Here is a 72,089-nt window from a genome sequence, read left to right as displayed (position 1 = left end):
GCTCCCTAGGGACTTTTGGATGTAAAACTTTTTCCACCTCCAAAAATACATGGCTAAGTCCTAAAAGTTTTGGTTTTATTAAGATTAGTTATGTCCAAGTATTGCTGTCCTAAACACCCTTGGTTTCAGTCTGAAATTAACTGCTTGTTTCTGTCTTTTTGCCTAGTGGCAATCTAATTCTAAGGTAACTAGATGTGTTGGAAATCCATAAATTACATCTCAGGGTAGGTGGGATAATTGGCTCGGAAGAAATGGAATTGAGAATTTGGAAAGAATCCAAAGTGAGCTGATATCACCATACGAGATTCCTTTGGGTTCCAAATCCTTTCATTTGTGTTTTTGTGGGCTTTTTTGAAGGCGGTGTGCATTTGAAGCCATGATTTAGCTGCGGTGAGACCTGCTCCACTGTAAAAGCATTATTTTCTCAGTGAGCATGGACAACAGTTACAGTGTCATCTTTTAAGATTCCCTGCACTCCACTTATGGTGGCAAAAGCAGTGCCTTGACTGTAATCATAAAAGTGATTACAGTTTGATTGCTTTAACATCATGTAGGATGCTTCCTCCATCTGCTGTGGTCAGCATTAAGTAACAGACTTCTCAGTTTCTAGGAAGAGTCTAGCAAACAATCACCTTGCTCCTTCTCTTGCATTTATTCATCACTGCTATGCTGCTATACAGACAGTCTGTTTATGATTCAACAATTCAATGGGACATCAAGTAAATAGCAAAGCAAAACTAAATAGTGAAAGCACTATAAGGGCCAGAGATTAGCTTGGATCAAAACAGGTGTTCTCCTGGCATTGTTTACAAACAAGTCAGCATGTGAAACAGAAGGCGCAATGTAGTTTGTGCCTTGTTTTGGGCACGGCTGGAAGAAGGAAATTCTGATTTCACATATGGGAAAAGAAATGTTGACATTTGAATGAGATTGTTCATACCTCAGAAAAGGTTGCTTTGAAAGGTTGTGGAAGTCCTGATAGGAAACATGGCTTTACAAGTCCTTTCCACCAGGAGACAACAGCTGCAGAACATCTGGGTGTGCCAGTGTTGAGAGCACCAGCAAAGATCAAAGTGGAGAAGTTGGTGAACAATGGCAGTGGCCTGGGGGAGAGCAAGTGGGGTGCTGGCTGTGGGACCAGGGGAGTCCTGACTGATTTAGGAGGCGTGTGATGGTCTGTGCCAGCAAGCAGAGTAGTACTGTGGCCTTGGGACACTGCGAATACTGGAATTCAGTGGGGTCACTGGGCAGGCTGAGTGTCTGAGCTGCTGGAGGGACCCAGTTTGCCCACATGAAAACATCCAGTCTCACTCTTGCCAGCCACAGAAAGGAGCAGGATGTGGCTGCTGGCGATGCCTGTCATGTATATGTAGTGTATATGTGTGCTATCCCAGCCTGCTGGGAACATTTCTTCTTTGTGACTGCTTGGGCTGAGGGAGAGAAAGCAGTGGTAGTTTCTGAGGTTTCGAGTTTGCTCGAGTTTCTCAGGCTGTTTCTGGAGCCACCCAGAGTTCTCTTCCTTGAAGCATTTCAATTCCTGGTAATTTTCAAAATTCAAACAGACACAGCCCTAAGCTAGTTGATCTGACTTCAGAGCTATTCTTACGCTGAGCTGTTGGATGATCTGATCTCCTGAGATGTCTTCCATCTCAGTTTATGACCTGGTTCTTGTGAAAATAGGATCTTTTAGCCTGGAGGAGAGAGGTTTCTGGAGAGAGAGTATGGTGGCCTTTGAATATGTAAAGAGGGTATAAGTCAAATGGAGAAAGACTTTTTAGGAAGGTTTGCAGAGACAGGACAAGGGGCCATGCTTTCAAACTGAGACTAGGTTTAGATTGGCTAAAAGGAAAAACTTTTCTACAATGATGCTGGTGAGACACTCAAACGGGTGTTCCAGAGGAGTTGTGGATGCCCCATTATTGAGAGTGCTCCTTATCAGTTTGGCTAGTCTTGAGCAATTTGATCTACTGTAAGATTTACCTGGCAAGCAAGTTGGACTAGATGATCTTTAATCACAGACTGTTGTATGATTCCATGAAAGACAGAATGCAATAAAGTTCATATTTCAGATTTTGGCGCAGACATATTTATTATTTCTCACTTTATGCATCATTGCAAGGACAACTTGTTAGCTTCTGAAATGATGAGCTGAGATTGATTTTCTTCCTTAGTTTCATTTTCCCTCTTATTCCTTCACTCTTGTACTTTTCTTCACTAGATTTCCTCTTTCAGTAAACTGCCCTTAAGTATCACTTTGCTCCCCACCTGGCTTTTTTTTTTTTTCAATGACACCTTTTCACTGGTTCGTTTTGGGCCTTTGCTGCTTGAAGTCCAGCAGCCTCCTTGTCTGAGCATTATGGAGCTTTCTTTACAGCTTCATCACTATGCAAAAAGCCATATATTACTGTGTTCCATCTCACATACCATCAAGTATCACACTAATATTCCCTCTGCTGAATAGCTGATTGGCTTACATAGACCAGCCAAATACCAGGAAATCCAGATGGCAGCAAGAATCTTGTAGACTACTCCCGCTGTTCATTGAAATTCTGGAGAAGTCACGTGAGGTATCACATTCTCTTGAAAGAAGTGTATATTATCTCAGACATTCTAGAATGGGCTATTAATATTGTCATGAGTTTCTGGTTAGACTTTTTAGTATGCAAATTCATATTCAAATGATCTGAAATGACAGAACTTCAAGAATTTTTTTTTCCCAGAATCGAAGTATGATGGAGTTACATAGGGAGAATCCTAATCTTAGTTATTCTATTCCATCTCACATCATGGCTGGGGGCAGGGAGAAGGGAGTATCTTTGGGGGACAGTGGATTCCGGTGTAGTGAGTAAGCTGGGCAGAGGAGCCATCAGGTATTGTCTGTTGTTGGCGGGGGGGAGGATTCATATGAACTCTTCCTTTCTTGTACCCTGCCACTAGTATTGTTGCTAAAATTGTTTGTTTTCTCATCCAAGTGACAAAATCAGCACACTTAATGAGGGATGAAGATGGAGCAGCGACCTCAGAACAGGAGGAAGAAGAAGCAGAGCCTGCTGTCCTCCAGAAGAAAAAAACACTACCAGCCAACTTTACATCATCTGTGAACTTCCTGGGCCTGTACTCTATCCCCTTGTCCAGATTGCTGATAAAGATATTAAACAGGACTGGGCCCAAGACTGAGCCTTGGGGACCAGCTGGATGAACTCTATTTCCCACCACTCTGTGGGCCTGGCCATCACCCAGTTTGCCACCCAGCAAACAGCCCACCCATCCAAACCATAAGCAGACAGTTTCTTTGGGAGAATGATTTAAGACTTATTGCAAAAAGTATCAGGGAGATGACTAGGAAGAGTCTCAGGTGAATCCAGGAGGCTATAGTTGAGGACTAATCAGTATTCCAATGAATTTGCTTAAAAAACTCTACAAAACCGTAATAAACAAACAAACAAACAAACAAACAAGGAGACCAAACAAACACACAAAAAATCCCAACCAATAATCCCCAAAGAGACAAAAAAGCCCACAAAAAAGCCCACTAAAAACCACCCAAAACTGGAAAAAAACCCAAACCCAACACATCAAAAAATCAGGGTGAAGGTTTCTAGTAACTTTAGAAATAACAAAACAAAACAAAAAACCCCAGAAATTCACATTTCTAAAGGTGCTGTCCCAGCCTCTTCTCTCAGAAGGGAGGACATCCTGAAGTGGAGCCAGTTGGAAGAAAGCGGGACAGGGCAGCACCTGGGCCATTGTCACAGGACGGCCCTGTGGCTGCCCCATTGCCAAAACCTGGACACATAAATCAAACACAGGTATGCACATGTGCTTAGGCACAGCAAAAATATATTTGTCTGAAAAGAATACTGGTCCATTTATATCACTGGAAAGAGCATAATGCCTCGTCTCAGCTTTCTTTTCAGTCATTACAAATGTTTTGAAAATATAGGAGTGCAGAAAATGGAAATATCCAAGATCAACATGAGGACCAATAACAAAGATTCCATTTTTGAAACTTCATTGGGAATCCTATGCAGAAATTGACTCAGAGCTCTAAGATTTACAAAAAAGACCAAGAGTATTGGAGTCAGTACAACACAGTGTCTGGAGACTTCAGCTGGTTGCCTTGATTTCTCAAATATGCTGGATGAAGCACCTTAGCAACTACAGCTGCCAGTTCTCTCAGGGCCCTGACATGCCTCTGGGTGGGTCCCATGGTCTTGCATGCTCAGGTTCCTCAAGTGGTCTGAAAGCTGACCTGCTACTATGGCTAAGAATCAAGTCCACCAGTCCAGTAACCTGAGAGATGTGGAAATAGTGACTGGCAGTAAAAATTGAGACCAACACTTGTTGAGTACCTCAGCCTTCTCCTTGTCTGTTGCCACTAGTCCTGTCTGGTTTATGGGGGTGGGGGGGGAATAGGGGAGAAGTGATAGGTTTCTTTTCATCTTCCTTTTCCCACTGAAATACCCGTAGGTGCCTTTATTATTCTTATTTTTGGCATGCTTTTCCAAATTCAGCTTCAACTGAGCCTTAGTTATACTGATCCCATCCTCACACACTCATGTGTTATCACTGTATTTTTCCCATGATTTGTCTCACTGTGTATTGTCTGCATATTAGCTACTTGCATCACATCTATTAATTTTCAATAACCTTTTGCCTTTTACTTGTTTTCAAAAAAAAACTTTTTGAACCTTTTCACCTCAGAAAATCACCTGGGAAACCCAAGATCCCAAAAATTCACCCCGAAGTCCTCCCTGGGATGCCCAGCACACACCTGGCAACTCCCAGAATTCCACAAATTCACTCCAAAATTAACTGGGGACCCCCAAATCCCAGGGCATCACCCCAAAATCCAACCTGCAACCCCCAAAATCCCTCAAATCATCCCCAAGATCCAGTCCCCCCAACACCTCCCAAATTTACCCCAAAATCTCTCCAATCCCCCTCAAAACCCACCCAGATACCACCAAATCCACCAAATTCACTCCAAGACCCATCTGGGACTCCCAAAAATCACAAAAATTCCCCGGAATATCCACCTGCAAATTCTCCCTTGACTCCCAAATGCTCACCTGGATACCCCAAAATCAACAGAATTCACGCCAAAATAGGCCTGGCATCCCCAAAACTCACCTGAGAACCCTAAAACTCACATGTATACCCTAAAATTCACCAAATTCCCCCCAAAATTCCCCTGAGATACCTAGAATTCCACAAATTCCCCCTAAATTCAGCTGGGACTCCCCTCATTCTACAAATTCACGCCTGTCCTGGGGTACAGTGCAAAAATGTGTATTCTATCACCATCTGTTAAAATGTGGGAGGGGTGGTGATCCTTATCTCTGTGGGAGATATCCCCTGCTGATGTGCCATCTGATAAGATCAGGGGGATGATCATCCTTATCTTTTCACAACCCATCCTTCCTCCAGAAGATATATTCTGTTAATGGGCCATTAAGTCCTATTGTGTGACTGATAAGATTACATCATCCCATTGGGAGACGCTCCAGCCAGTGGGAGGAGCCAAACATCTCCTACCTAGATAAAAACTGAGAATTGGAATACAACGGCAGTCCTTTCCACTGGATCCCCGAGGAAAGTCGGACCTTTTTCCACATCATCGCTGGATCTTCGGAGGAAAACTGCACCTGCTACAGGAGCACTGCTTCGACTGAACCACATCTGTCATCCAGGAGGACTGCAGCCACCATTTATACGGACTGCGACCAACATCCTGACTGACAGGGTGTCAGGTTGTATTTCTGACTTTGTTGGTGGTTGTTTCTTTTATATTTCTGCATGTATTTTATTTTTTCTCTTTTCTCCTATTAAATTGTATTACTGACTTGGAGTCTCGCATTGGTTTTACTTTCAAACCAACACAACCCCAAACCTCGCTACCCGGTATCCCCCAAAATTCCACAAATTCTCCCCCAAAATCAACCTGGGACCCCTCAAAACTCACCTGGATCTCCCCAAATCCCCCCCCCCCAATTCACCTTGGAGCCCCAAATCCCCAGAATTCAACCCAAAATTCACCTGTGACCCCAAAAACCTCCAAATTCACTCCAAAATGATTGGCAACTTTACACACTCCATTTTCCCACAAAAGGATCTAGACCCCTTGGCGCTTCGTATACAAACTGAACGGAAAAAAACTTGCTATTCATTCTCAGGAAAAAGACTTCCTATTCCTCCTTCTTTTGGACAAAACTGCCTTCACTTTCAAACTTATTCTCTTGCTCACGTACCTGCATAATGCTTAGTCCCTGTTTTACATGCTCATTTTCTTCACTTTTACAAGGAATCCTCTCCTCATCTTCTTCTTCCTCTGCTTCTTCCATTTCCTGTGCCTAGATCACCTTTTTCTCTGTTAGATTTGTTTCTCCAGCTGATTTTTGACAACTGTCCCTATCTTGTGGCACCGCTGGCTCGAGAGAGGTGATTGTCCTGCTCTGCTCTGGGCTGGGACTGCGCTCTCTTCAAGCCCTGGGGGCAATTTTGGATGCCACAACGTCAGAAAGAGCTCAGGCTATTGGAGAAATATCCAAAGGAGGGACACAGAGATAGTGAAGAGGCTGGAGGGGAAGCCATACAAAGAGTGGCTGAGGGCATTTGGTTCAGCTGCAGAGAGGACACTGAGCTCACACCTCACTTGGGACCTCTCAGCTCCTCTCAAGGGCAGCACAGGGACAGCTTTGCTCTCTGCTTTCTGCGACAAGGGACAGGAGCCAAGGGAATGCCAGGAGCTGTGTCAGGGGACAATTAGGCTGGCTATCAGGGAAAGGTTTTTTCCCTCAGAGGCTGGTCAGGCACTGAATAGGTTCTCCAGGCAATGGGCACAGCCCCAAGGCTGCCAGAGATCCAGGAGCGTTTGGCCAATGCTCTCAGGGATGCAGAGGGTGGGACTGTTGGAGTGTCTGTGCAGGGCCAGGAGTTGGACTTTGACGATCCCTAGGGGTCCCTTCCGACTCAGGAAACTCTTACCATTTTCCCCTCTTTCCTCTCCTTGCAAAATGCTCTCAGCTTACTGTTCCACCGTATGTTCCGCTTCTGAAACCTCCGCTACTTCTTTCCAGTTCAAGCACAGTTCTACTGGTTGCAATCCAAAGATATACAGATTAAAAAACAACCAAAAAGAAACACCTGTTTGGAATGTCATGGTCTTATTTGGATCTCGAACTATGAAGTCGATTGTGCCTTGCAAGTTCTAAAAGCAAAACAACAACAAAAAACACCCACCACACCATTTTAACATAGGGATTTGCTTTCTTCTAAGAAATCCATAGCCCTTCTCAAAATGGATCTATTTCAGTAAGAGATCGTCTTGAATAGATCACTTACTATCTAAAGAACCTGGAACACTCAAATCTGTAATGATAAACCTGTTACCTTATCGTTTTCTGTTCTAATGGCAAATGAATTTGCTCAAGTGCCGTTTGTAACAAGGACGGAGTTCAAAGTGTGGCTCTGAGAAATGTTTTGGTTTCCCTCTCCTATCTCTGTCAAAAGCACTTTCTTCAATGGCTGAAACAATACTTGATATAGTCTGAATTTTAAAGGTCATGAAAATTTTCTCAAAAGTGAAAAATTAATATAGCAGTCAAGTTTTAAACCAACGGGAATTTTTGTTTTACCTGTTTGAAGATTTCCTTCACACTAAAATGCTGGCTGATGGATACCTAGAAGAAATCAATTCCCACATAATGCTTCCGGGTAAGCCATTATGTCATCCATTACAATTTGCTTCAGTGTCCTGTTCCTGTCCAATTGAAGGTCCCTGTTTAAGAGACTCAAGTACGGAGAGAAATAAAATTAAATATGACTACAGTGCCTTTAAATCTAAATCGAACTTCCTGATCAATCTCATAAAACCTTTAGGCTAAATGTTGCCATTGATCTGTTTCTACTGAACACAATCACGTCGTGGCTTGTTACAGATTAGTTCATTACAAAGAAAGAAATGCACAGAAGTTAAAATATTTCCAAAGAAGCATTTGACATCCTTCCTTTTGGATGGGGAACCATTCCAACACTGCTTACATAAGAGGTCAAATTACTGTCTTCCATGTTTGTTCTGCGATGTGCTTAGCGGAGTTTATTGGCCTTTGACTTGGACATAAAGCAGAGTCTTGATTCAAGAAAAATCAATATTCACACTTGTTTTCATTTACACGGACATTGGCTTGGTCTCCTAAACAAAGAGAATGATGGGGAATTTATGTCGTTGTTCAGATAGGTAACATTCTCTTTCCTTCTGGGTGTGTGAACAGTGCTGCTTCCTCTATGGCTTCAGAACTGCTGCTAAGATCTTCAGGAAGGAGAGCGGTATGGTATGAATTTTTAGATGGTTTTTAAAGTTGCAAGTGCTTGGCTGTCTTAAACGTCTGAGTTCCTAGAACTTTGAATGAGATCAAATCTATGAGTGAAGAGATGATGGTGCAGACCAACTTCTGATTCCGGTGATCCAAGAATCTGCGCTACTACTTTAACCTTCTGAATAAGGCATGGATGTGATGGTATGCACCATAATACTGATGTGCTATGGTTTTTGAATGATAGCAGTCTTCCTTTGTCCCATTCCTAAACCGTGGGCATTATTTGCCTTAACCTTGTTCAGTAGGGACATTATTCTATATACTTACATGAAGTGAAAAGCTCTCTTTTTCCATACATTCACACAACAGCATTAAAACAAGGCCTAAGTAGTACAACCAATGTTCAAAGATGCTCTAACTTTTAAGTTGACGATACAAAATTCATGCCTTGTTCTAATTTGATCTCAAGAAGAAAGGGTGTTCTCCAAATACTCCTTCAGCTCTCCCTCACAGCTCACCATTTTCCTTTTATCTAAAATTGTATCCAGATCACTTTCATCATCTAAGGCCACATAAAAAAGCGAGTAAAAATGGTTTCGTAGCTACTAAAATATCCCCAACTATTTAGGATTCAAGGAAGTTAGTTATGCACATATATTCTACACCCAGAAGAGAAAGCTACCTCAGCAAAACTCATCGCCTATGAACATCTTCCTAGATAATGAACACCTCTGACACTGCCACCCCAAGGTGGTTGTTGAAACAACACATCCAATCAGACTCTAGACCTGCGCAAGATCTCGCAATAGCAACTTGCAGCCCGTTTCGACAGAAAGCAGCAGTGATCTCTATCACTGTTGCCATACCAAGAATAAGACAGGACTGTCCATTCAGCCTGAATCAAGCAGTTAGCAAAAATGCACCTGACAGAATGAAACTGAAGAGTAGAAATTCCCATCTAAAAGTCAAAGATTACATTTTTAATTTTATAGCAGGTATTTTGAATTTCAGAGGGCTCTTTGCATTAAGAAGTCCTGTCTTTATAGCACACCCTTGTTTTTATGTTTCTACCTGTATTATGGCCATTTAGCCGTCTCCTTAAAATCACTCCAAAAAAACCATTCAAGTGAACAAGTTCTTTCTAAACTGCTGGAAGGTGAAATGAATGAGTGAGAGGATATGTAACATGGTAAAAGGCTGCCTGGAATTTTACGACTGGTATCCAACATGGTGTCTTCTATCTGGAGAGTAAAAAAAAATCAGTCTCCAAGTAAACTGCTAAGAATGCGGATTATCAAAACTTCTGTTTATTCTGGCACCATAAAGCACCAAATCACATTGTATAATTTATCCCTTTAGAAACAACTGCCCGACTTTTTTTATGTATAGAAAAGATTGGAAGACATTTGGGAGATCATTTCCAGCTATTCCTCAAGTCTGATCTTAAGCAGACTGGGCCATACATCATTCATCGCTATCATATGTATTTCAGATAGAAATGATCATAAAAATACAATCTATTTATATTACAAATAATAAACACAAGAATTATGAACACTTCCACATGAAATTCGTCCACACCAAACTGTTTCTTTGGAGTGTTTTGTCACACTATGGACCCCTTTCTAAGGTGACATCAATAGCCTACCACGCAGAAGGCATTGCAGGTGGGGGCACAGGAAGAACAGACTAATCCCAAGGAGTGATGAAAATATATGTCACCAGTTAAAGTAACATACATCCTTTGTGTTGCATTGTTTAATGTTAATATTCCTTCTGTATTGATTGTTGGTCCCAGTTTTGTTCCCCTAAGTTAAGTACATAATGGTTGCTCCCTTTCCCACCTTTTCCCTAGTCAGTCATCCTAAACCCCTCCCCTTTATCTGGAACCTTCCCTGTCCCTCACCCTAAACCCTGCCCCACTGGATGTCAATCCTTTGTAGCCCCTCCCTTTGTTCTAGAAGTTTCTGTGTCAAGCATTCCCTTTTGTATTCATGATTGGTTATATTGTATTTATCTCCACCCTCGGTTTGCCTTATTGGCTCGATGTACCCCTTTCCCCGCCTACTGTACCTCCCCGTGTTAATCGTTATTGGCCCTCCCCCTGCTCCTCCCCAGTACTTAAGCCTGTGTTGAACCCCTCAAACTGCCTTTTGCGGTTCCCTCTCCCAACCTCCTGACCTGTTACCTCTTCCTTCAATAAATCCCTTCCCCCAGAACCATAAAAGGTCTCTCCTGCACCTCTTTGTCCCTCCCTGACGACTCGCCCAGGCGTAGCTGTTGCTACATCTCTTTTGCGGCTCCCAGAGTGCTGCCGGGGAGGGGCCACTCACTGACGCAAGCTTCCCGGAGCTAGCCGGTAGCCCAGGTGAGGTGGGCAGTGGGTGTAAGAAACGTCAGTTTGGCGCTCACCGCGGGGCCACTTCGCTGGTGACCCCACGAAGAGCCTCTTAGATCTGAGGATCAGAGGAATTGGGCGTGGACTACTCTGGTCGGAGCAGGCCAGGTTGGCAGCACTCCCGGGGAGAAGGTGGCAAACCTTTGCGCCCGGAGGACCACTTTCGAGGGAGGGACCTCCTGTTGCAGCTCCTGTTCCAGAGGCTGATGGAGCCGGTAAGTATCCCCCAACGGGGTGCAAGGAGGCTTACCATTAGGTGGGGCGGGGTGTGCAGCCCTAGGTGTGGGGGCCCGTAAAAACACCCCTTTCTTTAGTCCCTGAGGGTGGGGGACTCACTGGCCCTGGGACCCTCATTCTCAGTTGTTTCAGTTTTCCTTTGCTGCAGTGATAGAGTGAGTTCTGCTGTGTGGGTAGGCACACCATAATGGGTGCAAAGCTGTCCACACAGCAGCGGGAGATGTTTTTCCAAGTTGTGGGTACCCTGGAGGGAGGGAAAAAAAAGTTTTCACGGGGTTCGTTAAAGAAGTTCATAAAATGGCTTGCTTCCCAATTCCCCGGGGTGTCACCCCAGCAAATGGAGTCAGTCCAATTTTGGGAACTGGTAGGACAAAGGCTCATGGCTTTGAGCAATCAGGACGACACCTCCGTGGATCGGCTTTTCAGTTTATACATTCAAATTCCTACAGCTGTAAAAGAAAAGGCGGGGAGCGCCCGCCCGGCCCCACCCCGCCAGGAGAGGGCGGGGGAGTGAAGCAAGCCATCCCAGGTTCCTCCAGTTGTTCCCCCCTCTCCTAACCCTCATTCCAATCCCTCTTCCCCTGCATCGGGGGATCCGAGACGGGCAGCTCGGCAACGATTGCACACCTGCCCGGCCAGGGAGACCAGCCGCTGCTCGCCTGGCCCCTCTCGGTCCTCCCGATACCCTAGCCCAGGCGGCAAGGCGCCAGCCGTCAGGGAGCCTTCCCCTAATCCCTCTTCCCGCAGTTCCATCTCTCCCAGTTGCACCCCGAGTTCTACCCTGAAAACTGTTTTAAAGAGTTGTAAAGTTTGTAAATGTACCCCGAAACCCTCCCCCGCTCCTACCGCAGGCTCTACCCCAAAAACCCCAAAGTCAGTCAGGTTCCAGTCATCCCCCCCGGAGCCACAAAATAGCCTCCTGGACTCCGGCACACAAGATGGCCCTGGCCACGTGGTGTGGTTGGTCCCTTGTGCTCTGGCTCCTTTTACTTCCCAGAATCCCTTCCTCATTGATTAGTACCCTCCTCCGACTGTGGCTCCGCCCCCTACCCCGTGTCCCAACCCCTTTCTGTTCCCGCCTCCTTCCCCAAGTCCTGCCCCTTTCTCCTCCCACGGGAGGGGTGTTCGTCCTCCCCAGGGTCCTCCTCCTCCTCCTCCTACTAAAACTCCTCCTCTTACTCCACCCCCAGAGAGGTGGTCCCCGAGCTCAACAGGTCCCACCCATCACCATGAATGTTGCCAGTGTTCTGTCTCCTCCTCGGTAAGCGGTCCTGCCCCTCCGCTTCCGACTTCCGATTCCCACGCCCCTCCTTCCGGTTCCCACGCTCTGGAAACCGGAAGTGACAGGCCAGGGGATCGGAACCCGGAACCGGAGACCACACTCATTGCCTCTCCGGTTTTTTATTCTTGGCAAAGGGGTATTCCAAATTGGCGGCCATTTGAATACTCCCATAAAAAGGAGCTCTGTAGGACACAGAAGGAGTTTGGGAGAAAGAGCGAATATTTTAAAGGCTTATTGGAAGCTACTTTCTCCTCCAATATCGTGGTCCCTAGCGACTTGAAAGGATTCTTTAAATGTCTCCTCCTATCAATTGAGTACAGATTGTGGGAGGACACATGGAAAAGGATGCTAGGGGAACTCCTGCCTGAGCTCTTATAGACCCCCGAGTGCGCCATTGACGCAGACAAAAAACCAATCAGGATGGATCATTTGTGAGGCGAAGGGCAGTGGTCCCAGGCAGAAGCACAGGCAGAAAAAAATCCCAAAGCCTGTGATCTTAAAAATTCAAGCTGCTGCTGAGAAGGCATTCATGGTGATGCTGACCACCGAGCCCCGTGTCCACTATGCCTCCATCAAACAGGGGCCGGCGGAACCTATCATTGAGTTCGTGGAGAGGCTAAAGATAGATATTGAAAAGCAAGTGAAAAACCAGGACACCCTAGAAGAACTAATAATGGAAATGATAAAGTTAAATGCTAACGATGCATGTAAACAGGTTATAACATCTCTACCTCTCTACCCTGAGCCGTCTCTCCAGCTTATAGTGGAGGCCTGTGTCAAGCGCGCAGTTGTGCCAGCGCCACCTATTCCCACCAGAGGAGGAGTGAAGATGGCGGCGATGACTACAGCTGCAAAGACTTTCCCTGTGCACTGCTTCCTCTGCAACCAGCTTGGTCAGATCGCGCCCGTGTGCCCTCTTAAAAATAAAATCGATAACGGGCAGGGGCAGGGGGAGGTGGGAGGAAACAAACAAGCAAAAAAAAATGAACTGGGGAGAGCGACCCCGCGTCACATGAAAACAAAAATGAGGCGAGCCCGAGGGGGACCTTGGGGTGGTCAAAACTAATACCGGATGTGACATTCCCACCGGATCCGACATTTACCGAACACGACGAATAGCGCCAGGGTGGACTCCTCGTCCTCCCCTGAGCTTGGTCCTGACAGATAACACTTATTTTGAAACACAGGACTGGCGGTTGGTGTCGGTGAAGCCCACATCACAGGGTTTGTTCGCCGGACTCGACTGTACGTATGTCGTGCTTGGGGATACAAAGTGTACCCCTCCGGAGATTGAAATCGTGCTGCAGACGCAGCTTTTGTGTCCGGACCGTTTCTCTCTCCTGGCATGGTGCATCCAGCCACCATACTTCCTGCCAAAGGAACAACTAGTAGCTCAGGCAATTCCAGTGCCCAACACCATCTTGGCGAAACCGGCTAATCCCTGCGTCTATTGGGCGGAAGTCATTGGTGAGGATAAACCAATCATTGGATGCGGACTCCGTCGGGGTGAAGACTACTTTTACCTCAACGGACTCTTCGATACAGGAGCAGATGTGACAATTATAACAACCGAGAATTGGCCATCACATTGGGAGTTGCAACCCGTGGCTGGCAGAATACAAGGAGTCAGGGGGGCCCAATTGGCTCGGCAGTCAAAAAGCGTAATTAAAATTGAGGGACCTGAAGGGCAGGTGGCTAATGTCCGCCCTTTTGTTATGGAGTATAAAGCTCCCCTGTGGGGCAGAGATGCCATGTCGCAATGGGGTGTTCGTATTGAGATCCCGAAAACCCTGCGGGATTTTTCTTAGTGGCCACTGTGAAGCGCCCTGTCCAGAAACTGAATTGGCTATCTGATGAACCAGTATGGATAGATCAGTGGTCGCTTAACAAACAGAAATTGCAGGTGCTCAATGAAATCGTGGAGGAGCAGTTAGCCAAAGGTAACATCGAGCCAACCTGGAGCCCTTGGAATTCTCCGGTCTTCATCATCAAAAAGCCGGGGAAGGACAAGTGGCAGCTCCTTCACGACCTTCGTGAAATTAATAAAAAGATAGAAGACATGGGGTCTCTGCAACCAGGTATGCCCTCACCCTCAATGCTGCCGCAAAATTGGAATCTGGCAGTCCTAGATATCAAGGATTGTTTTTTCCAAATTCCCCTCAAACCCGAGGATGCACCACGGTTTGCCTTCTCGGTTCCATCCATCAACCGGGAAGCCCCAATGAGGCACTTCCATTGGCGGGTACTGCCTCAGGGCATGAAGAACAGCCCCAGTATCTGTCAATAGTACGTGGCCTCATTGCTGTCTCCCGTCCGCGCCAAGGCAGGGGAGGCCGTCATCCTGCACTATATGGATGATGTGCTAATTTGTGCCCCCACGGACGACATACTGCAGTATGTCCTTGACCTTGTCATCGAGGTTTTGATCTCTGCAGGGTTTGAGCTCCAGAAGGAGAAAGTTCAGACGATGCCCCCGTGAAAGTATCTCAGGCTCCAAATTAACAGCAGGACTATTGTCCCACAGAAATTGGCAATTAACACCAAGCCAAAAACCCTTGCCGATTTCCACCAGCTGTGTGGGTCATTGAACTGGGTCAGACCCTGGCTAGGATTGACCACCGAGGACCTAGCTCCCCTTTTCAATTTATTGAAACGGCGAGATGAGTTACTTTCTCCTAGGTTGCTGACCCCCGATGCGAGGGCAGCTCTGGAAAAGGTAGAGAAGGTGATGGGGACAAGACAAGCCCATCGCTACCTGCCAAACCTGCAATTTGAGTTTATTATCCTGGGACGGCTGCCGCACCTCCACGGCTTTATTTACCAGTGGGACCAGGACCAGAGGGACCCCCTCTTGATTATAGAGTGGGTGTTCCTCAGTCATCAGAGGTCGAAAAGTATCACCAGGCCACAGGAGCTGATGGCGTAGCTGATCAGGAAGGCCAGAGCCCATTTGCGAGAGCTGGCGGGTTGCGATTTTGCGTTCATCCAAGTACCACTTGCCTTATGATCAGGCAAGCTGACTAAGGAGGTTTTGGAGCATTTGCTCCAGGAGAATGAGACTCTTCTCTTTGCCCTTGATAGCTACACAGGACAAACATCTGTCCACCACAAAAGTCATAAATTATTTAATTCAAATTTCAATCTGGTCCCAAAAGAAAAATTGAGCCGGGTGCCACTCAAAGCTCTAACTGTTTTTACAGATGCATCTGGGGCTTCGCACAACTAAGTCATGACTTGGAAGAACCCCCAGACTCAGCAGTGGGAGGCAGATGTTAAGGTTGTTGAGGGTTCCCCTCAAATTGCTCAGTTAGATGCAGTCGTTAGAGCTTTCGAGAGGTTCTCAGAGCTACTTAATATGGTTACAGATTTGGCCGATGTGGCGGGTGTGGTGTCAAGGGCAGAGAATGCTGTTTTGAAAGAAGTCTCTAATCTGAACCTCCACGGTCTGCTCTCGAAGCTGATATATGCTGTCTCCCACTGAGAACATCCGTACTTCATGATGCACGTAAGATCGCACACAGACCTGCCAGGCTTTATCGCCGAGGGTAACCAGAGAGCGGACACCCTGGCCACACCAGCTGATATGGCCAGGATTCCTGATATTTACCAACAGGCAAAGCTGAGCCATCAGAAATTCCATCAGAATGCACCTGGCTTGGTATGGCAATTCCAACTAAGCAGTGACCAGGCCAAGGACATTGTGGCCACGTGTCCCCAGTGCCAGAAGCTCGGGGTGCCAACCCTGAGCTCTGGCGTCAATCCTAGAGGCCTTGAGAGCTGTGAGTTATGGCAGATTAATGTCACCCACGTTCCGCAATTCGGCAGGTTGAAATATGTACATGTGAGTGTGGACACCTTTTCCGGGGCAGTCTTCGCTTCTGCCCACACAGGGGAGAAGGCCAAGGACGTACAGAAACACCTTGTACAGGCCTTCTCTGTGTTGGGGATCCCAAGGGAATTGAAATCGGACAATGGCCCAGCATATGCTTCCACGGCCTTCCGGGAGTTCCTGCAGACGTGGGGAATCAAACATAAGACTGGCATCCCGTTATTCCCCCGCAGGTCAGGGCATGGTTGAGCGCGCCCACCAAACGCTCAAATGGGTCCTGGAGCAGCAACAGGGTGATACTCAATTCGATACACCTCACACTAAATTGCATAAAGCCCTTTTTACCATCAACTTTCTTAACTGCTCCTTGGAAGTGCTGAGTCCTCCCATTGTGAGGCACTACGCGAACTCTTCATCATTATGGTTGAGAAAACACCCTCCCGTGATGGTGAAGAACCCGGAGACCAGTAAAACGGAGGGCCCACATGAGTTAGTCACCTGGGGTCGTGGGTATGCTTGCGTATCCACGCCCTTTGGATTGAGGTGGGTCCCTCAAAGGTGGGTCCGGCCCTATACTGCCAGTCAGGGACATCTGTCAGGGCCAACCTCCGGAGATGTCAAATATGCAGCGCTTCGTCGTTGCCGGCGCCCCTCCCTGGAACACCAAGGGTCCCCCAGAGGGCGGGACAGCCCCTTCTCCAAGTTGTTTCCTCCCCCTGAAGTTCAGGACCTATTTGAGTAACCCATTCCCTTTTCCTGTTCTGTTTTAGTCAGCCACACAGAGCCCCAGGATGTGGTACGCCCTTGTCATCTGGGCGTGCCTCTGCCAGTCTTCAGTGGAGTGGATAGTCCCACAGCCGAAGAAGAATGTGTGGGTCACCCTGGCCCAGGACATGCAGCAGGACCATCTCTGCTTATAAACTGCGGCAACAGGGAATCCACTTTCAACCTGCCTGGTGGGGATCCCATTTCAGCCTGACGAATATCCCAAGACAATCATCAACATGCGGGATGATTTTAACCCCTGGCGGTGGCACCCGTCCTATGCCTCCTATCCTATGACCAACCCCCTCTGGGTGTGGCGGGAGTGGTCTAAAGACCTTCCCAAAGCACCCGAGGAACCTCAGGAATTAGAGTTACTTGGTTCAGCCCCATCCCCTTTTTGTGTTCAGAATTATAATAGATGGTCCAACCCCAAATCATACCCAAACGTTATCCAACCCAACCTTGACTATAGAGCTGCCGCGTGGTGCAAACGCCACAGCCCAGATTGAGGGGACCCCTGTAGACCAACCTCATCAGCTAGGTAAGGGGGTCTTCTTGATCTGTGGCGACCGGGCGTGGGCAGGCATCTCCTCTCGCCTGATAGGAGGGCTGTGCACCCTTGGACAACTGACCCTGTTTTCGCCTAACCGTACCCAAATTTCGAATTGGAAATCTAAAAACACGAAATCGGCAATCCAAAAGAGAGAAGCTCATAATTTGGACGAAAATTGCAATGCAGATGTTTTTCATTGGTCTAAGTCCAAAAGAGTTGCTGTCTCCATCTTTTTACCGTGGGTGACAGCGGCTAAAGCCCTAGGTGAATTGGGCCGCCTAGAGTGCTGGGTAGCGAAACAGGCAAACCTTACATCAGCGGCCTTAAGCGACCTCCTAGCAGATGAGGAAATTACCAGGCAGGCGACCCTACAAAATCAGGCAGCAATAGATTTCCTGTTGCTTGCGCATGGCCACGTCTGCGAGGACTTCAAAGGCCTCTGCTGTCTCAACTTGTCATCTCGGAGCAGCAGTGTCCACTCCAAGATACAGCAAATACAAGGTCTTGTCACGAACATCAAGGAGGAATCCGAAGACTGGCTGAGAAACATCTTTAAAGGCTGGGGACTTTCGGGTTGGCTGGCTTCAGTTGTCAAAACCATTATTTCTATTGTCCTTTATATTATTTTCGTTTGTATTGCTATCCCCATTATTAAGACCGTAGTTGTCCGCAACATCTCCCCATCACCCCAAGTTAACCGTGCAGAGGTGGGGCCTATCCTGGATTGGGATCTCGAAGATCCCCCAACTGGTGAAGACATGAAAGAAGTTGAGGAAGAGAAGGATGGGCTCACCTCTGGCGAGGACTTTGAAAATGACACTTCTGTTTAAAAAGAAAGGGGGAGATGTAGTGTTGCGTTGTTTAATGTTAATTTTCCTTCTGTGTTGATGGTTGGTCCCAGTTTCTGTCCCCTAAGTTAAGTACATAATGGTTTTTCCCTTTCCTGCCTTTGCCCTAGTCAGTCATCCTAAACCCCTCCCCTTTATCTGGAACCTTCCCTGTCCCTCACCCTAAACCCTGCCCCACTGGATGTCAATCCTTTGTAGCCCCTCCTTTTGTTCTAGAAGTTTCTGTGTCGAGCATTCCCTCTTGTATTCATGATTGGTTATATTTTATGTATCCCCGCCCTCGGTTTACCTTATTGACTCAATGTACCCCTTTCCCCGCCTTCTGTACCTCCCCCCGTTAACCGTTATTGGCCAGAGTTTTGTGCCATCCCCTTGCTCCTCCCCTGTACTTAAGCCTGTGTAGAACCCCTCAAACTGCCTTTTGCGGTTCCCTCTCCCAACCTCCTGACCTGTTGCCTCTTCCTTCAATAAATCCCTTCCCCCATAACCGTAAAAGGTCTCTCCTGCACCTCTTTGTCCCTCCCTGACGACTCGCCCAGGCGTAGCTGTTGCTACGCCTCTTCTGCGGCTCCCGGAGCGGTGCCGGGGAGGGGCCACTCACTGACGCAGGCTTCCTGGAGCTAGCCGGTAGCCCAGGTGAGGTGGACAGTGGGTGGAAGAAACGTAATACATCCACCTACTCCACTTCTTGAAACCTACATTTTAGTTTCTCAGTCATCTGAAGCATGTTGGAGTGCACAACTTCCGAATCTTCCGCTGTGCAAATGTTCATATCCAACAGGGTCATCTGAAGGAAAAGAAGAACAAATTATTGACATGCACAGAAGAAATACTGTGTGGCTTTCAGAGAGCCTGGCTAAACGTACTGTTTCTTTTCTTGTGATGGACAGAGATAGATTCAGCCTCCTACATGCCATATTAGATTAGTAAACAATACCATCTGGTTGGACACAAAGGGAGAAATTGAGGCAGAGGTGGAATTTCTTTCCCACGATAAGACAGATTTAGCACAAGGGCTGAGGCTCCTTGCATCTTCCACATTCACGCAGGACAGCACTCCCTTCATTACCGGCATTTGTTAAGGCTTTTCCACATTTCAAGTACAAATACCAACTACTACTGTGAAACCAAACGGATGGCTTAGTTTTTGAACAGAGTAAGGCGGAGGTTAAAAAGGAATTCCACTTGTTATCTCAATGTTTGAGGCATCCTCAGGCGCATTTTACTCCAATGACACATTGGACCACGGCTATCACAGCCAAAAGCTGTGGCACTCAACTTGCACATCTGCCCTTTCTCCTGACATTTGCCCTCGACCAGCTCATACTGGATGCTCATTTTCTCCACGCACTCCACATTAGGGCTGTCTGAATGATATGGAACAGACCACAGCCAAAATTCCCATCTTTCATAGTGCAGTGTGACATGGAAACATGACGGAGGCCATGTGCTGAATCTCAGCACACGGAACAGATCCCAGCAGTGCCTACAAACCTTTGCCTACAGACACCAGACACTACCAGCCAAAGAAATCAAGGCATTTTCATACACAGCTCTTTATCATTATGCTTCAAAGTAGCAAGGTACTTACAATAGCTACCAACTTCTTTGCGACCATACAGGCTACAAACATCCCAACAGGATGTGCTCTGGAGCAAGAGAAGGCAGACACAGAGAGGGAAGGCATGCTGCAAGGACACAGAGAAAGGAAGTATCTCCAATACTTCCCCTCTTCTTCTCACACTTCCCCTCTTCTTCTCCAAGAGTTAAAAAGGAGTATTTTTGTATGATTGAGAAGGGATCCATGTCAAAATTAACTTTTGATTTCCCCCAGATCCATTCTAACCAAGCCAGTTCCTGCTAGATCTCACCATGCACAGGTGTTTGTACTGGCCAAAGGAAAGCCATGCCACAGGCAGCTTCTTTGGCTCTTACTGCCACCTCCAAGCAACTGAGAAGGTATGTGGGAACACACGGAACAAAGAATAGAGCAAACATGCACTCTCAAAGCCACTGTCTGCCTGTGATAGGTTGACTTAGGAAGAAGAAACTCAGAAGAGATTCTTCCTAAGGGAATTTCCTCTGTGGGGGTTGGGATACCTGCAACAGCCAATTAGAGAAAGTTAGTTCGCTCCGTGAACGCACATTTTGAGGAAGGTAATCCGGAACTGACTCTCTTGGTCTTTCTGGCGGCTGGGCAGGTAACATCATCCCGAGCTTCCCCCTCCCCCATGCGGGGGGGGAGGCTCGGGAGGCCGCTTGTGCCCCGTTTGCCAACGAGGGGGACCCGATGGCCGGGGGGAGAAAAAGTTGTGTGATAAGACCTTCACGGCTTCCTCCTCCACGGGCCCGCGGCTCTGGCGTGGGGGGAGGCCGACTCTTGCTGCTGCCGGACGGGCCGGGCCTGCCTGGGTGGCCATGAGCAGTGTAGGGCTGCTGCCCAGTCCCAGAAAGGCTGATTAACACCTCAGCTGCCCTCCCCAACACGGCCTGAGCCTGGCCCAACTCTTGTAGTTGTGTTAAACTTTAACTCTTTAGTGTTCAGATAAGATTTGCAAAGCCTCTAGCCTTTCCTTTGAATATGAAAGGGAATAAGAAGATTTCTGAAGTCAGTGATGTAAGAGCTAAGTTTTTAAGATGGAAGGAGAATGAGAAGATGCTGAAATGGCTGAAAATCTTTTTATGAAATTGTAGGAATGAACTTATGTACTGAATATTCCTATAAACCATGGAAAGAGACATGGGGGGATGGAAATGTTCCATTTAATAGATGATTTGACTAAAAAGCACCTGTGTTGAGAATTTCTGCCCTGAGAAAAATAAGGGAATTTTAGTTTTCTGAAGATGAAGCCTGAGCAGAGAGAAAGGAGACAGAGAGTATCTTTGCGGTTGAATATTTCATTCTTAAAAGTAATACCCCACGGGACACACATGGCCCACATCTACAACTTTGGGATGGCTGTAGAGTTGGGAGGAGCGTCACGGTTGCAGTTTCCTGGGCGGATGCAAATCGTGAAAGATAAAACCACAAGAGAACTGTATTTTTCCTTCTTGTGGGAAAAATCCCTACAACTTCAACAAGAAGAGGCTTCTCTCTCCAGAAGTGAACTGAGAAAGACTAAATTTGGCACTGACCGAAGTATTTCTTATATGTTTGTTTTGTTGTTATGAAGATTGGGAGAGGGAGGGAAGGAGTGATCTAAAAAATCTTATTCTGAAATTTTTTTTTCCCCTCTCTTTTTGTTTGTGTAGTTAATAAATTTTCTTTTATACTCTCTCAAGTTTTAGGCCTGCCTTGCTCTTTTGCTCCTGGTTCTGTCTCACAACAGAAAAAAAAATTTTATTCAAATTGGCAATTCAAACTGAATACATTAATTTAGTGCGTTGGCCGGGAAAGTCAAAATTAAACCAAGACACTGCCTCATCGTTGCCCGGGAGAAAAGAAAATATTGCTTGAATTCCAGACTGTTCTTAGGATTTGCCGACCTACCTAGACTTTTGTTTCAATTCTCCAGAGTTCTGCACCATTTGTTTCCATCAGATTTGGCACGTGTTGGAGGCAACAAGGTGCTATCAAATTAGGAAACAAGAGTCAGGTATCCTAAAATACAAACCACTCAGTAATTCAAATATAAAATTATGAATCCGAATATCCATTCTACTGGGCTTTCTTTTATTTACAGCCATCTTGGCAATGAAAATAAACCTGAGATTGTTGTTGTTCAAGGCCAACCGTTTACTGCCTGATAAGCAACTAAATGTCATCTACCTTGTTCCTACAACCACCATAAAAAACCTCCCTGTAAAGATCGTAATGCATTGCACCCACACCAATGTGTCTTGTGTTCAGGATGGATATTCAAAAGTAGCAACGTTCGATTTCTATCCAGACTCCTCTCTTAATTTATTACGCAAATGAAATCCCACGCCATGGAGAAAAAATGCCTTGACAAAAGCACCAACTTCTAGCTCTCCACACATCTTTACCCATTTCTACTATGTTTCAAGATTTACTTCTGCATTCCTCCATTTTTAGAGCCAGATCGCCACCTATTGAGTGTAGCTGGGGCACTGAAAATCAAGAATGCATTTTCTCCATTCAGAAGAGCTGTACAGAAAGAGGTGTAGACCCTGCCTTACTGCTGCTTTTAGCAACCACACATTGACAGGAAGCAAAGTGCATTTTGTAGCCAAGTCCTTCATTAGCTCCAGCAACAATTGTTTTCCTATATGCTATACCCTCTTTTGCCATACCCGATATATTGCAAAACCTTCAGTCTCTGTTCACTGAGTACCATCTGCTTCTTTATCAACTTTTCCATTTCCATATTCACAGTTGGGGGATTCTGTATTTCTTCACTTGCCATAAATTCTCTGCAGGATGGAAAGCAGATATGCAGAATGGATTCACATGATATATGTGATATCATACGTGATATCACGTAGAAAGAAAAAATGATCAAGTATTACTTTGATAGAAACCAAAAGTGAACACTAGCCACTTTGTGTTGCTCATTGTCCAAAAGAAGACTGCCACATTTCTGACCTGAGACTCTGAACTACACACTTCATTTGCATGAGCTTCCAGTCCTTGACTCTCCCTTGCCATTTCAGTTGTTACCATTTTTCTTTCTCAAGCTCTGATTTCATTCGATTCAAGAGGAGCTTGGCAGTTGCCCTCTCATTATCCAGCAGTGCTCTCTTTATATTCTGTGTATTAAAAAATAAAACCAGAAGTAGAAGCAGCATACGACATGCAAAAACAAACAAAAAATTGTCTCTTCTACAGAAAATGAGGGGAGAAAAGAACACAAATGATAACCAATACCCTGCCAAGTAGAAATTTCTTCTATATTTCAGTGATTGATAGGCAGAAAAAATGAATTTCATTTGGGGAAAGGAAGACATTCTAGGAATATTCAGACTGCTATCTTGCCCCAGGTAAAACATTTAGCATAGCCTTAGTTTTAATGAGCTTGTGAACATCAGCTGCCAAGAGGAAGGACATTTCCTCCAGTTTCACAGAATACTTGGTCAGTACATCTGCTATCTATGTAATCAAAGAATACAGAAAAGCAACAACAATGAAAAGTAGAACTCAAATATCAATTTCCCAAGTTAAAATCTACATGAACAAGACAATTTTTCCATTCAAGTGAATTCGATTTAATTAATTCATTAACTACATAAGTATGATTCTCACATTCAAGAATAGAATTCAAAGAATCAACGTTGCTTCTTCTGAGACATTGAAGCCTGAGTAGATCCCAACCTCAAATCTCTTAGGACGGCATGAAAGCAATACCTGCTACATTTAGTACATGTAAACTACAAAGACATCTAGAACAGCTCTAAAAGATGAACAAACCCATGAACTTTGAAGGAGACGCTAGCAAGAAATGTGGAAATAGGCTTTATCTGCCCAGTGCTTTTCCCAAAAGCTTGGGCACTCCTTGGCGTCTGTGAGAGTCTCTGTCTCATTATTCAGCAGCTGGCTTAGGGTAAAAAAGGATGCATGCAATCACTTCATTCCTGTTCATGACATAAACTTACTGCATCATCACGGAAGCCATTTACTTGGAAATATAGCCAGAAAAATAGGTGTCAGACTGGGTACATATCTAGATTGCTATGAGCAAAACCAATTTCTTTTTAACAGGAAAGCCATACAATATGCCTGCCATGGCAAATACTAGTCTACAAGCCCTGCGCTTCAACGGGCAGTGAGCAGTTCATTACACCAAATTTACGTTTGGCAAGGAGACAGTCTATTTATTACAAGCCCCTAGTTCTAGAACCAAGAATTCAGGAGTTGCTCATTCCCAATGAAAATCTGTCCATTTCATACCTTTGGGGTTTTATGCTTCTGTTCTTTACCTGTCTTGAGTGTGGCTTTCTTGTGAAGTCACTGATGGGTGATTTTCCAACACATTTCTGCTGATTACACGGTAATTGCATGGCATCAGCAGACATCTCTGAATGTCTCTTTAAAGTATGCTTTTTACTCTTCTTAGAGGACCTTGTCTTCTTCTTTCCTTCACCCAAAAGGTGGGCTAAGTGAGCCTTCAAAGAAGCATCATCTCAACAATTAGAATTCTTTCAAACCTACTGAATGGAGAACAGCGACTAAAAAAAATTATAAAAACTAGTACGCAAAAGACAGCAGAAGAGAAAGGTAAAATAATGAATCCTACATGCCACATGCATAACTCTCTTCTTTCCAGGCTATTTTTAAAATGAGAAAAAAAAAAAAAGATCATCTTTTCCTCAGAGAGGAAAAGTGGAGTAACTGGATTGTGTTGCCTTGCTTACAGTTACCAGAAAAGTCAACAGCAGAGTTGAAAACTCCTGAAGCTGGCTAACTACAGCTCTAAATATTTTACTACTCTGTTATGATTCTGTCTTCAGTTAAGAGAACCTGATATACAACAAAGAGATGGGAGCACATGGAGATGCATTGGAGAGCCTACGCTGGAGGTAACACATTCATTTTTTACTCAAACAAATCCAAATTAGAAATGTTGAAAATTACCTGGGGCCATTTCAACAGCCAGCAAACTGACTAACACAACCAACCTTTGGCTTTTATTCAATCCTTTGCTTGTTTTACCTGGGCCTTGAAGATCTGTCTGCAGCCTTCCTCTCTGCAAATATATCACACTCGTCCTATTGAGAAGCCATGGCTCATCACAGCTGCTTGGCCAGGCCTGCTTCCAGAAGAACTGGCAACTACAAGCTGGGAGCCAAGAGATACAACAGTTCACTTGGAAAAGGGCCTTCCATGAATCCTAGAATCCCAGAATGGTTTGGACTGGAAGCGACCTTAGAGATAGATTATCTTCTTCCCACATCCTGACATGGGCAGGGACACTTTTCCACTAGTCCAGGTTGCTCCATGTCCGCTCCAGCCTGGCCCTGGACACTTCCTGCCATGGGGCTCCCACACAGCCTCTTTGAGCAACATGTGCCAGGCCTCAGCACCCACACAAGGAAGAATTCCTTTCCAATATCCCATCTACCCCAGCCCTCTGGCAGTTTGAAGCTATTCCCCCTTGTCCTGCGAGTCCAGACCCTTTTGCAAAGTCCCTCCCCAGCTATCTTGGAGCTTCAGCAGGCACTGCAAGGGGCTCGAATGTCTCCCTGGAGCCTTCTGTTCTCCACATTGGACACCCTCAGCTCTCCCAGTCTGTCCTAGAGCAGAGGAGCTCCAGCTTTCAAAGCAGCTTAGCAGCCTCCTACCCGTGAAACTCGACGCCACCGCTGGCCTTCCGGGCCCGATGCATATCGCTTCCGGTGTCCCTCAGGGTCACTCCCGGCTCTCTCCCCTCCTCCCATAGGGCCCTCAGGCAATGCCGCTCGGACGCCACTCCTGCAGCTGTCAGACCAACGGGGGCAGGTCGACCGGTCAGCCACATCCACAATCCACAGCGTGCTCGGCGGCTGCTGCAGGCTCATGGTGGCCCACATCCCCGGAAGCAGAGGTCCGAAACAGAGGATCATAGCCCCACATTTGTGTTCGTCTCTGCACAAGGCAGGCCAGAATTGCCATGCCCCGACTTTTCAGTTCTGCATGAGAATGAGAATACACCTGCGCCATGGGGGAGGAAACATCTAAAGACTCCCTCATACGTTGTCTCTAAAGTTAATGCCTAGGCACTTACCAATCCTGAGGCCACACTAACGCCTTTTTTCCTTGCGGGTAAGAAATGCCATTATTCTGGTGTGCAGCTAAAGGCGCAGCAGAGGTATGCCTGGGCAATAGCTGGGGCAGTGTCCTTCCTCACACCTTCGCTGTAGTGTACTCCATGCAACTAGAGTGAAGCGAGAAGGACACGGGGAAGAAGAAGGCATTCTTAAGTAGCCCTCTGTCAAGCAGCCCTGAAAGGGCGCATAACACACGGTGTATCGTTGCCCTCCATTCTACATACTCGCAGCTCCCTTTGCCGACTTGCAAAAGCTGCTACCAGAGCAGAGGGGGCCAGATTGAAGAGGCAGTGCCTAGGTTCACCTTCTACTTACTGCATGTAAGCCCCGTCCAGCTCCTCGCTGCACTCTGTATTTCCCTTCTCCGCGGCATTTACTGTGGCGCTTTCTGCAACTCGGCGCCTGGAAGTGACCTCCAATGTTTCCACAGCGGGCTGCAAGGGAACCAAGGAGCAGCACAAGCAGCAGTGCTTCAGCTTTCTCCTTCCGACTGCTAAGGGCACTTGGGAAGGCAAGCGAGAGGCAGCCACCTTCCTCTCCTAGTAGCCTGAAACGTGGTGCACACAAACACGGTACTTGTGCGGCTTCGTTCACCGCCCTCACCCACGCCTGGCGCGGCTTTCACTCCCCGGCGGCCAGAAGCCGCTGAAGCGGCGCCACACAGCCAGCAGTGTGCCGGCAGCCAAGCGCTCGAGAACGCTGCTTCTGCCCAAGCCCGCCTAGGGCGTGCACCTTTGTTCTCAGAACTCCGTGCAACAGTCTGCCTCTCTCGCAGTTCGAATGGAAAACGAAAGCTTTTTGCCTATGCCCTTCACAGAGATCTGTTGCCAGGAGAAGAAGGTTTTGTGGCCGGAGCTCGCCCCCGCTGTGAGGAAGCTGGTATTAACACCGCATTGCAGGGGCACTTCTCCCTCCTTGACTACGTGCTCAGCGCTCTCCGAATTCGCTGCTAGCTCCACGGTCCTTCTCAGCTGCAAGTAGCAGTGCTCACAGTACATAGAGCTTCGCATGGACCGAGGACCTGGAGGGACATATCCCACACGAAAATGTGCCAGGACAGAGAGGTGTTCTACATTGTCCCTTCTCTTCATCGAGTTTGTGCTTCTTCTGCTTCTGCTGTTAGGAATCGCTCCTTGAAACACTAGCGAGAGCGTCCTTCTCGGTGCATTGCACTGAGTGACAGCTCGCTAGGGACTTTGCACTCGGAGCCAAGGCAACAGGGTGTGCTTACCCGCAGAAGTGAGGACAAGCTGTTGGGCAGAGCTGAAACTGACCGCTGGAGATCAGCTCTGTCCGGAAGGCAGAGGGTGAAGAACGAAGCCACTTGCGAGCGCATTGCAGCGAAGAGCACAGGAGCAGTCAAAGAGCTCCTTCACAATCGCTTTCACTTCTCAGTGCTCTTGCTGCTTGGAAAAGTAGCACTCAGCCGTTGCACGCCAGGGCAAAAGCTGGGGCAGTGCCCTTCCTCACACCTTCGCTGTGGTGTACTCCATTGCAGGGGGTTGAATGCTTCCCTTTTCTTTCTGTGGAATTTCTCCCATTGTTATGCTAATTGGTACACCTTAAGGTAATGTTCTCTCTCAGGGAGGTGGGTGGAGGGAGGGCGGGTGAAACTGGAAAAAGGACAGGTGGGACAGGGGTCGGAAGTGGTCTGGGAAACTCTCTCGTTTGGCTCGTGGCGGGAGACGACACACCATGCTCCTATCTGGCATCTCCCCTGCCACCCCAGCGCCGAGATCCAAGCTCCTTGCCGTTGGACATCCCTCTGCTGCTCTCCCACCTCACCCTACTACCTCCGGACACTCTGCCGAGCACCATGACCGACACCGTGAGGGGGAAGTCACTTTCCCCATCCCTCTCACCCCTGGGCTGCAGCCCTCTTCAACTGCGCGGGACCTGCCCTGCCCCCACAGCACCAGAACCTGAGCACAGGGAGACGGCCTGCGGCCAAAAGGGACTGGAACTGAGTTACACTGTTCTGTTTTGTTCTGTTGTCAATTTTTATAGCTGTTGTTGTTTTCTGCCTTGTTAGATATCAGTAAAGAACTGTTACCCTTATCCCCACATGTCCTGCCTGAAGGCCTCTGATTTAAAACTAAAATAATTAAAAGGGAGGGGGGTTGCATTCTGCATCTCAGGAACGGGGCTCTTGCCTTTCCTTAGACCATACCTGTCTTTCAAACCAAGACAGATTTTGGCGCCCGGAACGTGAGGCATTGCCTGAGGGCATGGCGAGAGGGGTAGAAAAGGGGATAACAGTTCTTGAATTACCCAAGCTTGTGGTAGGTGACACCATGCTGTCCAGGTTACCCTGGATTGGCCTCCATGTGGTCACTGCTATATCTCTCCCATTTGCAAGGCCTTTTTTAAACATGAGTCTCATAACCAAGGTTACTGTGGCTATTATCCGGTTCATTTTGTGGATTGATCAGTTGAGGAATTAATGGATTTTTAATTTTCTCTGGAAGATGGCCACATGGATTCAGAGCTATCGCACTCTAAGTGTGTGTTTCTGGGGCTACTTCAATAATGGTACTAACTGTGCGGAAGCGGCAGCAGGTGAAATCTTCTCCAAGCCCATCACATAGTTTTTGAAGTTCACCCCACCAGTCTTCAAGGGCTTCAAATCCGCTTTAAATGCTAATGACATTATACTGTGGCTAGTGTTGCTTATATCCCTGTTAAACCTGTTCTATCTAACATTCAGAGATAAGGGGAGATTGACTTGGATAACGACCCTGATACCTACTACAGGGACTAGGGATGTTACCCCAAAGCCTCATCCTATCCCAGAGACTAGGGATGTTACCCCTGAGCCTGATCCTGTCCAAGATACTAGGGAGGTTACCCCAGAGCCTGACCCTGTCCCAGAGACTAGGGATATTAACCCAGCGTTTGACCCTGCCCCACAGCCCACCTTGGAAAGGAACCACCCAGAATGGGTGGGGGTGCTAGCGAAGGAGATACGTGAGATGGGCCAGATGCTGAAGGAGTACCTCTCCCCAGCTGGTGAGAAACCCTCCCCCTGCCTTAAAGAGGGAGACTCTGATGGTTCAGCAGTGGGACCCACAGATGTTACATCTGTCCAGGTTCCAGCTGAACTGCAAGGGCACTCAGCAGCAGCAGTTGCCCCTGTGGAAACTAGGAAGTCTAAGATGAAAACAAGGCACCCAGATAATAAGGGTCAGGAAGGGGGCCCCTCACAACCAGCAGGGGAGCCAGAAGTTGAGATCATCATCGAGTCCCTGTCATACGAGAGTCTCCGTAACCTGCGAAAAGACATTGTACGAGGGGGCCGTGAGGCTTTTACAACCTGGTTACTGCGGGTCTGGGACCTTATGGGTACAGGTGTGCAACTGGATGGTACTGAGGCAAGGAATTTGGGAGCCTTGACCCAGGACTCAGGTGTGGACCAAGTATTTGAAAGGGAGACAGGTCTCCTTTCCCTCTGGGAGCGACTTTTAAAGAGTGTGAGAGAGAGATTTGTCCACAGGGAAAGAATGCACGAGCACCACCAGAGAACGCGTTGGAATACCCTTGAGGAAGGGATCCAACAGCTGAGACAAGTGGCAGTACTGGAGGTGCTCTTTGGGAGGGATGGACAGCATGACAATGACCCTGACAAGGTCAGGTGCACAGGGCAGAGGTTGTGGAATCTGGCAAACCTGGGCCCATCTCAATATACCCCCTTTACTGCAATGATTAATGCTGATACCAACCAAGTGACAGTGGGTTCTGTTGCCAACAGGCTCAGGAATTTTCAGAGTATGATGTCTGGCCCAATGCAGGCTCATGTCTCTGCCGTGGTTAAGGACCTCAGAGAGGAGTTTAAGGAGGAGATGAAGGAGATAAGGGAAGAGGTGAGGAAGATCAGTGCAGCACCAGTGCGAGTCATGGACCCCAAAAGTAGAGCCCCACGCCCCCCAGCTAGGGAGAGAGGGTACACCCCACGTGCTGACCTGTGTTTTTTTTCTACATGACCACGGGGAAGACATGAGAAGGTGGGATGGGAAACCCACTTCTGTCCTGGCAGCACAGGTGCGCCAACTCAGGGAGGGGAACACTAACAGAGGGAACTCCACTAAAGTGAAGGTAGCCTCAGCCTCCCATGACCAAGGTGCAGGGTATTACAGAAGGGAAGATGATCTGACAGATCCCCTTGAAGGAACCTCCACTATGTATGCTCAGGAGAGAAATAATAACCAGGGCTAGAGGGGCCCTGCCTCTAGCCAGGGAGAGGCATGGGAAAACCGGATCTCTTGGACGGTGTGGATCCCATGGCCTGGCACATCAGAGCCACAGGAACACAGAGCATTGGTTGACACTGGTTCACAGTGTACATTAATACCATCGGGACATGTCGGGGAGGAACCTGTTTCAATTGCCGGGGTTACGGGGGGATCTCAGGAATTGACTTTGCTGGAGGCTGAGGTGAGCCTGACTGGGAAAGAGTAGCAGAAACATCCAATTGTGACTGTCCCAGAGGCACCATGTATCCTAGGCATAGACTTCCTCAGGAATGGCTATTACCAAGACCCAAAGGGACTCAGGTGGGCTTTTGGAATAGCTGCTGTGGCGGCAGAGGGCATTAAGCAGTTGAACACCCTGCCTGAGCTATCAGAAAACCCATCTGCAGTGGGACTCCTCAGGGTGAAAGAGCAACAGGTGCCAATTGCTACCTCAACAGTGCACAGCCAGCAGTACCGGACGAATCGAGATGCCGTGATCCCCATCCACAAGATGATCGGTGAACAGGAGAGCCAAGGGGTGGTCAGTAAAACCCACTCACCCTTCAACAGCCCCATCTGGCCTGTGCGTAAATCTGAAGGAGAATGGAGATCAACCGTGGAATATCGTGCATTGAATGAAATGACTCCACCACTGAGCGCTGCAGTGCCGGACACACTGGAACTCCAGTATGAGCTGGACTCAAAGGCAGCAAAGTGGTACGCCACCATTGACATCGTCAATGCATTTTTCTCCATTCCTCTGGCAGTAGAGTGCAGGCCTCAGTTTGCTTTCACCTGGAGGGGTGTGCAATACACGTGGAACCGACTGCCCCAGGGGTGGAAACACAGCCCCACCATCTGTCATGGATTGATCCAGGCAACACTGGAGAGGGGTGGATCTCCAGAACATCTGCAGTACATTGATGACATCATTGTGTGGGGGGACAGGGCAATGGAGGTATTTCAGAAAGGAGAAAAGATCACTGAGATTCTGCTGGGAGCCGGCTTCGCCATTCAAAAGAGCAAAGTCAAAGGGCCTCCCCAAGAGATCCAGTTCCTGGGAGTCAAGTGGCAAGATGGACGGCACCAGATTCCCAGTGAGGTCATCAATAAGATCACTGCAATGTCTCCACCAACCAGCAAGAAGGAAACACAAGCCTTCGTATGTGCCATAGGCTTTTGGAGAATGCACATTCCTGAGTACAGCCGGATTGTGAGCCCTCTTTACCTGGTCACCCGCAGGAAGAACGATTTCCACTGGGACCCTGAGCAGCAGCAAGCCTTTGCCCAGATCAAGCAGGAGATTGCTCATGCAGTAGCCCTTGGCCCAGTCAGGACGGGACCAGATGTGAAGAACGTGCTCTACTCTGCAGCCGGGAACCATGGTCTGTCCTGGAGCCTGTGGCAGAAGGTGCCTGGTGAGACGCGAGGCCGACCACTGGGATTCTGGAGTCGAAGCTACAGAGGGTCTGAGGCCAACTATACTCCAACGGAGAGGGAGATCTTGGCCGCCTATGAAGGGGTTCAAGCTGCCTCAGAGGTGGTTGGCACAGAAACACAACTCCTCCTGGCACCCCGACTGCCAGTGCTGGGGTGGATGTTTAAAGGAAAGGTTCCCTCAACCCACCATGCCACTGACGCCACATGGAGCAAATGGATTGCCCTCATCACACAACACGCTGGTATTGGAAACCCGAATCGCCCTGGGATTTTGGAGATAATTGCCAACTGGCCGGAAGGGGAAGACTTTGGTCTTGCTGACGAAGAGGAACAGGAACAAGTGACCCGGGCTGAAGAAGCCCCACCATATAACCAACTGCCAGCAGATGAAACTTGCTATGCTCTTTTCACTGATGGTTCCTGCCGCATCGTGGGGATGAACGGGAAGTGGAAAGCAGCCGTATGGAGCCCCACAAGACAGGTCGCACAAGGTACCGAAGGAGAAGGTGGATCGAGTCAACTTGCTGAACTCAAAGCTGTTCAGCTGGCCCTGGACATTGCTGAAAGAAAGAAGTGGCCAAAACTCTACCTTTACACTGATTCATGGATGGTAGCCAATGCTCTGTGGGGTTGGCTGGAAAGGTGGAAAAAGGCTAACTGGCAACGTATGGGAAAGCCAATCTGGGCTGCCGATGAATGGAAAGACATTGCCACCCGGGTAGAGAAGCTGCCTGTGAAAGTCCGTCACGTAGATGCCCATGTCCCCAAGAGTCGGGCTAATGAGGAACACCAACACAATGAGCAGGTAGATCAGGCTGCAAAGATAGAGGTGTCGAAGATAGATTTAGATTGGCAGCACAAGGGAGAGTTGTTCCTGGCTCGATGGGCCCATGATGCCTCAGGTCATCAGGGCAGAGATGCCACCTATAAGTGGGCATGAGACCGAGGGGTGGATCTAACCATGGACAGTATTTCTCAAGTTATCCATGAGTGTGAGACATGCGCTGCCATCAAGCAGGCCAAGCGGGTGAAGCCCCTCTGGTATGGGGGGCGATGGGCCAAATATAAGTATGGAGAGGCCTGGCAGATTGACTACATCAAACTGCCTCAAACTCCCCAGGGCAAGCGCTATGTACTGACCATGGTGGAAGCCACCACTGGATGGTTAGAGACCTACCCTGTGCCTCATGCCACTGCTCGGAACACCATCTTGGGCCTGTAAAAAACAAGTTCTTGGGTGGCATGGTACCCCTGAGAGAATTGAGTCAGACAATGGGACTCATTTCAAGAACAGCCTTATACACACCTGGGCTAGAGAACACGGCATTGAGTGGTTGTACCATATCCCCTACCATGCACCAGCTGCATGGAAAGTTGAAAGGTTCAATGGCCTGCTTAAAACCACCTTGAAAGCACTGGGTGGGGGAACTTTGAAGAACTGGGAGATTAATCTACAAAAGGCCACATGGTTAGTGAGCACCCGAGGTTCCACTAATCGAGCAGGCCTTGCCCAATCTGAGCCCTTGGGAATATGAGATGGAGATAAGGTTCCAGTGGTACACATGAGAGGTATGCTAGGAAAAACTGTTTGGGTGAATCCTGCCTCCAGCAAAGACAATCCCATCCGTGGAGTTGTATTCGCTCAGGGACCAGGTTGCACCTGGTGGGTGATGGAAATAGTGGGGAGACCCGATGCATCCCCAAGGAGACGTTGTTTTAGGGTGAAATACCTATAGTACTGTGCCTATGTCTCTAACTGCATGTATGTATATATAATGCAACGGTTTAATTTGATATAGCATATTACTATGGGAGAAATTCAGGGGTGGATATTGTTGGGGGTTGAATGCTTCCTTTTTCTTTCTGTGGAATTTCTCCCATTGTTATGCTAAGTGGCTACACCTTAAGGTAATGGTGGGTGGAGGGAGGAGGGGGGGAAACCGGAAAATGAAAGGTGGGACAGGGGATCTGGAGCGGGGGACGCTCTCTCTCGCTTGGCTACTGGAGTGGGAGGACAGCCCGGGCTCTGGTCTGGCATCTCCCCTGCCATCCCAGCACTGAGATCCACACTCCCTGCCGTTGGACATCGCTCTGGTGCTCTCCCACCTCAGCCTACTACCACCGGACACTCTGCTGAGCACCACGACCTACACCGTGACCGGGAGTCACTTTCCCATCCAGCTCACTCCTGGGCCGCCAGCATCACTCCAGCCCTCTCAGACTGCGCGGGACCTGTCCTGCCTACAGAACTGGTAACTGAGCGCAGGGAGACGGCCTGAGGCCAAAAGGGACTGGAGATGAGCTATACTGTTCTGTTCTGTTGTCAATTTTTATATCTGTTGTTGTTTTCCTGCCTTGTTAGACATAAGCGAAGAACTGTTACCCTTATCCCCACATCTCCTGCCTGAAGGCCTCTGATTTGGACCTAAAATAATTAAAAGGGAGGGGGTTGCATTCTGCATCTCAGGAAGGGGGCTCTTGCCTTTCCTTAGACCACACCTGTCTTTCAAACCATAAGTAGACACTCATTGCAAAAAGGATCAGAGAGATGCCTAGGAAGAGTCTCTGGTGAATCCAGGAGACTATAGTGGAGGACTATTCAGTTTTCCAATCGCTTTCCTTAAAAAACTCTACAAAACCGTAATAAAAAAACAAACAAAGAAACAAAAAAAGCAGACCAAACCAACACACAAAAAACCCCAAACAATTATCCCCAAAGGGACAAAAAAAGCCCAAAAAAAGCCCACAAAAAACCCCACCAAAAACTGAAAAAAAACCACAAAACCAACACATCAAAAAATCACGGTGAAGGTTTTTAGTAACTTTAAAAATAACAAAACAAAACAAACAAACAAAAAAAAAACAAAACAGAAAGTCACATTTCTAAAGGTGCTGTCCCAGCCTCTTCTCTCAGCAGGGAGGACATCCTGAAGTGGAGCCAGTTGGAAGAAAGCGGGACAGGGCAGCACCTGGGCCATTGTCACAGGACGGCCCTGTGGCTGCCCCATTGCCAAAACCTGGACACATAAATCAAACACAGGTATGCACATGTGCTTAGGCACAGCAAAAATATATTTGTCTGAAAAGAATACTGGTCCATTTATATCACTGGAAAAAGCATAATGCTTCGTCTCAGCTTTCTTTTCAGTCATTACAAATGTTTTGAAAATGTAGGAGTGCAGAAAATGGAAATATCCAAGATCAACATGAGAACCAATAACAAAGATTCAATTTTTGAAACTGCATTGGGAATCCTCTGCAGAAATTGACTCAGAGCTCTAAGATTTACAAAAAAGACCAAGAGTATTGGAGTCAATACAACACAGTGTCTGGAGACTTCAGCTGGTTGCCTTGATTTCTCAAATATGATGGATGAAGCGCCTTAGCAACTACAGCTGCCAGTTCTCTCAGGGCCCTGACATGCCTCTGGGTGGGTCCCATGGTCTTGCACGCTCAGGTTCCTCAAGTGGTCTGAAAGCTGACCTGCTACTATGGCTTAGAATCAAGTCCACCAGTCCAATAACCTGACAGATGTGGAAATAGTGACTGGCAGTAAAAATTGAGACCAACACTTGTTGAGTACCTCAGCCCTCTCCTTGTCTGTTGTCACTAGTCCTGTCTGGATTATGGGGGTGGGGGAGGGGGAATAGGGGAGGTGTGAAAGGTTTCTTTTCATCTTCTTTTTCCCACTGAAATACCAGTAGGTGCCTTTATTATTCTTATTTTTGGCATGCTTTTCCAAATTCAGCTTCAGCTGAGACTTAGTTATACTGATCCCGTCCTCACACACTCATGTGTTACCACTGTATTTTCCCCATGATTTGTCTCACTGTGTATTGTCTGCATATTACCTACCTGCATCACATCTATTAATTTTCAATTACCTTCTGGCTTTAACTTGTTTTCAAAAAAAACATTTTTGAACCTTTTCACCTCAGAAATTCACCTGGGAAACCTATAATCCCCAAAATTCACGCCGAAGTCCCCCCTGGGATGCCCAGCACTCACCTGGCAACTACCAAAATTCCACAAATTCACCCCAAAATTCACGGGGAACCACCAAATCCCAGGGCTTCACCCCAAAATCCCACCTGCAACCCCCAAAATCCCTCAAATCATCCCCAAGACCCAGTCCCCCCAACACCTCCCAAATTCACCCCAAAATGTCTACAATCCCCCTCAAAACAGACCCAGATACCCCCAAATCCACCAAATTCACTCCAAGACCCATCTGGGACTCCCAAAAATCACCAAAATTCCCTGGAAAATCCACATGCATCCCCCCAAATTCATCCCAAAATTCTCTGACGACTCCCAAATGCTCACCTGGATACCCCAAAATGGACAGAATTCACCCCAAAATCCACCAGGCATCCCCAAAACTCACCTGAGAATCCTTAAATTCACATGCATACTTTAAAATTCACCAAATTCACCCCAAAATTCCCCTGAGATCCTTAGAATTCCACAAATTCCCCCTAAAATTCAACTGGGACTCCCCACATTCCACAAATTCACGCCTGTCCTGGGGTACAATGCAAAAATGTGTATTCTATCACCATCTGTTAAAATGTGGGAGGGGTGGTGATCCTTATCTCTGTGGGAGATATCCCCTGCTGATGTGCCATCTGATAAGATCAGGGGGATGATCATCCTTATCTTTTCACAACCCATCCTTCCTCCAGAAGATATATTCTGTTAATGGGCCATTAAGTCCTATTGTGTGACTGATAAGATTACATCATCCCATTGGGAGATGCTCCAGCCAGGGGGAGGAGCCAAACATTTCCTACCTAGATAAAAACTGAGATTTGGAACACCAAGGCAGTCCTTTCCACTGGATCCCAGTGGAAAGTCGGACCTTTTTCCACATCATCGCTGGATCTTTGGAGGAAAACTGCACCTTCTACAGGAGCACAGCTTCAACTGAACCACATCTGTCATCCAGGAGGACTGCAGCCACCATTTATACGGTCTGCTACCAACACCCTGACTGACAGGGTGTCAGGTTGTATTTCTGACTTTGTTGGTGATTTTTCTTTTATATTATTGCATGTATATTATTTTTACTTTTTTTCTCCTATTAAATTGTATTACTGACTTGGAGTCTCGCACTGGTTTTACTTTCAAACCAACACGTGTTGGTGCCCAATGTGGGGCACGAAGGGTTCTGAGAAAGGTTAGTATTACAATTTTGTATTCACCATGATTCTCAACATGCTTACATTTGTTTTATATCTTTTTCTCTATATTTTTCTGCACATGGGGAACTACCTGCCAGCTGTAATGCTCCTGTGTAGACCAGGATATGGTATAAAAATTGCTTTATTGGCCTATTATGTCTACTGCATGATAACTTCTGAGGCAATGAACATAATTCAGAATGTATACTCGACATTGTTTTCTTGTCCTAGTCTAGGTTACTGCATCCGGGGTTTTAACAATCACACCCAGCCCTTGGGAGGGGTAAAGAATGATTTTTTCCAATCTTTACGGCCTGATTCAGTAGTTTTTGGAAATATTGAGTTCCCGCTGGATGCTATGGACAGCATAATATTGTTGTTAGTTCTGCTTTGTCTCCTCTGCACAGCCTACAACATGCTTACAAATAAAACACTACATGGTGTATTGCTGCATATTCTTGAGGAAGAGGATAAAAGAAACAAATCAACTTTGTCCACGTCTGCACACAATGTCACAAAGAGGAGAAGAACCAAAAGCAAAGCAACAGTGTCCGTGTCTACGCAGACTGCCACAAAGGATAAAAAAAGCCAGAAGCGCCATCAGCATCTCCACACAAACCATCACTGCACCAGAACAGCCTAGACCAGTAGCAGTTGCCCCCGAGCAGAAGAAGAAATCAAAGAGCAAATCAGTCCGCATAGTGAATGACGAGGACGTGGCAGGACCTTCGCACCCAGCGGAAGAGACAGAGCCAGAAATCATCACTCGCTCTCTATCCCTGGGTGACCTGCGTGACCTGCGGAGGGAATTCACCCACCTGACAAATGGGTCCATCTTGACCTGGCTGCTCCGCATCTGGGGCGCTGCAGCCAATGACACCATTCTGGATGGAAGTGAGGCCAGCCAAGTGGGATCTCTCTCCCGGGATGTGGTCATTGACCAGGGGATTGGGAGAACCCAAGAAAATCTCAGCCTCTGGCGGCGACTGCTGACAAGTGTGAAGGACAGATACCTTTGTAAAGAAGATCTCCAGGTGCACCAAGGAAAATGGAGCACAATAGAACAAGGTATCCGATGCCTGAGGGAATTGGCCGTGCTGGAGATCATTTTCTCAGAAGATGAGAGATTTCCTAAGAGCCCAGACTGTGTCCGGTGCACATCACAGATGTGGTTGAGATTTGCACGGCTTGGACCAGAGATGTATTCCCGTTACCTGGCAACGCTGCAGTGGAGGGAAGGTGAGGACATGGTAGGCGTCTTGGCCAATAAACTAAGAATTTATGAGGACACTGTCACAGCCCCATTTCGTACCCATGTCTCATCCATGGAAACAATGCTGGTGGAGCAAGTCTGAAGCTTGATTGAAGAGGGCCATCAGAAACCAAAAAAAGAACTTAAGGAAAACAACTACCAGATCTCTCCAGAACCAACAAGAGTTTCTGCCATTAGCAGCCGGCATTCCTCAGGCAGGGAGAGAAGACACACTCCACAAGGTAACCTCTGGTTTTTCCTTCAGAAGCATGGAGAAGACATGAGGAAGTGGGATGGAAAACCCACCTCCTCCTTAGCAGCCCGGGTACGTGAGCTGAAAAGAGGGTCACCTACCACAAGAAGCTCATCTAGAGTCAATGCTGCTCCAGTCTCTCGTGTACAGAACTCCAGACAGTATCAGAATGATGATATGACTGATCCTCTTGAAGGGACCTCAAGAACCTATTTACAGGAAGAGAGTGATGTCTACCAAGATCAGGAATAGAGGAGCCCTGCCTCTAGCCAGGTAGAGGAGAGGGATAATCGGATCTATTGGACTGTGTGGACCCAATGGCCTGGCACATCCAACCCACAAAAACATTAGGCTTTGGTTGTCACCGGTGCCCAATGTACTCTGATGCCATCAAAGTATGTAGGAGAAGAATCCACCTCTATTTCTGGGGTAACAGGAGGATCCCAGCAGCTGACTGTAGTGGAGGCCAAAGTGAGTTTAACTGGGAACAGGTGGCAGAAACACCCCATCGTGACTGGCGCAGAGGCCCCATGCATCCTTGGCATAGACTATCTTAGAAATGGATATTTCAAAGACCCAAAAGGATATCGCTGGGCTTTCGGGATAGCTGCTGTAGAGACAGATGGCATTAGAAAACTGAGCACCTTGCCTGGGCTATCAGAAAACCCATCTGCAGTGGGACTACTGAGAGTTGAAGAGCAACAGGTACCAATCGCCAGAACAACAGTACACCGTCGGCAATACCGTACTGACAGAGACTCAGTGATTCCCATCCATGACATGATCCGTAAACTGGAGAGTCAAGGGGTGGTCAGCAAAACCCACTCACCCTTCAACAGCCCCATCTGGCCTGTGCGTAAATCTGAAGGAGAATGGAGATTGACCGTAGACTATCGTGCATTGAATGAGGTGACTCCACCACTGAGCGCTGCTGTGCCGGACATGCTGGAACTCCACTACGAGCTGGAGTCAAAGGCAGCAAAGTGGTACGCCACCATTGACATCGCCAATGCATTTTTCTCCATTCCTCTGGCAGCAGAATGCCGGCCTCAGTTTGCTTTCACCTGGAGGGGCGTGCAGTACACATGGAATCGTCTGCCCCAGGGGTGGAAGCACAGTCCCACCATCTGTCATGGGCTGATCCAGGCTGCACTGGAAAAGCGTGAAGCCCCCGAACATCTACAGTATATCGATGACATCATTGTATGGGGCAGCACAGCAGGGGAAGTCTTCGAGAAAGGAGAGATTATTATCCAGATTCTGCTGAAAGCTGGTTTTGCCATTAAGCGAAGAAAAGTTAAAGGAGCAGCTCAGGAAATTCAGTTTCTAGGAGTCAAGTGGCAAGATAGATGTCGTCAGATCCCAACAGAGGTAATTAATAAGATCACCGCTATGTCTCCACCTACCAACAAGAAAGAAACACAAGCTTTCCTAGGTGCCATAGGCTTTTGGAGAATGCACATTCCTGAGTACAGTCAGATTGTGAGCCCTCTCTACCTGGTTACCCGCAAGAGGAACGATTTCCACTGGGGCCCCGAGCAGCAGCAAGCCTTTGCCCAGATCAAGCAGGAGATGGCTCATGCAGTAGCCCTTGGCCCAGTCAGGATGGGACCAGATGTGAAGAACGTGCTCTGCTCTGCAGCCGGGAAACCATGGCCTGTCCTGGAGCCTGTGGCAGAAGTTGCCTGGGGAAACTCGGGGTGGAACACTGGGATTCTGGAGCAGAAGCTACAAAGGATCTGAAGCCAACTACACTCCCACAGAGAAGGAGATCTTGGCCGCCGATGAAGGAGGTCAAGCTGCCTCAGAGGTGATTGGCACAGAAACACAACTCCTCCTGGCACCCCGACTACCAGTGCTGGGTTGGATGTTCAAGGGAAAGGTGCCTCCCACACATCACGCCACTGACACCACATGGAGCAAGTGGACAGCCCTCATCACTCAGCGCGCCCGTATTGGGAATCTAAATCACCCTGGGATTCTGGAAATAATTACAAACTGGCCTGAAGGTGATACTTTTGGATTGTCTTCTCAAAAAGAAGAGGAGCAAGTGGCACGTGCTGAGGAAGCCCCACCATATAATGAGCTACCCGAGACCGAAAGACGATATGCCCTCTTCACTGATGGTTCCTGCCGAATTGTAGGCACTAACCGGAAATGGAAAGCTGCAGTATGGAGCCCCACACGACAAGTTGCACAAGCTACCGAGGGACAAGGTGGATCGAGTCAGGTCACAGAGATAAAAGCTGTCCAGTTGGCATTGGATATTGCTGAACGAAAGAAGTGGCCAAGGCTTTATCTCTACACTGACTCATGGATGGTAGCTAATGCTCTGTGGGGATGGCTGGATCGCTGGAAAAATGCCAAGTGGCAGCACAGAGGGAAACCCATCTGGTCAACTCAGATTTAGCAGGACATTGCTGCCTGAGTAGAGAAATTGACCATAAAGGTTTGACACGTGGATGCACATGTACCCAAAAGCCGGGCTAATGAAGAACATCACAACAAAGAGCAGGTGGACCGAGCTGCTAAAGTGAAAGTATCACAGGTGTATCTAGACTGGCAGCACAAGGGAGAATGATTCCTAGGTCATTGAGCCCATGATGCCTCTGGTCATCAGGGGAGAGATGCAACATACCGATGGGCCCCTGACCGAGGGGTGGACCTTACCATGGACAGCACCTCACAGGTCATCCACGACTGCGAGACCTGTGCCGCAATCAAACAGGGCAAGCAGGTGAAGCCTCTGTGGTACTGTGGACGATGGTCAAAGTACAGGTGTGGGGAAGCCTGGCAATTTTACTACATCACCCTTCCCCAAACCCACTAGGGCAAGCGCTACGTACTGACCATGGTGGAAGCAACTACAGGATGGTTAGAAACCTACCCTGTGCCTCATGCCACTGCCCGGAACACCATCTTGGGCCTAGAAAAACAAGTCCTTTGGAGGCATGGTACCCCTGAGAGAATTGAATCAGACAAGGGAACCCATTTCAAGAAGGGCCTTATCAACACCTGGGCCAAACAACATGGTATTGAAAGGATATATCATATCCCTTACCACGCGCCAGCTGCCGGGAAAGTTGAATGGTCTAATGGACTCCTTCAGACTACTTTGAAAGCACTAGGTGGTGGAGCCTTCAGAAATTGGGAAATGGACTTGGCCAAAGCCACCTGGATGGTTAACACCCGAGGGTCCATCAATCGAGCTGGTCCTGCCCACTCTGAATCCCTGCACACAGTGGATGGGGACAAGGTCCCTGTGGTACACATGAAAGGTACTTTAGGAAAGACTGTTTGGATTAATCCCACCACAGGCAAAGGCAAACCAATCCGTGGGATTGTTTTTGCTCAAGGACCTGCTTGCATTTGGTGGGTAATGCAGAAAGATGGGGAAACCCGTTGTGTACAGCAAGGAGACCTAATTTTTAGTGAGAACTGTATGTAAGGTTTCATTTTGTATTATATATCTGTAACAGGGTATTGGTTTGGGTATGATGTAGATGTTAATAGAATAAGGGGTGGATTATGTCCTGGGGTACAATGCAAAAATGTGTATTCTATCACCATCTGTTAAAATGTGGGAGGGGTGGTGATCCTTATCTCTGTGGGAGATATCCCCTGCTGATGTGCCATCTGATAAGATCAGGGGGATGGTCATCGTTATCTTTTCACAACCCATCCTTCCTCCAGAAGATATATTCTGTTAATGGGCCATTAAGTCCTATTGTGTGACTGATAAGATAACATCATCCCATTGGGAGTTGCTCCAGCCAGGGGGAGGAGCCAAACATTTCCTACCTAGATAAAAACTGAGATTTGGAACACCAAGGCAGTCCTTTCCACTGGATCCCAGTGGAAAGTCGGACCTTTTTCCACATCATCGCTGGATCTTTGGAGGAAAACTGCACCTTCTACAGGAGCACTGCTTCAACTGAACCACATCTGTCATCCAGGAGGACTGCAGCCACCATTTATACAGACTGCTACCAACACCCTGACTGAGAGGGTGTCAGGTTGTATTTCTGACTTTGTTGGTGGTTTTTCTTTTATATTATTGCATGTATATTATTTTTACTTTTTTTCTCCTATTAAATTGTATTACTGACTTGGAGTCTCGCACTGGTTTTACTTTCAAACCAACACAACCCCAAACCTCGCTACCCGGTATCCCCCAAAATTCCACAAATCCTCCCCCAAAATCAACTTGGGAACCCTCAAAACTCACCTGGATCTCCCCAAATCCCACCCCCCCACCCAATTCACCTGGGAACCCCCAAATCCCCAGAATTCAACCCAAAATTCACCTGGGACCCCAAAAACTTCCAAATTCGCTCCAAAATGATTGGCAAATTTACACACTCCATTTTCCCACAAAAGGATCTAGGGCTGAATCATTAAAAAACCCGGTATAATCACGGACAAAGACCCTCTAACTAATTAAAGTTAGAAAGTGGTATGTTTATTCACCGGCGCGCGGCACGGGAGTCACCTCCGAAAGGCGTGACGGCCCTGAACAAGGTTCTTTTCCATCTATTTATTCCCGAAGATCTTACATACAATACATATGCATAACCCCAGCACATACCATCCCCATCCCATATTAAAATGAGCCCATTAGTCCTTCACGCGTGCACAGCTCTTCTCTTGAATTGGGACGGTGGTCTCGAAGGATGAAGTCAGGAGAGTCTTCATCAGGTCTCAGTGACCCTCTGGCACGATCCAAGGCTCCGTGCTTCATGGTTAGCAGTTTACTTATTTTACGTTATTCGGTACGTAAATTTATAATAGCAGATAATTATACCAATTAGCTCTAGCCTAAGCATCTAGTAATTATTAACCTACCATTTACCTACCTAACTTACATCTTGGTCATGGAAACTACTTCTACTCTTAGCAAAAATCTTATCTTTTTAAAACCATGATTCATTCCCCACTCCTTCTTCAAAGTTAGTAAATTCTTTTCCTAATAACAATGCTTTGGTTACTTTTCATGCTTTGACAGTTTTGGTAGGGAAAGTTTCTGGCCACCCTGAAAAGGTACCTATTAATACCAATAGGTATTGTTACCCCCCTCTCCTGGGTAGTTCTGAAAAATCAATTTGCCATTGTTGCCCAGGCCCGTAGCCTTTTTCAATTTGTCCAGGCTTTGGTTTAGGAATATTCTTGGGATTAGTTTGGAGGCAAGGCTACATTGGCGAGTCACCTGAATTACTGCACCTTGCAAGTTTCTGGCCATGATTTGATCTTTCAAATAATTGTACAGAGCATCAATTCCCCAATGTGTTTTCTCATGGTCCTTTTTCACTAATAACCATAACATGTAAGAGGGGATCACAAGCCTACCTCTTCCTCTGTCTGTAATAGCTCACCCCTCTTGGTTATAAGTCCTGTTTTCTTCTCTAATGAGCTTTTTGTCCCTTTTATTGTATCTTGGCTTACCTTCCATAGAAATTTGCCCATCTAGAATTAAAGCTGCCTCAATTGTTTTAATAATTACCTTACCTTTAGCTGTTTCTTTTGCCTTTCTGTCCACCAGCTCATTTCCTCTTTCCAATTCAGAGCTCACTTTTTGGTGTATACATGTTGATTTCTTTTCTTTTAGCTAGCTCTAAGGCCTGGGTTAAAGTGATTATTTCAGCCTTCTGTGCAGAGGTGTTTGTTGGCAATGGTCCAGACTCTATCACCTCTCTATTGTGGTAACCGCATACCCAGCATATCTTTTTCCACTGATGATGTAGATGCTCCCATCAGTGAACCAAGTTGCAGCATCCTCGAGAGGGGTGTCCTTCAGATCCAGGCGGCTGGAGTAAGTGGCTTCAATGGTCTCCAGGCAGTCATGGATCACTGGTTCTCCCATACTCCCGCTGAGGAAAGAAGCTGGATTGACAGTGTTAGTTACCACAATTTCAACATCATCTTGTTCTACTAGTATGGCCTGGTACTTTAGAAAACTTTGTGGGGAAAGCCAATGTCTTCCTTTCACCTCCAGGAATGCAGCTTCTGGCCTAGGGTGAATTTGTGTGCCTCTTACTGCTGCAACAGCTCTGAGGCACCCTGGCCACCCCTTGGCTGCCCTGTCCAGCTGTTTGGAGAGGTAGGCGACTGCCCTCCAGTACGGGCCCAGGTCTTGTGCTGGTATTCCCAGAGCAATCCCCTGCTTTTTGTGAGAAAACAGAAAGAATGGTTTACTCACATCTGGAAGTCCCAGGGCTGGAGCTGACATGAGAGCCTTCTTTAGTTGGTCAAAGGCTCATGTTGCTTCTTTCATCCGTTGGAGATCTCTGCTTCCTTCCGTAATCAAGGTATATAGGGGTTTGACTAACAGCCCATAATTGTAAATCCACAGTCTGCACCACCCTGTCATGCCCAAGAAGGTTCTCAGTTCTTTCACTGTTTGGGGTTTTGGGGTCTGGCATATTGTTTCCTTGCAATCCTATCCCAAGTTTCTTTGTCCAGCACTAATCTCATAGCCCGGATAGACAACTGTTCGTCTCACCATCTGGGCTTTCTTCTGGGATACTCGATACCCCTGTCATACTGTGTGGCTTTCAGAGAACTTGGCTAAACCTGGTGTCTCTTTTCTTGAGATGGACAGAGATAGATTCAGCCTCCTACATGACATATTAGATTACTAAACATTACCATCTGGTTGGACACAAAGGGAGAAATTGAGGCAGAGGTGGAATTTCTTTCCCAAGATAAGACAGATTTAGCACAAGGGCTGAGGCTCCTTGCATCTTCCACATTCACGTAGGACAGCACTCCCTTCATTACGGGCATTTGTTACGGCCTTTCCACATTTCAAGTACAAATATCAACTACTACCGTGAAACCAAACGGATGGCTCACTTTTTGAACAGAGTAAGGCGGAGGTTAAAAAGGAATTCCACTTGTTATCTCAATGTTTGGTGCATCCTCAAACGCATTTTACTCGAATGACACATTGGACCACGGCTATCACAGCCAAAAGCTGTGGCACTCAACTTGCCCATCTGCCCTTTCTCCTGACATTTGCCCTCGACCAGCTCATACTGGATGCTCATTTTCTCCACGCACTCCACATTAGGGCTGTCTGAATGATATGGAACAGACCACAGTCAAAATTCCCATCTTTCATAGTGCAGTGTGACATGGAAACATGACAGAGGCCACGTGCTGAATCTCAGCACACGGAACAGATCCCAGCAGTGCCTACAGACCTTTGCCTACAGACACCAGACTCTACCAGCCAAAGAAATCAAGACATTTTCATACACAGCTCTTTATCATTATGCTTCAAAGTAGCAAGGTACTTACAATCGCTACCAACTTCTTTGCTACCATACAGGCTACAAACATCCCAACAGGATGTGCTCTGGAGCAAGAGAAGGCAGACACAGAGAGGGAAGGCATGCTGCAAGGACACAGAGAAAGGAGGTATCTCCAATACTTCCCCTCTTCTACTCATACTTCCCCTCTTCTTCTCCAAGAGTTAAAAAGGAGTATTTTTGTATGATTGAGAAGGGATCCATGTCAAAATTAACTTTAGATTTCCCCCAGATTCATTCTAACCAAGCCAGTTCCTGCTAGATCTCACAATGCACAGGTGTTTGTACTGACCAAAGGAAAGCCATGCCACAGGCAGCTTCCTTGGCTCTTACTGCCACCTCCAAGCAACTGAGAAGGTATGTGGGAACACACGGAACAAAGAATAGTGCAAACATGCACTCTCAAAGCAACTGTCTGCCTCATTGTTGCCCGGGAGAAAAGAAAATATTGCTTCAATTCCAGACTGTTCTCAGGATTTCCCAACCTACCTAGACTTTTGTTTCAATTCTCAAGAGTTCTGCACCATTCGTTTCCATCAGATTTAGCACATGTTGGAGGCAACAAGGTGCTATCAAAGTAGGAAACAAGAGTCAGGTATCCTAAAATACAAACCAGTCAGTACTTCAAATATAAAATTATGAATCAGAATATCCATACTACTGGGCTTTCTTTTATTTACAGCCATCTTGGCAATGAAAATAAACCTGAGATTGTTGTTCAAGGCCAACTGTTTACTGCCTGATAAGGAACTGTCATCTACCTTGTTCCTACATCCACCATAAAACACCTCCTTATAAAGATCGTAATGCATTACACCCACACCAATGCGTCTTGTATTCAGGATGGATATTCAAACGTAGCAACGTTAGATTTTTATCCAGACTCCTCTCTTAATTTATTACACAAATAAAATCCAACGCCATGGAGAAAAAAGGCCTTGACAAAAGCACCAACTTCTAGCTCTCCACCCATCTTTGCCCATTTCTACTATGTTTCAAGATTTACTTCTGCATTCCTCCATTTTTAGAGCCTGATCGCCACCTATTAAGTGTAGCTGGGGCACTGAAAATCAAGAATGCATTTTCTCCATTCAAAAGAGCTGTACAGAAATAGATGTAGACCCTGCCTTACTGCTGTATTTAGCAATCACACAATGACAGGAAGCAAAGTGCATTTTGTAGCCAAGTCCTTCATTAGCTCCAGCAACAATTGTTTTCCTTTATGCTATACCCTCTTTTGCCATACCCGATATATTGCAAAACCTTCAGTCTCTGTTCACTGAGTACCAGCTGCTCCTTTACCAACTTTTCCATTTCCATATTCACAGTTGGGGGATTCTGTATTTCTTCACTTGCCATAAATTCTCTGCAGGATGGAAAGTAGATATGTAGAATTGAATCACATGATATATGTGATATCATATGTCATATCACGTAGAAAGAAAAAATGATCAAGTATTACTTTGATAGAAACCAAAAGTGAACACTAGCCACTTTGTGTTGCTCATTGTCCAAAAGAAGACTGCCAAATTTCTGACCTGAAACTCTGAACTACACACTTCTTTTGCATGAGCTTCCAGTCCTTGACTCTCCCTTGCCATTTCAGTTGATGCCATTTTTCTTTCTCAAGCTCTGATTTCATTCGATTCAAGAGGAGCTTGGCAGTTGCCCTCTCATTATCCAGCAGTGCTCTCTTTATATTCTGTGTATTAAAAAATAAAACCAGAAGTAGAAGCAGCATACGACATGCAAAAACAAACAAAAAATTGTCTCTTCTACAGAAAATGAGGGGAGAAAAGAACACAAATGATAACCAATACCCTGCCAAGTAGAAATTTCTTCTATATTTCAGTGATTGATAGGCAGAAAAAATGAATTTCATTTGGGGAAAGAAAGACATTCTAGGAATATTCAGACTGCTATCTTGCCCCAGGTAAAACATTTACCATGGCCATAGCGTTAATGAGCTTGTGAACATCAGCTGCCAAGAGGAAGGACATTTCCTCCAGTTTCACAGAATACTTGGTCAGTACATCTGCTATCTGTGCAGTCAAACACAGAAAAGCGACAACAATGAAACGTAGAACTCAAGTATCAATTTCCCTAGTTAAAATCTACATGAACAAGACAATTTTTCCATTCAAGTGAATTCAATTTGATTAATTAATTAACTACCTAAGTATCCCTCTCACATTCAAGAATAGAATTCAAAGAATCGACGTTGCTTCTTCTGAGACATTGAAGCCTGAGTAGATCCCAACTTCAAATCTATTAGGACGGCATGAAAGCAATACCTGCTACATTTAGTACATGTAAACTACAAAGACATCTAGAACAGCTCTAAAAGATGAACAAACCCATGAACTTTGAAGGAGACGCTAGCAAGAAATGTGGAAATAGGCTTTATCTGCCCAGGGCTTTTCCCAAAAGCTTGGGCACTCCTTGGCGTCAGTGAGTGTCTCTGTCTCATTATTCAGCAGCTGGCTTAGGGTAAAAAAGGATGCATGCAATCACTTCATTCCTGTTCATGACATAAACTTACTGCATCATCATGGAAGCCATTTACATGGAAATATAGCCAGAAAAATAGGTGTCAGACTGGGTACATATCTAGATTGCTATGAGCAAAACCAATTTCTTTTTAACAGGAAAGCCATACAATATGCCTGCCATGGCAAATATTAGTCTACTAGCCCTGCACTTCAACGGGCAGTGAGCAGTTCATTACACCAAATTTATGTTTGGCAAGGAGACAGTCTATTTATTACAAGCCCCTAGTTCTAGAACCAAGAATTCAGGAGTTGCTCATTCCCAATGAAAATCTGTCCATTTCATACCTTTGGGGTTTTATGCTTCTGTTCTTTACCTGTCTTGAGTGTGGCTTTCTTGTGAAGTCACTGATGGGTATTTTTCCAACACATTTCTGCTGATTACACGGTAATTGCATGGCATCAGCAGACATCTCTGCATGTCTCTTTAAAGTATGCTTTTTACTCTTCTTAGAGGACCTTGTCTTCTTCTTTCCTTCACCCAAAAGGTGGGCTAAGTGAGCCTTCAAAGAACCATCTTCTCAACAATTAGAATTCTTTCAAACCTACTGAATGGAGAACAGCAACAAAAAAAAATTTAAAAAACCTAGTACGCGAAAGACAGCAGAAGAGAAAGGTAAAATAATGAATCCTACATGCCACATGCATAACTCTCTTCATTCGAGGCTATTTTCAAAATGAGAAAAAGAAATAAAAAATCATCTTTTCCTCAGAGAGGAAAAGTGGAGTAACTGGATTGTGTTGCCTTGCTTACAGTTACCAGAAAAGTCAACAGCAGAGTTGATAACTCCTGAAGCTGGCTAAGTACACCTCTAAATGTTTTACTACTGTGTTATGATTCTGTCTTCAGTTAATAGAACCTGATATACAACAAAGAGATGGGAGCACATGGAGATGCATTGGAGAGCCCACGCTGGAGGTAACACATTCATTTTTACTCAAACAGATCCAAATTAGAAATGTTGAACATGGCCTGGGGCCATTTCAACAGCCAGCAAACTGACTAACACAACCAACCTTTGGCTTTTATTCAATCCTTTGCTTGTTTTACCTGGGCCTTGAAGATCTGTCTGCAGCCTTCCTCTCTGCATATAAATCACAGTCGTCCTATTGAGAACCCATGCCTCATCACAGCAGCTTGGCCAGGCCTGCTTCCAGAAGAACTGGCAACTACAACCTGGGAGCCAAGAGATACAACACTTCACTTGGAAAAGGGCCTTCCATGAATCCTAGAATCCCAGAATGGTTTGGACTGGAAGCGACCTTAGAGATAGATTATCTTCTTCCCATATCCTGACAATTGCAGGGACACTTTTCCACTAGTCCAGGTTGCTCCATGTCCACTCCAGCCTGGCCCTGGACACTTCCTGCCATGGGGCTCCCACACAGCCTCTTTGAGCAACATGTGCCAGGCCTCAGCACCCACACAAGGAAGAATTCCTTTCCAATATCCCATCTACCCCAGCCCTCTGGCAGTTTGAAGCTATTCCCCCTTGTCCTGCCAGTCCAGACCCTTTTCCAAAGTCCCTCCCCAGCTATCTTGGAGCCCCAGCAGGCACTGCAAGGGGCTCGAAGATCTCCCTGGAGCCTTCTGTTCTCCAGACTGGACACTCTCAGCTCTCCCAGTCTGTCCTAGAGCAGAGGAGCTCCAGCTTTAAAAGCAGCTTAGCAGCCTCCTATCCGTGAAACTCCACTCCACTGCACGCCTTCCAGGCCCTACGGATATTGATTCCGATGCCCCTCGGGGTCACTCCCAGCTCTCTCCCGCCCCCCATGGCGCCCTCAGGCGATGCTGCTCCTACGCCACTCCTGCCGCTGTCATACCAACGGGGGCCGGGGGGCCAACCCAGCCTCATCCACAATCCACAGTGTCATCGGTGGCTGCTGCAGGCTCATGGAGGCCCACACACCTGGAATCAGAGCGCCTGAACAGAGGATCATAGCCCCACATTTGTGTTCGTCTCTGCACAAGGCAGGCCAGAATTGCCATGCCCGGATTTTTCAGTTCAGCACGAGAATGAGAATACACCTGCGCCATGGGGGAGGAAACCTCTAAAGTCTCCCTCATACGTGGTCTCTCAACTTAATGCCTAGAGACTTGCCATTCCTGAGTCTACACTAACACCTTTTTTACCTTGCGGGTAAGAAATGCCATTGTTCTGGTGTGCAGTTAAAGGAGCAGCACAGGCAGGCCAGGTCAAAAGCTGGGGCAGTGCCCTTCCTCACACCTTCGCTGTGGTGTACTCCATGCAGCTAGAGCGAAGCGAGAAGGGCGCGAGGAAGAAGAAAGCATTCTTAAAGTAGCCATCTGTCAAGCAGCCCTGAAAGGGTGCATAACACACGGCGTCTCGCTGCCCTCCATTCTACATACTCGCAGCTCCCTATGCCGACTTGCAAAAGTTGTTCCCAGAGCAGAGCGGGCCAGATTGAAGAGGCAGTGCCTAGGTTCACCTTCTGCTTATTGCAGGTAAGCCACGTCCAGCTCCTCGCTGCACTCTGTATTTCCCTTCTCCGTGGCATTTACCGTGGTGCTCTCAGCAACTTGGCGCCTAGAAGTGACGGCCAATGTTTCCAAAGTGGGCTGCAAGGGTACCAAGGAGCAGCACAAGCTGCAGTGCTTCATCTTGCTCCTTCTCACTGCCAAGGGCACTTGGGAGGGCAAGCGAAAGGCAGCCACCTTCCTCTCCTAGTAGCCTGTAACGTGGTGTGTGAGGTTTCTGGGGACCTCCAGGTGCAGGTGCCTCTTGTGCACCCTCACTGTCAGGCTACTTCTTCTTTTATGTAAAAAGCAAATCGGCTAATAGTAGCTGTAAAGTTATTTATTGCAGAAGCACATCAGTCTCAAATGCAGAGTCAAAGCTAACAAAGTCCATTCCAGGTTCTAGCTCAAAGTCCCAAACAGAAGCAGAAGCTCCTCGTGGTCCCAGCAGGGCAGTAGGAGCCGGGATGCTCCTATCTTCTTATCAGGTCTTGATGTCAGCGGTGAAAACAAAAGCAGAGCAAAAGCTGTGGCATAAAAGCAATGGCTAAAAGCAATGTTTCTTTCCAAGCCTCTTCTTTTATGGAATCTTACAAGCAGACTAAGACGTAGAATCGGACCAGACTCGGACGAGTACTTCTTAACCTATTAGAATTCTAATTTCTTAACAGGCCAAGCTACCTATAAATTACATTCATGGCCTATCTTGTTCTAACTGAAAAATGTAAGCAATATTCTTAACTCTATTATGTCTAAAGCTAAGTTCTTGTAGCCTCTAAGAAAACACTAGCATGTTTTTCAACCTTCACTAGAACATGTACTACTTCTTTGTCATCTAAGACCTTTTGCTCACTAAAAGCACTTAAAACTTATTCCATTTACTTACTTATTTTCTTTCTCTTATGTTATAGCTTAAGTCTACACCTCTGCCTTATAAGTAAGAGGCCTAATATACTTCAATCCATCCAAAGGATTCAACTCAATCCCTGCATTCTGACCTCTCCCTGAAGGATTCAGAGAAACTCCTGACTTACTGACTCCAACATCTCCCCCTCCTCTTTGGACCATAAAGATCCCCTCAACAGATCTTTCAATTATCCGTCGAATACATCAGAAAAAAAGGGGCACCATAATTAGTACCACTATTATAATAACTAAAACATATAAACCCATTTTTAAAAGCTTCTTTGCCCACGACATCACGTCTAATCCATTAAACAAATCATCTAACCAAGTTCCATCATCAATTTTGATGTTTGCCACACCTTCCCTAAGCCGTTGTATACTTTTATGAATGGATTCTGAATGATCAGATAAATTCATGCAACACATTCCGTCAAAATCTTCACATCCATGGCCATGTGCTAACAAAGGGAAGTCAATTGCAGCTCTATTTTGCAAAGTTGCATGTCTATTACTGCTAACATCCGTTAACATATCACTCACTGCAAGGGAAGTAACATTGGTCTCTCTACTCAACCAGCACTCCAATTGATCGAATTGCTTCAATGCCACTGCCGAACTAAGTTGTGGCAAAAGAAGAGACGATGGAAGTCTCTTCCCAAGACCCCAAGTTGTAAAATCAACCTTGCAGTCTGGTTTGTAAAGATGGGTAAATCTCCTCACTCTATACTTCATAGACTTCTTCATTTTGGGTGCTAGCAAAGTAAGTTTTCCAATACTACATGGTCCACCTTTGATGTGCGCCGGGATGGCAGGCCAAACTCTGTCCCCACAAATAAAAAACATCCCTCGTGGCAACTGATAAGTAACATTATTAAACGTCAATTGGACCAAAAAAGTCTGATTACACCAAAATGTTTGATTTTTATAAATAACATGATGGGGAGAAACATCTTTAATTAAAGCCCGATTTTCTTCTGTGTAGTTAAACACAGCACAAAAGTTCATTTTCACAGAACCAAAAATGTCCAATTCTTGTGGTTCTGAAATTGTTTCAGGAAGATGGGGAACCCACCACTCCCACGTACTAACAGGGGTTTGAAGGTCCCATTTTGGCGTTCCTGCCAAAGGTCCTCGTATAGCTCTATCAACTTCTATGGGAATTGGACAAACATCCACAGTCACACCAACTAAACAAGTTGAAAATGGCTTCTCCGGGGTTGTGTTGGACAGACATATAGTATCCAGACCGGTCACATTAACTAATGTCACCCAAACATTCGTCTTAGTCTGGCTAATTGGCAAATCTGTACTACTAATAGTAAACAAAGCAAAGCAATAAAAGCACAGCATAAAATGAAAACCCATATTTCCCTAAACTAATACAAAACAAAATTCTACAATACTACTGATTCCCCCTCTTTTTTAAAAAAAAAAAGAAAAAAAGAACAGAGCACACAGTCTTCTTTAGATGAAGCATGAGATATCAGGTGTACGTAAAGATCTTTAACAGTTCACGTTTGTGTGCCCGCTTCTTCACTGGAGGAGTGGGTAGTGCTTTCTTGCTCTTGGAAAGGTTTCACGTTCTTATCTGGAATCCACTTCGGTCCTGAATCTGTGGAAATACAAGCAAAACCCTTGCCCCAAGTTATTAAAGGAAATGGGCCTTCAATTTTCCCAGTTTCTTAATTTTTGATCAAAACTGGAGGATTTTCTTTCCATTTTGCCCGTGTATTGTTATAGAAATGCCTAAAAATCGGTGGGTCAAGCTCTGTAGGAGAGCTATTAAAAAAATTATAAACATACAAGGCTTTACTCAATCTCATTTGCGGTGTGGCTTGTGCCAATCCTCCTTTCTGCTGATCTAAGATACATTTTAAAGAGCGATGCGTTCTTTCAACAATTGCTTGACCCGTGGAAGAATGAGCGATACCAAAAACATGTCAAACACCCCAATCCATCAAAAAATCAGACAATCTTTTGGCCTTATATGCTGGGCCATTGTCAGTTTTTATCTCCTGAGGCACACCCAATGAAGCAAAAGCTTGCAAAAAGTGTTGACACACCTGGTTAGCTGTCTCCCCTGTATGAAGGGAGGCATAAACTGCACCTGAAAAAGTGTCCACTGACACATGGATGTTTTTAAACTTCCCAAATGATGGGTACTTAGTAATATCTGTTTGCCACAATTCAAGGCTGTGTAACCCTCGTGGATTGACTGCTCCTGTGGAGACAGGAGGTTGCACCAATTGACAGTCAGGACAGGCACTTATAATTGCCTTCGCCTGATCTTTAGAAAGGTGAAAGGTCCACACAAGTGCTTGAGCATTTTGGTGAAAGAAGGCATGACTCAATTTTGCTTGCTCAAAAATGTTGGGCAAAGTATTAACAGCAGCCACTGTCAGCTCATCAGCCCTAGCATTCCCTTCTGCCAGAAATCCTGGAAGTGAAGAATGAGCCCTAATATGTGAAACAAAATATGGATTAGTTCTATTTTGCAAGAGAGTATAAAGACATGCAAGGTATCGATATAAATCATCATTATTGACATCTTTTAGAATTGATCCCTCTATTCTGTTTACTATATTTGCTACATATGCAGAATCTGTGATCAAATTAAAAGGCTCTGGAAAAAGTTGAAACCTTCTAACTACAGCTGCTAACTCCACAACTTGATGTGAACCTTCCACTGACTGAATATCTGACTCCCATTCTTTAGTTTTTTCGTTTTGCCACGTAATAACTGACTTATGGGGTCTCCCTGAACCATCAGTAAACACTAATAGCTTCCAGAGGCACTTGACTTAAAATGGGCTTTTCCCTAAAATTTAATTTTGCTTGCAATAACTTGTGACTTGGGAAATGTAGAGAACAAATACCCGAAAAATTTAGCAACACAATCTGCAAATTCTCTGACTTTTGCAATGCCCAATCAAAATACTCTCTCCTCAAAGGCAAGTAGATTATGGTAAAATCCCGACCTGCAATGGCCATTAACCTTTCCCTGGCTCTAATTACAATCTGAGCCAACACTTCCATTGTGGTAAAAATTGTCTTGGGAGACCTAGAAGATAAAAAGACCCATTCTATTATCAACAAAGGGTCCTCTTTCAGAACGTCCCACTGAAATATCAGTCCATATAACTGTTTGTTTCCCCCCAAAATTGCAAGAAAATAAGGCAATGAAGGCACACGTGGATGAGCTTGTCTAGATTGAAGGGCTTCGGTGACCTTTTCAAGGGCTTTCTGAGCTTCAGGTGTCAAAAATCTCGGAGAAGTGATGTCACAATTCCCTCTAAGCAAGTCAAAAACCGGAGCAAGTTCATCATTGGTAATCCCTAAAGTAACTCTGATCCAGTTGATTTCCCCCAAAAGTTGCTGCAGATCTTGTAAGGTGTTGACCTTAGTTTGGAGCTGAATTTTCTGGGGCTTGATGGAATGCTCTGTCATTCTCCACCCTAAATACTTCCATGGTGAAACTTCTTGTATTTTTTCAGTGGAGATTTCAAGTCCTGCTTCCTGAACTGCTGCAACAACATCATCACAAACCTCTTTTACTTCCTTTTGAGTCGAAGCTGAAATAAGCAAATCGTCCATGTAATGTAAAATCATTGCTCGAGGATGCTTTTGCCGCACAGGGGCCAAAGCCTGAGCCACAAACCATTGACATATAGTAGGAGAGTTCTTCATTCCATGTGGCAGAACCACCCAGTGGTATCTTTGCAGGGGTTCTTGTCTGTTGATACTTGCAATAGAAAAAGCAAACTGTGGAGCGTCATCTGGATGGAGTGGGATATTGAAAAAACAGTCTTTTAAGTCAATAATAACAAGAGGCCAGTCTCTCGGGATCATTGAGAGTGAAGGGAGACCCGGTTGTAGTGGTCCCATGTCTTCTATTACTTCATTGATCTTCCTGAGGTCTTGAAGCAGCCTCCAGGCACCAGATGCTTTCTTGCGAATGACAAACACTGGTGAATTCCACAGACTCTTCGTCACTCTAATGTGGCCTTTTTGTAGTTGTTCTCTAATCAGTTCTTTAAGAGCACTCAATTTCTCTTCCTCCAGAGGCCATTGACTCACCCATACAGGATTATTAGTTTTCCAGGATAATTTTGGAGTGATAAATGCTGTCATGGCTTTTCACAAAAATCCACTTCCAGCCTTGCTCCCCACTGAGACAGCAGGTCCCTTCCCCAGGCTGTGATGGGTCTTTGCACCACAAAGGGACAGATGGCCGCTGTCTTCCCCGCTGGTCCTCTGACTGTGATCACGTATTCACTTCGTTGACAAACAGTGGCCCCTCTGATACCTGTAATAGGATCTAAAGGAGTAATTAAAGTCCAGTCCTTTGGCCAAAGCAAATAAGAAATCACTGTAACATCAGCACCAGTGTCCAGGAGACCTGTAATTTCAATAGTTTTGTTATTATGAGTTAGGCTGCAAGTCAGTTTTGGTCGGTTGCGGCCTATATGTTCCACCCAAAAAACATGAGAAGCTATATTCATGTTCCCAGTTGACATCTGTTGACCTTCAACAAGCTGCTCCTCTATATTAGGTGGCAAAGCAACAGCTGTAGCTATTGGAGTTCCTGCTGGAATGGCAAGTGGAAGGCACCAGGCTTGAACTAAAACTGTCAATTCTTCATTACAATTTGCTGAAACAATAGTCGGAAAAACCACAAGTCCCAAAATACGATTCCTTTCTTTACCTATAATTAGAAAATCTTGTCTCCTTTGTGAAGTTCCCGTCACTCCTGTAGAAACAACTGCATGACAATTCTGTAAAAAGCAGGTTAATTTGGAAGTTGCCAGCTTGCATTGTGCCCCTGGGGGTAAAACAGTGGGATCATTGGGTAACTGACTGGCCACCCAGGGTATGATGGGGCCATATAATTCATGTATCCTGCCCCAGGGAAGCCTCCTGGCTGCTGGAAAGCCACTATTTGTTTCGGCACTCGGTGGGGCCCCCTCACTCTCCCGTTTCCCGTCAACAGATTCCCTTCAATATCATATTTAGAACGGCATTGGCTAGCTTGATGCTTCCCCTTTCTGCATCTTGGGCAACGACCAGTTGACTTTTTGCTCTCTGCTGGCTCTGGGCAATTCTTTATCAAATGTCCTGATTTTCCACATCCATAACATGATCCTTTAGATGCACCATCTTTCTGAAACTTATTATTTTGCAAAAGTCTGAACTAATATTATCAAGAGCCTTTGCAAGGTAATCATTATTCTCTTTAAGTTTTGCCCCAATCTTCTCTCCCATAGTATCTGCTTGAAGAGTAGCTATATGTTGGGGAGTGCCAATCTTACTGCAAGCCTCTAGCATCCGTGAGAGATCGGGGTTAGAATCTGGCAGGCTTTGAATAACTTTTTTTACACTCACTATTAGCATTCATGAAAGCAAGAGTTTGAAGCATCAGTGTACGGATTCTATCATCTTCACATTGCCTGTCGAGGGCCTGTGATAGGCGGTCAACAAATGTTGCATAGGGTTCTGTTGGCCCTTGTTTAATTTGCACAAAATCTCCCTCTGGGGTCCCCCCTGGCTGAGTCAGAAGCAAGGCTTTGCAGGCAGCCCTCTTAATATCATTGAGCACTGCTCTAGGCAAATCTACTGCATGGTCTTCAGTTCTATCATGTGGGGCTTCTCCTGCTAAATCTGCCAGTGTAAACTGAGCATTGGGACCCCCAGCATATCCTTCAATTAATTGATTTAAAAACCTTTTCCACCTTCCTTCCCACAAAATTAATTGCGATTCCGTCAACAATGCTCCAGCAATACAACGGCAATCATGCGGTGTCAAATCCACACTGTTAAACATTCCTCTCAATAATTGCCTAAAATATGGTGAGCCCAATCCATCCTCCTTCAATACCTTCCTCAGCTCCTTAACATCTTGATGATCTATTGGTTCCCATCTAGGGTTCGCTCCTCCTCTGCCGTATCTAACAGGCAGAGCTAATAACGGTTCAGTAGCTAAATGAAAATCTTTCTCTTTAATTGCTTGGTGCCTCATTGCTGTCCAATTTACAGAAACATGCTGTGGAGTCTTTGACTGAGAATCCTCAGGCTTAAAAACAGACGGACTTCTTTCCCCGTTTGAGTTTTCTGGCTTTGATGTTGGAACCTCTGATCTCCCTGGAACAGGACAATCAACTCCTCTCTTTTTCTCAACAGCCCACTGATCTTCCCTCTCACCCTCAAGCACGCCATCCGGCCCCTCCTCCCTCCAATTCCCCCTCTTCTTTGCCAACTCTGCCTCATCTATGGACACAGAAGGAGGGTGGTCCCATGCAGGCACAGAAACCGCAGCACCGCAGCTAAGCGGGGGGGGGGGGGGGGGGGGGGGGGGGAGGGGGGATCCCGATCTCCCGATCACATTGCCGGTCCGGCTGGGGGCGGGGACCGGCAACTCCGCCTGGGAGAGTGGGCAAGAAACACGACGGGTGGCGAGAATTGGCGACTCCGCCTGCGAAGGTGGGCGAGAAAACCGGCGGGGGGCGGGAACCGGCGGCTCCGCCTCCTTAGGTGCACAATGAACACAGCAACGCGGGGCGGGTTGGGGACCCGCAGGTGCAGAAGACGCGACGGCTGCCCGACGCAAAGGACTGACGTCATGCGGCAGCCCTTGTTCGAAAACTTCCGCGCGGTCCCGATAAGTATGCAGAGATGGAAAACCCCCCGAACGCGCTCCCGAATCCAAACTCTAGGCATAAGATATGAAAGCCGACTGAGTCATTTGTGGAAAAGGCCCGTAAAAAGCCCGCATCGTCCCGGTGCAAGGTAGAAAAAAACCGCGGCGCAGCTACGGTTAAAGGAAGCGGCCCGCATGGCAGGTACTTAGCACCGGCAGTCATGCCGTAAAAATCGCGACGTGCTTCCAGCGCAGCCAAAACTGGCGCTGCCGCTCGACTCAACCGCGGAGGGGAGGGAAACTGACAATCACCCGAATCCCCGACACCGAAGCCGGTACAGGACCCTCAGCTCTTTCGCCCTCGAAATTCCGTTCGGGGGCCGGTGGGACAGAACCAGGTCCCGCACTCGCAAAACAGGGCTAACTGTGTAACAATCGTGGCGGCGAGACCCCGAGATCGCGTTCAGGGCCATCCTCCCCAGCTGCAGGAGACCGCGGTGGGGTGACTGCCCGAGATCGCGGTGGGGGGGGGGCTCGGTACCAGAATTTCCCTCAAAGGCTCGCAACGGCATCACAGAAGGGAGAGAGGAAACCTCTGTATCGACAAGATTATGCATTAACAGAGAATCACTAACATACTTCCAAGTTGGTAACAGCAACGCGGCTGTCTTATCACCTCGAGTAACATCTTCAAAAAGCTTAACTCCTATCTGATCCCAATAAGAAGCACTTAAGGCAGAATCAAGATCTATATCAGGAAACACACTATGAGCATATACTAAAAGCTCTTTCAACTTTTTTTCAGAAACGTTAAAACCATGCTTTCTTAATAAGAATTTTAAGTAATCAAAGACATATTTCTGCTCTTTTGGCATATTATTTCGCATTTCTCTAATTCTAAATGGCACTACTCTTCACCCCAAAGCTCACCTCAATATAAGACAGGCGATGAGAAGGTCCAGACCCAGCCCCCTTCATCCACCTTTTAGGGGTGCTTGTTCCTCTCAGCAACCGGTGGGGAGTCCAGCCTTCTACTTGCCACACTCAAATGAGGGTTCCAGGGAGGCCCGACAGTAGATATAAAGCCTTGCAAAGCGAAGCGAAAGCACGGAACAAAACACGGGGCACCAAATGTGAGGTTTCTGGAGACCTCCAGGTGCCTCTTGTGCACCCTCACTGTCAGGCTACTTCTTCTTTTATGTAAAAAGCAAATCGGCTAATAGTAGCTGTAAAGTTATTTATTGCAGAAGCACATCAGTCTCAAATGCAGAGTCAAAGCTAACAAAGTCCATTCCAGGTTCTAGCTCAAAGTCCCAAACAGAAGCAGAAGCTCCTCGTGGTCCCAGCAGGGCCGGAGGAGCCGGGAAGCTCCTATCTTCTTATCGGGTCTTGATTTCAGCAGCGAAAACAAAAGCAGATCAAAAGCTGTGGCATAAAAGCAATGGCTAAAAGCACTGTCTCTTTCCAAGCCTCTTCTCTTTTATAGAAACTTACGAGCAAACTAAGACGTAAAATCGGAGCAGACTTGGACCACTACTTCTTAACCTATTAGAATTCTAATTTCTTAACAGGCCAAGCTACCTATAAATTACATTCATGGCCTATCTTGTTCTAACTGAAAAATGTAAGCAATATTCTTAACTCTAACTCTATTATGTCTAAAGCTAAGTTCTTGTAGCCTCTAAGAAAACACTAGCATGTTTTTCAACCTTCACTAGAACATGTACTACTTCTTTGTCATCTAAGACCTTTTGCTCACTAAAAGCACTTAAAACTTATTCCATTTACTTACTTATTTTCTTTCTCTTATGTTATAGCTTAAGTCTACACCTCTGCCTTATAAGTAAGAGGCCTAATATACTTCAATCCATCCAAAGGATTCAACTCAATCCCTGCATTCTGACCTCTCCCTGAAGGATTCAGAGAAACTCCTGACTTACTGACTCCAACAGTGGCGCACACAAGCACGGTACTAGTGCGCCTTCATTCACCGCCCTCACCCACATCTGGCGCCCCTTTCACTCCCCGGTGGCCAGAAGCCGCTGAAGCAGCGCCAATCAGCCAGCAGTGTGCCGGCAGACAAGCGCTCGAGAATGGTGCTTCTGCCCAAGCCCGCCTAGGACGTGCACCTTTGTTCTCAGAGCTCCGTGCAATAGTCTGCCTCTCTCACAGTTCGAATGGAAAACGAAACCTTTTCGCCTATGCCCTTCACACAGATCCCTGGCCAGGACGAGAAGGTCTTGTGGCAGGAGCTCGTCCCCAAAGCGAGGAAGCTGCTATTAGCACCGCATTACAGGTGCACTTCTCGCTCCTTGACTACGTGCTCAGCGCTCTCCGAATTCGCTGCTAACTCCATGGTCCTTCTCAGCTGCAAGTAGCAGCGCTCACAGTACATAGAGCTTCGCATGGACCAAGGACCTGGAGGGACATATCGCACACGAAAATGTGCCAGGACAAATACGTGTTTTACATCGTCCCTACTCGTCATCCAGATTGTGCTTCTGCTGCTTCTGCTGTTAGGAATTGCTCCTTGAAAGATGAGCGAGAGCGTCGTTCTGGGTGCATAGCAATGAGTGAGAGCTCACTAGGGATTTTGCACTCCGAGCCAAGGGAACAGGGCGTGCTTGCCCGCAGAACTGAGGACAAGCTGTGGGGCAGAGCTGAAACTGACCGCTGGAGTACAGCTCTTTCCTCACGGCAGAAGGAGAGGAACGAAGCCGCTTGCGAGCGCATTGCAGCGAAGAGCACACGAGCAGCCAAAGAGCTCCTTCACAATTGCTTTCACTTCTCAGTGCTCTTGCTGCTTGGAAAAGTAGCACACAGCCGTTGCACGCCAGGGCAAAAGCTGGGGCAGTGCCCTTCCTCACACCTTCGCTGTGGTGTACTCCATGCAGCTAGAGCGAAGCGAGAAGGATGCGAGGAAGAAGAAAGGGTTCTTATAGTAGCCCCCTGTCACCAGCCCTGAAAGGGCGCATAACACACGCCTAAACAATAGATAATGTTCTCTCATACGGGGGTGGGTGGAGGAGGAGGGGGGGAACCGGAAAAGGAAAGGTGGGACGGGGGGTCAGGAGCGGGCAGGCACTCTCGTTGGCTCGTGGAGTCGGAGGACAGCCCGGGCTCCGATCTGGCATCTCCCCTGCCACCCCAGCACTAAGATCCACACTCCCTGCCTTTGGACATCCCTCTGCTGCTCTCCCACCTCACGCTACAACCTCCGTACATTCTGCCGAGCACCACGACCGACACCGTGAGGGGGGAGTCATTTTCCCCATCCCTCTCACCCCTGGGCCGCTGCTGCCATCACTCCAGGCCTCTTCAACTGTGCGGGACCTGCCCTGCCCCCACAGCACCGGTAACTGAGCACAGGGAGACGGCCTGCGGCCAAAAGTGACTGGAACTGAGTTATACTGTTCTGTTCTGTTGTCAATTTTTATAGCTGTTGTTGTTTTCTGCCTTGTTAGATATCAGTCGAGAACTGTTATTCTTATCCCCACATCTCCTGCCTGAAGGCCTCTGATTTAAAACTAAAATAATTAAAAGGGAGGGGGGTTGCACTCTGCATCGCAGGAAAGGGGCTCTTGCCTTTCCTTAGACCATACCTGTCTTTCAAACCAAGACAGATTTTGGCACCCGGAACGTGAGGCATTGCCTGAGGGCATGGCGAGAGGGGTAGAAAAGGGGATAACAGTTCTTGAATTACCCAAGCTTGTGGTAGGTGACACCATGTTGTCCAGCTTACCCTGGATTGGTGTCCACGTGGTCACTGCTATATCTCTCCCATTTGCAAGCCCTTTTGTAAACATGAGTCTCATAACTAAGGTTACTGTGGCTATTATCCGGTTCATTTTGTGGGTTGATCAGTTGAGGAATTCATGGATTTTTAATTTTCTCTGGAAGATGGCCACATGGATTCAGAGCTATCGCAGTCTAAGTGTGTGTATCTGGGGCTACTTCAATAATGGTACTTACTGTGAGGAAGTGGCAGCAGGTGAAATCTTGTCCCAACCCATCATAGGGTTTTTGAAGTTCACCCCACCAGTCTTCAAGGGGTTCAGATCCCCATAAATGTTAATGAAGGTGAAGAACGAAGCCGCAGGGCATCGGGCTTGCGAGCGCAGTGCAGCGAAGAGCACACGAGCAGCCAAAGAGCTCCTTCACAATCGCTTTCACTTCTCAGTGCTCTTGCTGCTTGGAAAAATGGCACACAGCCATTGCACGCCAGGGGAAAAGCTGGGGCAGTGCCCTTCCTCACACCTTCACTGTGGTGTACTCCATGCAGCTAGAGCGAAGCAAAAAGGGCGAGAGGAATAAGAAGGCGTTCTTAAAGTAGCCCTCTGTCAAGCAGCCTTGAACGAGCACATAACACACGGCGTCTCACTGCCCTCCATTCTACATACTCGCAGCTCCCTTTTCCGACTTGCAAAAGTTGCAACCATAACTGAGGGGGCGAGATTGAAGAGGCAGTGCCGAGGTTCACCTTCTACTTATTGTATGTAAGCCACGTCCAGCTCCTTGCTGCACTCTGTATTTCCCTTACCCGCGGCATTTAATGTTGTGCTGTGTGGAACTTGGAGCCTAGAAGAGACCGCCAATGTTTACACAGGGGGCTGCAAGTGGAACCGCGGACCAGCACAAGCAGCAGTGCTTCAGCTTGCTCCTTCTCACTGCTAAGGGCACTTGGGAAGGCAAGCGAAAGGCAGCCACCTTCCTCTCCTAGTAGCCTATAACGTGGTGCGCACAAGCACAGTACTGGCGTGTCTTCGTTCACCGCCCTCACCCACGCCTGGTGCCACTTTCACTCCCCGGCGGCCAGAAGCCACTGAAGAGGAGCCAAACAGCCAGCAGTATGCCCGCAGCCAAGTGCCTGAGAACGCTGCTTCTGCCCAAGCCCGCTTAGGGCGTGCACCTTTGTTCTCAGAGCTCCGTGCAACAGTCTGCCTCTCTCGCAGTTCAAATGGAAAAAGAAAGCTTTTAGCCTACGCCCTTCACAGAGATCGGTTGCCAGGATGAGAAGGTCGTGTGGCCGAAGCTCACGCCCGAAGCGAGGAATCTGCTATTAGCACCGCATTGCAGGGGCACTTCTCGCTCCCTGACTACCTGCTCAGCGCTATCCGAATTCACTGCTAGCTCCATGGTCCTTCTCAGCTGCAAGTAGCAGCGCTCACATTACATAGAGATTAACAGGGATCGAAGACCTGCAGCGACATGTCGCGCAGGAAAATGTGCCAGTGCAGAGACGTTCTACCCTTGGTAGAGACAGAGACAGACAGAGAGTTCTACACTGCCCCTTCTCGTCGGCCATCTTGTGCTCCTGCTGCCTCTGCTGTGACAAATCGTTCCTTGAAAGACGAGCGAGAGCGCCTCTCCAGGCACATTGCACTGAGTGAGAGCTCCCTAGGGACTTTTGGATGTAAAACTTTTTCCACCTCCAAAAATACATGGCTAAGTCCTAAAAGTTTTGGTTTTATTAAGATTAGTTATGTCCAAGTATTGCTGTCCTAAACACCCTTGGTTTCAGTCTGAAATTAACTGCTTGTTTCTGTCTTTTTGCCTAGTGGCAATCTAATTCTAAGGTAACTAGATGTGTTGGAAATCCATAAATTACATCTCAGGGTAGGTGGGATAATTGGCTCGGAAGAAAATGGAATTGAGAATTTGGAAAGAATGCAAAGTGAGCTGATATCACCATACGAGATTCCTTTGGGTTCCAAATCCTTTCATTTGTGTTTTTGTGGGCTTTTTTGAAGGCGGTGTGCATTTGAAGCCATGATTTAGCTGCGGTGAGACCTGCTCCACTGTAAAAGCATTATTTTCTCAGTGAGCATGGACAACAGTTACAGTGTCATCTTTTAAGATTCCCTGCACTCCACTTATGGTGGCAAAAGCAGTGCCTTGACTGTAATCATAAAAGTGATTACAGTTTGATTGCTTTAACATCATGTAGGATGCTTCCTCCATCTGCTGTGGTCAGCATTAAGTAACAGACTTCTCAGTTTCTAGGAAGAGTCTAGCAAACAATCACCTTGCTCCTTCTCTTGCATTTATTCATCACTGCTATGCTGCTATACAGACAGTCTGTTTATGATTCAACAATTCAATGGGACATCAAGTAAATAGCAAAGCAAAACTAAATAGTGAAAGCACTATAAGGGCCAGAGATTAGCTTGGATCAAAACAGGTATTCTCCTGGCATTGTTTACAAACAAGTCAGCATGTGAAACAGAAGGCACAATGTAGTTTGTGCCTTGTTTTGGGCATGCCCGGAAGAAGGAAATTCTGATTTCACATATGGGAAATGAAATGTTGACATTTGAATGAGATTCTTCATACCCCAGAAAAGGTTGCTTTGAAAGGTTGTGGAAGTCCTGTTAGGAAACATGGCTTTACAAGTCCTTTCCACCAGGAGACAACAGCTGCAGAACATCTGGGTGTGCCAGTGTTGAGAGCACCAGCAAAGATCAAAGTGGAGAAGTTGGTGAACAATGGCAGTGGCCTGGGGGAGAGCAAGTGGGGTGCTGGCTGTGGGACCAGGGGAGTCCTGACTGATTTAGGAGGCGTGTGATGGTCTGTGCCAGCAAGCAGAGTAGTACTGTGGCCTTGGGACACTGCGAATACTGGAATTCAGTGGGGTCACCGGGCAGGCTGAGTGTCTGAGCTGCTGGAGAGACCCAGTTTGCCCACATGTAAACATCCAGTCTCACTCTTGCCAGCCACAGAAAGGAGCAGGATGTGGCTGCTGGCGATGCCTGTCATGTATATGTAGTGTATATGTGTGCTATCCCAGCCTGCTGGGAACATTTCTTCTTTGTGACTGCTTGGGCTGAGGGAGAGAAAGCAGTGGTAGTTTCTGAGGTTTCGAGTTTGCTCGAGTTTCTCAGGCTGTTTCTGGAGCCACCCAGAGTTCTCTTCCTTGAAGCATTTCAATTCCTGGTAATTTTCAAAATTCAAACAGACACAGCGCTAAGCTAGTTGATCTGACTTCAGAGGTATTCTTACGCTGAGCTGTTGGATGATCTGATCTCTTGAGATATCTTCCATTTCAGTTTATGACCTGGTTCTTGTGAAAAGTAGGATATTTTAGCCTGGAGAAGAGAGGTTGCTGGAGAGACAGTATTGTGGCCTTTGAATATGTAAAGAGGGTATAAGACAAATGGAGAAAGACTTTTTCGGAAGGTTTGCAGAGACTGGACAAGGGGCCATGCTTTCAAACTGAGACTAGGTTTAGATTGGCTAAAAGGAAAAACTTTTCTACAGTGATGCTGGTGAGACACTCAAACGGGTGTTCCAGAGGAGTTGTGGATGCCCCATTATTGAGAGTGCTCCTTATCAGTTTGGCTAGTCTAGAGCAATTTGATCTACTGTAAGATTTACCTGGCAAGCAAGTTGGACTAGATGATCTTTAATCACAGACTGTTGTATGATTCCATGAAAGACAGAATGCCATAAAGTTCATATTTCAGATTTTGGCGCAGACATATTTATTATTTCTCACTTTATGCATCATTGCAAGGACAACTTGTTAGCTTCTGAAATGATGAGCTGAGATTGATTTCCTTCCTTAGTTTCATTTTCCCTCTTATTCCTTCACTCTTGTACTTTTCTTCACTAGATTTCCTCTTTCAGTAAACTGCCCTTAAGTATCACTTTGCTCCCCACCTGGCTTTTTTTTTTTTTCAATGACACCTTTTCACTGGTTCGTTTTGGGCCTTTGCTGCTTGAAGTCCAGCAGCCTCCTTGTCTGAGCATTATGGAGCTTTCTTTACAGCTTCATCACTATGCAAAAAGCCATAAATTACTGTGTTCCATCTCACATACCATCTAGTATCACACTAATATTCCCTCTGCTGAATAGCTGATTGGCTTACATAGACCAGCCAAATACCAGGAAATCCAGATGGCAGCAAGAATCTTGTAGACTACTCCCGCTGTTCATTGAAATTCTGGAGAAGTCACGTGAGGTATCACATTCTCTTGAAAGAAGTGTATATCATCTCAGACATTCTAGAATGGCCTATTAATAATGTCATGAGTTTCTGGGTAGACTTTTTAGTATGCAAATTCAAATTCAAATGATCTGAAATGATAGAACGTCAAGAATTTTTTTTTCCCAGAATCGAAGTATGATGGAGTTACATAGGGAGAATCTTAATCTTAGTTATTCTATTCCATCTCACATCATGGCTGGGGGCAGGGAGAAGGGAGTATCTTTGGGGGAGAGTGGGTTCCGGTGTAGTCAGTAAGCTGGGCAGAGGAGCCATCAGGTATTGTCTGTTGTTGGCGGGGGATTCATGTGAACTCGTCCTTTCTTGTACCCTGCCACTAGTATTGTTGCTAAAATTGTTTGTTTTCTCATCCAAGTGACAAAATCAGCACACTTAATGAGGGATGAAGAGGGAGCAGCGACCTCAGAACAGGAGGAAGAAGAAGCAGAGCCTGCTGTCCTCCAGAAGAAAAAAAACACTACCAGCCAACTTTGCATCATCTGTGAACTTCCTGGGCGTGTACTCTATCCCCTTGTCCAGATCACTGATAAAGATATTAAACAGGACTGGGCCCAAGACTGAGCCTTGGGGACCAGCTGGATGAACTGTATTTCCCACCACTCTGTTGGCCTGGCCATCACCCACTTTGTCACCCAGCAAAGAGCCCACCCATCCAAACCATAAGCAGACAGTTTCTTCAGGAGAATGATGTGAGACTTATTGCAAAAAGGATCAGGGAGATGCCTAGGAAGAGTCTCAGGTGAATCCAGGAGACTATAGTGGAGGACTAATCAATATTCCAATGAATTTGCTTAAAAAACTCTACAAAACCGTAATAAACAAACAAACAAACAAACAAGGAGACCAAACAAACACCCAAAAAACCCCAACCAATAATCCCCAAAGAGACAAAAAAGCCCACAAAAAAGCCCACGAAAAGCCACCCAAAACTGGAAAAAAACCCAAACCCAACACATCAAAAAATCAGGGTGAAGGTTTTTAGTAACTTTAGAAATAACAAAACAAAACAAAACAAAAAAACCCAGAAAGTCACATTTCTAAAGGTGCTGTCCCAGCCTCTTCTCTCAGCAGGGAGAACATCCTGAAGTGGAGCCAGTTGGAAGAAAGCGGGACAGGGCAGCACCTGGGCCATTGTCACAGGACGGCCCTGTGGCTGCCCCATTGCCAAAACCTGGACACATAAATCAAACACAGGTCTGCACATGTGCTTAGACACAGCAAAAATATATTTGTCTGAAAAGAACACTAGTCCATTTATATCACTGGAAAGAGCATAATGCCTCGTCTCAGCTTTCTTTTCAGTCATTACAAATGTTTCGAAAATATAGGAGTGCAGCAAACGGAAATATCCAAGATCAACATGAGGACCAATAACAAAGATTCCATTTTTGAAACTGCATTGGGAATCCTCTGCAGAAATTGACTCAGAGCTCTAAGATTTACAAAAAAGACCAAGAGTATTGGAGTCAATACAACACAGTGTCTGGAGACTTCAGCTGGTTGCCTTGATTTCTCAAATATGATGGAGGAAGCACCTTAGCAACTACAGCTGCCAGTTCTCTCAGGGCCCTGACATGCCTCTGGGTGGGTCCCATGGTCTTGCATGCTCAGGTTCCTCAAGTGGTCTGAAAGCTGACCTGCTACAATGGGTTAGAATCAAGTCCACCAGTCCAATAACCTGAGAGATGTGGAAATGGTGACTGGCAGTAAAAATTGAGACCAACACTTGTTGAGTACTTCTGCCTTGTCCTTGTCTGTTGTCACTAGTCCTGTCTGGCTTATGGGGGGTGGGGGGGAATAGGGGAGGTGTGATAGGTTTCTTTTCATCTTCATTAAGTCCTATTGTGTGACTGATAAGATAACATCATCCCATTGGGAGTTGCTCCAGCCAGGGGGAGGAGCCAAACATCTCCTACCTCGATAAAAACTGAGATTTGGAACAGCAAGGCAGTCCTTTCCACTGGATCCCAGAGGAAAGTCTGACCTTTTTCCACATCATCGCTGGATCTTCGGAGGAAAACTGCACCTTCTACAGGAGCACTGCTTCTACTGAACCACATCTGTCATGCAGGAGGACTGCAGCCACCATTTATACGGACTGCGACCAACATCCTGACTGACAGGGTGTCAGGTTGTATTTCTGACTTTGTTGGTGTTTTTTTCTGTTATATTATTGCATGTATTTTATTTTTTCTCTTTTCTCCTTTTAAACTGTATTACTGACTTGGAGTCTCGCATTGGTTTTACTTTCAAACCAACACAACCCCAAACCTCGCTACCCGGGATCCCCTAAAATTCCACAAATTCTCCCCCAAAATCAACCTGGGACCCCTCAAAACTCACCTGGATCTCCCCAAATCCCCCCCCCCCCTCCAATTCACCTGGGAACCCCAAATCCCCAGAATTCAACCCAAAATTCAACTGTGACCCCAAAAACCTCCAAATTCACTCCAAAATGATTGGCAACTTTACACACTCCATTTTCCCACAAAAGGATCTAGACCCCTTGGCGCTTCGTATACAAACTGAAAGGAAAAAACCTTTCTATTCATTTTCAGCAAAAAGACTTCCTATTCCTCCTTCTTTTGGACAAAACTCCCTTCACTTTCAGACTTATTCTCTTCCTCACTTCCCTGCATAATGCTTAGTCACTGTTCTGCATGCTCATTTTCTTCACTCTTACAAGGAATCCTCTCCTCATCTTCTTCTTCCTCTGCTTCTTCCATTTCCTGTGCCTAGATCACCTGCTTCTCTGTGAGATTTGTTTCTCCAGCTGATTTTTGACAACTGTCCCTATCCTGTGGCATCGCTCGCTCGAGAGAGGTGATTGTCCTGCTCTGCTCTGGGCTGGGAGTGCGCTCTCTTCAAGCCCTGGGGGCAATTTTGGATGCCACAGCGTCAGAAAGACCTAAGGCTATTGGAGAAATGTCCAAAGGAGGGACACAGAGATAGTGAAGAAGCTGGAGGGGAAGCCATACAAAGAGTAGCTGAGGGCATTTGGTTCAGCTGCAGAGAGGACACTGAGCTCACACCTCACTTGGGACCTCTCAGCTCCTCTCAAGGGCAGCACAGGGACAGCTTTGCTCTCTGCTCTCTGCGACCAGGGACAGGAGCCATGGGAATGCCAGGAGCTGTGTCAGGGGACGATTAGGCTGGCTATCAGGGAAATGTTTTTTTCCTCAGAGGCTGGTCAGGCACTGAATACGTTCTCCAGGCAATGGGCACAGCCCCAAGGCTGCCAGAGATCAAGGAGCGTTTGGCCAATCCTCTCAGGGATGCAGAGGGTGGGACTGTTGGAGTGTCTGCGCAGGGCCCGGAGTTGGACTTTGACGATCCCTAGGGGTCCCTTCCGACTCAGGAAACTCTTACCATTTTCCCCTCTTTCCTCTCCTTGCACAATGCTCTCAACTTACTGTTCCACCATATGTTCCACTTCTGAAACCTCCGCTACTTCTTTCCAATTCAAGCACAGTTCTACTGGTTACAATCCAAAGATATACAGATTGAAAAACAACTAAAAAGAAACACTTGTTTGGAATGTCGTGGTCTTATTTGGATCTCGAACTATGAAGTCGATTGTGCCTTGCAAGTTCCAAAAGCAATGCAACAACAAAAAACACCCACCACACCATTTTAACATAGGGATTTGCTTTCTTCTAAGAAATCCATAGCCCTTCTCAAAATGGATCTATTTCAGTAAGAGATCGTCTTGAATAGATCACTTACTATCTAAAGAACCTGGAACACTCAAATCTGTAATGATAAACCTGTTACATTATCGTTTTCTGTTCTAATGGCAAATGAATATGCTCAAGTGCCGTTTGTAACAAAGACAGAGTTCAAAGTGTGGCTCTGATAAATGTTTTGGTTTCCCCCTCCTATCTCTATCAAAAGCACTTTCTTCAATGGCTGAAACAATACTTGATATAGTCTGAATTTTAAAGGTCATGAAAATTTTCTCAAAAGTGAAAAATTAATATAGAAGTCAGGTTTTAAACCAACGGGAATTTTTGTTTTACCTGTTTGAAGATTTCCTTCACACCAAAATGCTGGCTGATGGATACCTATAAGAAATCAATTCCCACATAATGCTTCCGGGTAAGCTATTACGTCATCCATTACAATTTGCTTCAGTGCCCCGTACCTGTCCAATTGAAGGTCCCTGTTTAAGAGACTCAAGTACGGAGAGAAATAAAATTAAATATGACTACAGAGCCTTTAAATCTAAATCGAACTTCTTGATCAATCTCATAAAACCTTTAGGCTAAATGTTGCCATTGATCTGTTTCTACTGAACACAATCACGTCCTGGCTTGTTAGGGATTAGACCGTTACAAAGAAAGAAATGCACAGAAGTTAAAATATTTCCAAAGAAGCATTTGACATCTTTCCTTTTGGATGCGGAACCATTCCAACACTGCTTACATAAGAGGTCAAATTACTGTCTTCCATGTTAGTTCTGCACTGTGCTCAGCGGAGCCTTTCTGGTTTATTGGCCTTTGACTTGGACATAAAGCTGAGTCTTGATTCAAGAAAAATCAATATTCACACTTGTTTTCATTTACACGGACATTGGCTTGGTCTCCTAAACAAAGAGAATGATGGGGAATTTATGTTGTTGTTCAGATTGGTAACATTCTCTTTCCTCCTGGGTGTGTGAACAGTGCTGCTTCCTCTATGGCTTCAGAGCTGCTGCTAAGGTCTTCTGGAAGGAGAGCGGTATTGTACCAATTTTTAGATGGTTTTTAAAGTTGCAAGTGCTTGGCTATCTTAAACGTCTGAGTTCCTAGAACTTTGAATGAGATCAAATCTATGAGTGAAGAGATGATGGTGCAGACCAACTTCTGATTCCGGTGATCCAAGAATCTGCACTACTACTTTGACGTTGGATGTGATGGTATGCACAGTAATTCTGATGTGGTATGGTTTTTGAATGATAGCAGTCTTCCTTTGTCCCATTCCTAAACCGTGGGCATTATTTGCCTTAACCTTGTTCAGTAGGGACATTATTCTATATACTTACATGAAGTGAAAAGCTCTCTTTTTCCATACATTCACACAACAGCAATAAAACAAGGCCTAAGTAGTACAACCAATGTTAAAAGATGCTCTACCTTTTAAGTTGACGATACAAAATTCATACCTTGTTCTAATTTGATCTCAAGAAGAAAGGGTGTTCTCCAAATACTCCTTCAGCTCTCCCTCACAGCTCACCATTTTCCTTTTATCGAAAATTGTATCCAGATCACTTTCATCATCTAAGGCCACATAAAAAAGCGAGTAAAAATGGTTTCGTAGCTACTAAAATATCCCCAACTATTTAGGATTCAAGGAAGTTAATTATGCACATATATTCTACACCCAGAAGAGAAAGCTACCTCAGCAAAACTCATCGCCTATGAAAATCTTCCTAGATAATGAACACCTCTGACACTGCCACCCCAAGGTGGTTGTTGAAACAATGAGAACCTCACATCCAATCAGACTCTAGACCTGCACAAGATCTCGTAATAGCAACTTGCAGCCACTTTCTACAGAAAGCAGCAGTGATCTCTATCACTGTTGCCATACCAAGAATAAGACAGGACTGTCCATTCAGCGTGAATCAAGCAGTTAGCAAAAATGCACCTGACAGTATGAAACTGAAGAGTAGAAATTCCCATCTAAAAGTCAAAGATTACATTTTTAATTTTATAGCAGGTATTTTGAGTTTCAGAGGGCTCTTTGCATTAAGAAGTCCTGTCTTTATAGCACACCCTTGTTTTTATGGTTCTACCTGAATTATGGCCATGTAGCCGTCTCCTTAAAATAACTCCAAAGAAAAACATTCAAGTGAACAAGTTCTTTCTAAACTGCTGGAAGGTGAAATGAATGAGTAAGAGGATATGTAACACGGTAAAAGGCTGCCTGGAAT

Source organism: Sturnus vulgaris, chromosome W, assembly GCF_052056855.1.
Source record: "Sturnus vulgaris isolate bStuVul1 chromosome W, bStuVul1.hap1, whole genome shotgun sequence".
Classification (NCBI taxonomy): Eukaryota; Metazoa; Chordata; class Aves; order Passeriformes; family Sturnidae; genus Sturnus; species Sturnus vulgaris.
Note: the sequence above shows the minus strand (reverse complement) of the source record.